The sequence below is a fragment of the Lagenorhynchus albirostris genome, chromosome X (assembly GCF_949774975.1).
Source record: "Lagenorhynchus albirostris chromosome X, mLagAlb1.1, whole genome shotgun sequence".
Taxonomy (NCBI): domain Eukaryota; kingdom Metazoa; phylum Chordata; class Mammalia; order Artiodactyla; family Delphinidae; genus Lagenorhynchus; species Lagenorhynchus albirostris.
The window spans coordinates 539955-594886 of NC_083116.1; the positions used below are offsets into that span (position 1 = coordinate 539955).

Consider the following 54932-nt stretch of genomic DNA (forward strand, 5'->3'; position numbering starts at 1 on the left):
GGGAGGGGTGGGAGCTGTAGAACTGTTGAAGGGGGCAGGGCTAGAGGACTGGGGAGAGGGGAGGGGTTGGAGCGGTGCGGAGATGGCTGGTGCCGGAGGAATGGAGAAATTGGGCAGGGCAGTAGGACCAGAGGGTGCCAGGGCTGAGGCCTTGGAATACGGCCGGTGGATGACAGTGGGAGCCTCTGTATAGTAGTAACAAAAACTTAGAACATGAAATTAAACAATACCATTACGTTAGAATTAAAAAACATGAAATAGTTCGTAGTTATATAATGAAAAGTGCTAGATACTGTTAAAAATCCCAAATCGATAGAGAGAAATTAAAGAATGCCTGAAGAAATTGAGTGTTATACTGTGTTCATGATTTAGAATTACTGATTTTGTTAGGATGTCTTATGTCTATTTTCTCCAAATTTAACTATAGATTCAATGTAGTCCTAATCAGCATAGAAATTGATCAGTTGACTGTAATATTTTATGTAACTCAAAGAAAATGTGAATACCTGAAACAATCTTGAAAAATATGAATAAACATGGAAGACTAATACTACCTGATTTTGAGACCTACAGAAAACTATGATAATCAAGACAGTGTGTTATTGGACTAAGGATAGACCTTTGGATCAACAGAACAAAAAAGAAAAAATAGACCCACAAATATGCTGTCAGTTGGTTTTTGAGAAAAGTACCAAGACAATCCAAGGGAAAAGGAATTTGTTTATCCCAAATGTTGCAAGAACAACTGGATAACTATATAGAAAAAGTAAACCTCTACCGCTACCTGTCACCAAACACAAAAATGTATGGGGCACGGGTTCAATCCCTGGTGGGACAACTAAGATCCCACATGCCACGTGGCGTGGCCAATATATATATATATATCAAAACCAAAGAAAAACATCAAAATGGGCAAAATAGTTGGACGCTTCACACACTAAAAGAGATGTTGGAATGGCCAATAAGTGTATGAAAAGTTGCTTAGTCATCAGGGAGAGGTAAATTAAACCACTATGTCATATTACTTACAAACCCACTAGAATGGCCAAAATTTAAAATACAGATTTTGGGCAAGAATTTGGAGCAGCAGAATTCTCATACACTGCTCGTGGAATAAAGTGGTACAGTAATTTTTGGACAACTTTTGGAAGTCTTAATTTTAGATAAACACCTACTCTGTGACCCAGCCATTCTACTCCTAGGTATCTCCCCAAGAGATAGATCCATATTTATCCACAAAAAGATTCAAACAAGAATGTTTATTTGCTGTACAGTAGAAACTAACACAATATTATAAAGCAATTATACTCCAATAAAAATTTTAAAAAATAAAATCAAAGTTAGATTGTAAATCAACTATATTCCAGTAGAAATTTTTTAAAAAATAAAAATTGAATTAAAAAAATGAAATAAAATCAAAGTTAGGAGTAATGTAAATAAAATGAATTTTAAAAGTTAAAAAAGAATGTTTATAGAGTTTGTATGTGTATATAAATTTAAATTTTAGTTTAAAAATAATGAGCATGAAGAAATATATCTTCAGATAAAAACTGAGTTTATCGCCAGCATAACTACATTAAATAAACTTCTAAAAGATGTACCTGAAGAAGAGGGGAATGATTCCGATGCAAGAAGAAATGGTGAACAAAGAATTTGTGAACACATTGCTAAGTGTAAGCAAAATCGTTTCTCTCTAACACTTTTAATTTGGGGGGCTAACAAAATGGGACAGGACTAAAATATTGGGTCACTATAGTCCATAAGTTGGGAGGGAATGCCCTTGTAGTTTAAAAGTGTTCTGAGGTCCTTGTGTTATCTGAGAGAGGAGATTAAGATATTTTTTAACATCTTTATTGGAGTATAATTGCTTTACAGTGGTGTGTTAGTTTCTGCTTTATAACAAAGTGAATCAGTTATACATATACATATGTCCCCATATCTCTTCCCTCTTGCGTCTCCCTCCCTCCCACCCACACTCCCTATCCCACCCCTCCAGGTGGTCACAAAGCACCGAGCTGATCTCCCTGTGCTATGTGGCTGCTTCCCACTAGCTATCTATTTTACGTTTGGTAGTGCATATATGTCCATGCCACTCTCTCACTTCGTCCCAGCTTACACTTCCCCCTCCCTGTGTCCTCAAGTCCATTCTCTACATCTGTGTCTTTATTCCCGTCCTGCCCCTAGGTTCTTCAGAACCAATTTTTTTTTTTTAGATTCTATATATATGTGTTAGCAAACGGTATTTGTTTTTCTTTTTCTGACTGACTTCACTCTGTATGACAGACTCTAGGTCCATCCACCTCTCTACAAATAACTCAATTTCATTTCTTTTTATGGCTCAGTAATATTCCATTGTATATATGTGCCACATCTTCTTTATCCCTTCATCTGTCTATGGACACTCAGGTTGCTTCCATGTCCTGGCTATTGTAAATAGTGCTGCAATGAACAATGTGGTACATGTCTCTTTTTGAATTATGGTTTTCTCAGGGTATATGCCCACTAGTGGGATTGCTGGGTCATATGGTAGCTCTATTTTTAGTTTTTTAAGGAACCTCCATACTGTTCTCCATAGTGACTTTATCAATTTACATTCCCACCAACAGTGCAGGAGGGTTCCCTTTTCTCCACACCCTCTCCAGCATTTATTGTTTGTAGACTTTTTGATGATGGCCATTCTGACCGGTGTGAGGTGATACTTCATTGTAGTTTTGATTTGCATTTCTCTAATGATTAGTGATGTTGATCAGGAGATTAAGATATTAAGTTTAGTTTTTGATAATTTTGCAGGATAAAGTTTCAAGGCTAACTATTAAAACAAGAGAAAGAGTGCATCACCTCAAAAACACTAAATGAAGAATCTCAAGAGTATTGAATGCGAAAATGGATGTTTATTTTACTTGGAAGAAGTGGATGATTCAATCAGCCTGTAGAGAGATCGTCATTTGTTTTCACCTCTGATTTGGAATCTTTTCGCTTTGGTACCTCATGGATTCTGTCTGTGTGAAAGAAAGACACATGTGTATATCTTTCATTATTTCCACATATTTTTCCTTGTGGTTATGAAATAAATTACAAATAGTTTTACACAAAACTTTGGTCAGTCTTCTCATTATCTAATACTCGAAGCTTTGTCAGGCCTCCTAAAACAAACATTCAGGAACCAGGGGGCCCCAAGTGCATGGACTGAAGGCAGAAACCTTGTAAAGACTCTTCTAGAAAACAACACTCTGAGGCAATGAACACCTGGATCATGACACTTCCCCATACGCTTCAGCTACACCTCATCCATGTTACCACTGCTTGCTTCCACTTCTGTGCTCAAGCTGTTTCCTCTGCCTCTAATGTCAAACTTCTATCATCTATACACCCACTAGTTGAAATTCTCCTTATCATTTGATACACAATGCCCTGAAACCTTTTATCCCTGAATTAATTGTTCCCTCCTTTGACCTCCCATAGTGCTTTGGCTTTCCTATCTGTTTATATGCTTGTGTGTAAAATCATTTCCCCTCTGGGTTGACTGGCTATCCATTTTTAAATATTAGCATTCAACTTAGGTATCACTTCCTTAGGAAAGCTGTGCCTGCAACCTCCAGACTGAGCTACCCACCTCTCCAGCACTGATCTCAGTTGCGTTTGCTGAATGAATGAATAAAAGGCTTGCTGACTAGGTATCAGAACCCAGTTGATGTTTAACAGCACAAGTTTGTAGAGGATTGGCTTTATACAGTTCTGTGTCTCTTTACAATGCTGAAAATGTTAGAATTCTTTTTTCTTCTATGAGACACCAACAATGCACAAAAGATTATAAAACTCTGTTCTAACATGTGACTGCACATGCCTACCAAGTACCTAAGTAACAACAGGTCAAACATACGTTATTTCTTGTGGATGGAGCAGCAGGCTTGCTGTCCTTAAGCCTGGTTGGGTATAAATCATGGGTTGAGGTGCCATTAGGGAAGGAGCTCCAATTGGAGTTGGAACCTATGAATTCAAATGCAAAAGAAAACAAAATAAAAACTTAGTATTTTATTGCTCCCCTAAAACAATAGTACCAAGAAGACAAGTAACCACTCTAGAGCAAATATTACATTTAAAGAATGTCAACTGAAAAGATGCCAGCTGAGTAGTGGCAGACCCTGGAGATAAACGTGAATGACAAACTAGAATTTGAAGTATCAATATTTCACTCAGATGCTGCTGGAATATTCTGCATTCAGAGAAAATGAAATATCACTAGTTTACAAACCAACTGCTTTGCAGTTTATGAAGAAGTAACAGCAACTGGCACTGATGAAGCTGTTGAAAAACCTCCAAAGAAGAAAACAAAAAAGATGACCCAGAGCCATATGAAGTGGAAGGGATATGGTAATATGGGGGTTACTCGTGACTGAGATAAGAACAACGGTGAGCAGGCAGAATCCTTACTGGAAGAGTTTCAAGAGAGAATGAGAGGAAAAAATACAACAAACTAGTGAATATAACAAAAAAGAAGCAAACTCACAGATATAGAGAACAAACTAGTGGTTACCAGTGGGGAGAGGGAAGGGGGAGGGGCAAGAGAGGGGTAGGGGAATAAGAGATACAAACTACTATGTATAAAATAAATTAGCTACAGGGATGTATTGAACAGCACAGGGAATATGCTGTGTATTCACAGCATATTCACAGAATATCCAATATTTTATAATAACTTTAAATAGAGTATAGCCTTTAAAAATTGTGACTCACTATATTGTACACCTGTAACTTGTATAATATTGTACATCAACTGTACTTCAATTTTAAAAAAAACTTCAAACATCATTCAAAGACAAATATCATATGATATCACTTATATGTGGAATCTTAAAAAAATGATACAAATGAAGTTACCTACAAAACAGAAATAGACTCACAGACATCGAGAACAAACTTATAGTTACCGAAGGGTAAAGGCCAGGAGGAGGGATAAATTGGGAGATTGGGATTGACATATACACACTACTATATATAAAATAGATAACTAATAAGAGCCTACTGTATAGCACAGGGAACTCTACTCAGTACTCCATAATGGCCTATACAGGAGAAGAATCTAAAAAAGAGTGGTTATATGTATATGTATGACTGATTCACTTTGCTGTACATCTGAAACTAACACAACATTGTAAATCAACTATACTACAGTAAAAAAAATTTTTTTAAACTTCAAAAAAAAAGAACAGGGAATGAGAGGAAAAGAAGTAGTTACATAGCCTATAGAGAACTATTTTAAGGAATTTTTCAGTAAAGGGATAAAATATACTACTAAATGGTAGTATATTCATATGTGAAATACCACTGAGCCATTATAATTAATGTATTAATTATGTACCAATCTAGACAGATCTCAAAAACATAAATATAAAATAATACCAATTATAATCAATTTTTAAAAATCATTTAGAAGAGTACTACGTACTTTTCCTTAGTAAAAGTATGAAAATGTTCTAGAAGGCCAGACATAAAATTCACAGTCATTGTCTCTGGAGTGGCAGAGAGTGACTGGGACTAGGGATGACCCAAGGAGACTTTGGTCTTATTTGTAAAATTTCATTAAAAAATTATCTGGAAAAATTATGAAAAAATGTTAACATTTAGTAATTCAGAATGTTGAAGCAAGGACATTTGTTATCCCCTATACTTTCCCATATTTTAAACGTTTTTCCAAATTGACACCAACAGCAAAAGCATGAGTGAATTGGTGGTGAGGCTAAAGGACTTCAGAGTTTCCATTACTCATATTACATCACGTGAAATTTATACGACGCACTGAGGCTATAAAAACGAGAACTGGTGATTGCAAACAATTTTTAACTAAGTAAAGAAAATTTATAAATCATGAAAACATTGCCAAATAGGCAGAACAGAAATAACAGACTTAACTAAAATGAGTTAGAAAAAGGTTGGATAAAAAGCCAGAAAAATTCCAGAGAGTATTCTACCTGTATTAAAATTTCCTCCCATTGGAAGCCTTGAACAATGAGAACAAATTCAGCCTTATAAAAGTCCACTTCTTTTTTTACATCCTTAAAGCAGAGTGGAAGTGATCCCAAACAGCAGAATGGCAAACAAAACAAAACAAAATGAAACAGCAAAATCCTTGCAGAAAGGGAAGAAAAACAGAAGCAAACAGTAGCTCATTACTCTTGGAATAAACCAATAATGTAAACTAAACTAAATTATAATTGAATTTCTATTATGTGTATATTGATTATTCCTATTTTGGATCATCTATTAATTCTGGAACAGCTTTCCCTTAACTATTCCACTTTCACAATCCCTTCTCCTCCCCATTTCTAGGGTTCCTTTCTCTATTCCTCACAAAGCCTTTGCTATATTATTTCTCAGAGGGCTACTGTTTCTTTTTCCAATGCAAGAAAAGGATGTGGGTGGATTACCTTCCATTTAAAATTATCCCTATCATGTTTTATTCTATTAGTGCAAACCATGGGGAGTTCTACGTATATCTCCCACTCTTGAGATCTTAAAACTGTTTTTTTGTTGCCATTCTATACATAGGCACTTGCTGTGAAGTCACTGGATAGGCCACTGGTGTGGAACCTTGAAGAAAAGTGTCAATTACTATATAGCACATTTTCTACTACTATTTAATAAGAAACGTTATAAGATACAGAATACTTTCTGCTATATATTAAATATTGAGAATTAATATAGTGAACCATTTACAGCTGGGACAATGATCTTTCCTTGAACATGACAAATACAGGAGGTTTCAGGACTTCCAACCGAAGAGAAATATGAACTTAGCTAAGCAAGAAAGAGTTATGACTTTGTTTTTATGCTACATAAATAAAATAATATTAATAGACAAAATGAAAAAAAGAAAAATTTCAACCACAATCTCACTACCTCCAACAAATAAAACTTTAATTTTTCAATTTTCATTTCCAGTCTTTGGTTATGATATTTTTCACGTGTGGGATAATGTGAAAAATGAAGATAATTTGGCTTTCATCGCAATAGATGAACAGAAGAGTAATACATTTAGTGCTATAGGTGTAACATCAAATTATGTCTGGCTCTCAACCCTGATTTAGTCTCTTTGCCTATATAGGTCAGAACTTTAATCCTTGTCTTAGTCTCTTTATTTACTACTAGGTAATATAACATGAGAGACAAGTGGTCTTTGACTTTAGACATTTGATGCCAGAGTGTTTAGTGACTGCCCAGAAGGACTTGAAAAAAGAGGCAGAAATACATCTTTAATATCAATGTTTCTGATATTTTCCAAAGTTTTCTTATATCCTAGCTCCCAATTCTGCTATTTAAAAATTCTTCTTTTTTTTTTTTTTTTGTGGTATGCGGGCCTCTCACTGTTGTGGCCTCTCCCGTTGCAGAGCACAGGCTCCGACACACAGGCTCAGCGGCCAAGGCTCACGGGCCCAGCCGCTCCGCGGCATGTGGGATCTTCCCGGACCGGGGCATGAACCCGTGTCCCCTGCATCGGCAGGCGGACTCTCAACCACTGCGCCACCAGGGAAGCCCCTAAAAATTCTTCATTCTTGTTATATATCATTTGAGCCAAAATTGATAACTAGCTCATGAATAATTTCTATTCTTGATGATTGTGCCCTATTACCAGGCACTTACCATTAAGCCTTGATATTCAAAGTCTGATCCTTGGACCGAATTATCAACATCAGCTGGGAGCTTTCCGGAAATGCAAAATCTCAATCTCCATCCCAGACCTGTTTCATTTTAACAACACCCCAAGGTGAGACATATGCAGGTTAAAGCTCAAGAATAAGAAAGTGTAGCAAGGGTTTAAAAAGTTCTATCAAGAGAGAAGTATGCCCAGCATGTTCACAATTCCCCCAGCGCATCTTCATTGTTGTTAGGGGGGATGCTTATTCTCCTTGCCTTCCTATTTTCATATCCTTCTCTGAGCACTGAGGGGATTTAATTTAATGGTCTATGTTTCACATACTAGTGGGTGGGAGTACTGTGACACAAAATCACTGGCATCATTACCATCATCACCATCATCATATTTCTAACTAATATTTATTGAGTACTTACTGTGACCTAGGCAGTATTCTAAGCAGTTTACCTCATAAATCCATAAGAAAAAGACAAATAACCAAACCAAAAATAGGTGAAAGCTTGAACAGACATTTCACAAAAAAAGAAAACTTAATGGTTAATAAATATATCAAAAGATACTCAACCAGGTTATGAATTAGACAGATTCCCAAAGGAAAACATACCATGATACCATTAAACACCAGCAAGAATGGCACATTTTACATTATACTATTTATATTTTAATTTTAGGTAGGTATTCATATTTATATATTAATGGAAAATATACATTACTATTATTTTATATTAATAATAAATAATTTAAATTAATAAAATAATGTCAAGTGTTGATGACATTGATAACACTCTTATTCCACTGGTGGGCATATACACTGTTACAGCCATTTTTGAAAACAGATTAAAATTACCCAGTAAACCTAAACCCTATGGCCAAGCAGTTACACTCCTAGGCAGATCCCCTGGAGAAACTCTTGCACATATATACCAAGAGATAGTCAAAAGAATATACATAGCAACCTTGTTAATAATAGCAAACACCTTGAAACAACATACATGTACATGTCCAACATAAATGTCCATACAATGAAATATTATACAATGGTAAGGATGAATTATACCTGCACACACTAACACAAATGAATCTTACCAACATAATACTGATTGAAAGAAGCAGGTCACAAAAGAATATGTACAGTATAATTCCAGTTATAAAGTTCAAAATTGGAAAAACCAACAACACAAAAGAGGACTGAGGTGACTATATAAAAGTGAATAGAAATAAGCAAAAAGAGAAATCTCAGTGAACAGAAGAGAACATTAAATATCTAATTATTAGTCTCAGAGTGATATAAAACCATACTATATTTATGAAAATGGACAGGAAGTTACAGAAAAAGCAGATAATGAGAATGTATTCTTAGAAATTAAAAGCATAACTCATTAAATAAAATGTTTAACTGAAGGGTTGAATAATAGGAGTAGCTGCTTGATATGTTCAGTTGGATATGTTCACTTCATGAAAATTCAATAAAATTTACCAAAGCAGAAACAAGCAAACAAACAAACAAAAACACCACACACTCTCAATGGATGGGATAAATGGCAAATTAAACAGAGATGGAGAGAATCTGTAAATTAGAATACAAATTTGGAGAAAGTACCCAGAATGAAGCACATAGAGATAAGGAGATGGGAAATGTGAGAGAGGTGTTAAGAGACAGACCTAGAAACATCAAGGTAAAAGTAGTTAGAAAAAGACAAAATTTTAAATGCAATAAAACAATTCAGATTAACCGCTCTTTTAGTTTTCTACTGAGGTGTCAGCAGGGCTGCATTCCTTCTGGAGGCTCCAGGAGAAAATCAGTTTAATTGCACTTTCCTTGACTTCTGACCCCCTCACTCTATCTTCAAAGGCAGCAACATGGCATTGCTCTGACCTTACTTCCATCATCACGTCTTTCCCTGACTCTTTTGCCTCCATTTTCTACTTTTATGAACACCTGTGATTATATTGGGTCCACTTGGATAATTCACACTAATCTCCCACTTTTAAGGTAATCTGATTAACAACATTAATTCCATCTACAAACTTAATTCCCCTTTGCCATGTAACCAAACATAATCACAGGTTCTGTGGATTAGGATATGGAAATCTTTGGGGGGGACATTATTCTGTCTACCATACCTATAAAGGTACAGTAAAATAATTAGACTGAAAGCTGACTTGTCAGTGGTGGTGGTAGAAGCCTGAAGAAAGTAGAGTGATATCTTTAGAATACTAAAAGAAAATAACTGTCAAACTAGAAGGGAATACCCAGACAAACAAAACTGAGTTGGCCACCAATTCAGTCTTATTAAAGGAAATGTTAAAGATGTACTTCAGGTGGTCGCCTACAGAAGGTCTAACATGTAATAAGAAATTATGAGAAAGAAAGTGGCAAATAATGTAGTTAAATCTAAACAAACACTGACTCTGTAAAACAGTAAAACTTCTGATTATTTTGTGGTAATTAAAAAAACAAGATATTGACTCATGAAGAAATAGAAAATCTGAATAATAAATCTATAACTAGTAAGGAGATTGAATCACTAATCAAAAACCTCCCAACAAAGAAAAGCCTCAGACCAGATGCCTTCACTGGTGAATTCTACTGAACATTAAAAGAAGAATTAACACTAATTCTTCTCAAACTCTTCCAAAATTTGAAAAGGAGGGAACATTACCGAACTCATTCTATGAGGCCAGCATTACCCTGATACCAAAGCCAAAGACAATACAAAAAATAAAACTATAGACCAATATCCCTTATGAATACTGAGGCAAAAATCCTCAACAAAATACTAGCAAAACAAATTCAGCAGCACATGAAAAGGATTATATACCATGAACAAGTGGGATTTATTCCTGGAATGCTAGGGTAGTTCAACATATGAAAATCAGTGTATCAATAATATGCACCATAAATAGAATGAAGGGAAAAAATAAAATATCAATTGATGCAGAAAAGCATTTAATAAAACTCAACACCGTTCCATGATAAAAGCACTCAATAAACTAGGAATAGAAGGGAACTTCCTCAACATAATAAAGATTATATATGAAAAGACCACAGCTAACATCATGCTCAAGGGTGAAAGCCTGAAAGCTTTCCCCCTAAGATCAGGAACATAACAAGAATGCCCACTTCCACCAATTCTATTCAAAGTATAGCTAGAGCTAAAAAAGAAATCAAAGGCATCAAATTGGAAAGGAATAAGTAAAATTATCTATTTTTGCAGATGACATGATCTTATATTTAGAAACCCTAAAGATTCCACAAAAAAACTGTTAGCACTCATGAATGAATTCAGCAAAGTTACAGGATACAATATCAACACAAAAAAAATCAATCACATTTCTATACACCAGCAATGAACAATCCAAAGAGAAATTAAGAAAACAATTCCACTTACAATGGCAACAAAAGAAATAAAATACTTGGAATAAATTTAGCCAAGGAGGCAAAAGACTTATACACTGACAACTACAACATATTGCTGAAAATAAATTAAAGAAGAAGACCTAAGCAAGTGGAGAGATAGCCCATGTCCATGGATTGGAAGACTTAGTATTGTTAATTTGACCATACTACCCAAAGTGATCTACAGATTCAATCATATCAAAATCCCAATGAATTTGTTTTTAGAAATAGAAAAACCCATCCTAAAATTCATACAGAATCTCAAAGGGCCCTAACTAGCCAAAATAATCTTGAAAAATAAGAACAAAGTTGGAAGACTCATACTTCCTGAATTCAAAAGTTATTACAAAGCTACAGTAATCAAAACAGTGTGGTACTGGCATAAGGACAGACATATAGATCAATGAAATAGAAGAGAGAGCCCAGAAAAAAACCCTTCACATATATAGTCAATTGATTTTTTACAAGGGTGCTAAGATCATTCAATGGGGAAAGAATAGTCTTTTCAACAAATGATGCTGGATATTAATGATGCTGGGACAACTGGATATCCACATGCAAAAGTATGAAGTTGAACCCTTACCTCACAATATATACAAAAATTCAGTCAAAATTGATCAAAGACCTAAACTCAAGAGCTAAAACTGTAAAAATAGAAGAAAACATAGGGGAAAATCTTCATGACATTGCATTTGGTAATGAATTCTTGGATATGATACCCAAAGTATGGACAACAAAAGAAAAAATAGATATATTGGACTTCAGCGAAATTTTAAAAATTTTGTGCATCAAAGGACACTATCAATGGAGTAAAAAGACAACCCAGAGAATGGGAGAAAATATTTGCTAAGCATGTATCTGACAAGGGATTAATATCCAAAACATATAAAGAGCTTGTACAACTCAACAACAAAACAAACAACCCCATTCAAAAATGGCCAAAGGTTTTGAATAGACATTTCTTCAAAGATGATATACAAATGCAAATAAGCACATGAAAAGATGCTCAACATCACTAATCATTAGAATAAGACTCACTTCATACCCATCAGGATGGTTATTATAAGTAAAAAAGAAATCCAGAAAATAATAAGTGTTGGTGAGGTTGTTGGGAAGTTGGAACCCTCATGCATTTCTGGTGGGACTATAAAATGGTTTAGCCACTGTGGTAAACAGTATTGTGATTCCTCAAAGAAATAAATATAGAATTACCATATGATGCAGCGATTCTACCTCTGGGTATATGCCCAAAGAATTGAAAGCAGAGGAGACTCAAAGAGATATTTGTACTCCAATGTTCATAGAAGCATTATTCACATCAGTCAAAAGTTGGAAACAATCCAAATGTCCATCAATGGATGAATGGATAAACAAAACATGGTAAATATGTATGATGGAATATCATTCAGCCTTAAAAAGTAATGAAATTCTGGGGGCTTCCCTGGTGGTGCAGTGGTTGAGAATCTGCCTGCTAGCGCAGGGGACACGGGTTCGAGCCCTGGCCTGGGAGGATCCCACATGCCGCGGAGCAACTAGGCCCGTGAGTCACAACTACTGAGCCTGCGCAGACGTCTGGAGCCTGTGCTCCACAACAAGAGAGGCCGCAATAGTGAGAGGCCTGCGCACCGCGATGAAGAGTGGCCCCCGCTTGCCACAACTAGAGAAAGCCCTCGCACAGAAACGAAGACCCAACACAGCAAAAATAAATAAATTAATTAATAAACAACTTTGAAAAAAAAAGTAATGAAATTCTGATAAATGCTACAACATGGATGAATCCTGAAGACACTATGCTAAGTGAAATAAGCTAGACACAAAAGGACAGATCATGTATGATTCCACTTGTATGAGGTACCTAGAATAGGCAAATTCATAGAGACAGAAAATAGAAAAGTGGTAACCAGGGTGGGATGAATGGAAAGTTATTTTTTAATGGGTAGAGTTTCTGTTTGAGATGATGAAAAAGCTCTGAACCTACAAAATGCTGATGGATACACAACATTTTGAACGCATTTAATGTCACTGAATTGTACACTTCAAATAGGATGATAACTTTTCTGTTATGAATATTTTACCACAATAGCATATGAACTCAGCAGGGAGTATGATCAGGGTTAAAGTCTTCTGAAGTCCTTTTGTTGTTTCAGAGGAAAATATTGATTAACTTTAGACCTTGGTAATTTAACTATGTATGTTGTAGTCTCTAGAGTATAACTTCAAAGGGAAAAGGGAAAAAATGAAAGGAGAAAAAAAAAGAATTTAATCATGGCAAAAGAAGGCAAAAAATAAGAGAGAAAAAAGAAAAATAAGAGAAAAACAGCTTATATTAGAAACATCCAAATATATCCATAATCACATAAAAACACATTAACTAAACTCAGGTTAAAAGACAAGGATTGGATTCTACTTCCAGTTAAAACTGAGTAAGAACAGAAAATCTTCCTCTCTTACTGAACACCTAACTCTAAAACCTGGATAGGATGCACGGTCGGCTATCCGAAAACTCTGAAAAGTAAGTATCAGCAGGTAGATCAGGAAAGAACACCAGAATTCAAAGTACCAGTGAATCTGTAATTTTTCCCTTCCAGCATCATGCACACTGGACTCAAATCAGCCTGAAACCTGGAAGAGATCACTGTTGTGCAGATGAGAAAAAACTCCAGAAGTTCTCTAGCTCTGGCTTGAGTAGCTATAAAGAGAACTCCTAAAGCTCAGACAAAGTCAGAAAAAGCCCTCAGTGGTTTTTCTTTTTCTCCTTTTCCTGCAGCAGTGGCTATGGTGGCAGCAAGGGAAAACTGCAAGAGCCAAATATATGAGGGAGAGGAACTTTCTTCTCCATTAGGTGGAGCTGTGGCTTCATGAAGGGAGGGACAAAAAATGTGTTTTAATTCTCTCTGTCCTACCACTACTTGGAAGCTTGACTTGTTTCAATCACAGAAATGTATGGCGTTTTTGGCCAGATGAAAGAGAATGGGAGCCCCAAGAAACTGGAAAATACTGGAGAGACAGCAGAGATAGAGAGGCTCGGGGAAGCTGGTTGTGGACCTCTGGGTTCATCCGCCCCCTCCCCCCACCTGTACACGGGTAGATGGGATCTTACTGAGCATATACCAAAGACTTTGATTACTAAGCCCCTGGAGAGACCACAGCCCAGGTCCCATGATGACCACTAAGAGCAGAGCAAAGACTGTAGAAACTGAGCTGATACTGGGACCATGGGCCAGAGAAGCGGGCTTGAAGTTGTAGCTTAAACTTAACCAGGTCAAGTGTCTGCTACAGCACAGATATCAACATGCTCCATAATTTAACAAGACCTGGCGTCTTTTAAATTAACGGTCAAAATGTCCAAATGGCACATGAAGAACCATGAAAATCTCAACTTCCATGGAAAAAAGCCATCAACAGACACCAATGATGAGATGACACAGATGTGGGAATTATCTGACAAAGACTTTAAAGTGGTTATTAGACAGATGCCTGAATGAGTCATCACGAACACTCTTGAAACAAGAGTTAAAATAGAAAGCTTCAGCCAAGAAATAGAAAATACAGACTCCATATCAGAAGGTAGATGACAAAGGAAAGATTCAGTGAACCTTAAGATAGACTAATACATCCCTCCAAACCCTTTCTAGGTTCTTAGTCAGCTATGTCCTCAAATCTACTGCAGCAACATAGCCGCACGTCTCCTCAGTACATTTCAAAATTATTTCTTCCCAAATCCTATCAGAATTCTCATTCCTAAATGCACCTCTGCTGCATATCAGGAAAGCAAAGTCACTACGTACTCAAGAGTTAATGTGCAGTTTGTTATATCATTGGACCAATGAAGTTTCGAAGCAAAATCATACAAAAAATAGCAGAAGTGCACATCGTTTAAGTCCTTGGGGCCAGATGTGCTTTGGAATTCGGAATGATTTGTATTTTAGAAAGCTAATTTAGAATTTACACATAGAAGATACTAGTGAACACCCCAGGGGGACTGAAATAGCACCCTGTAATGAAACACACTAATATTTCTGCAGCAAAATGCAAATGCAACATTCGTGTATGACTAGTTACACTTAGTAGGATAAATAATGACTATAGCCTCATTATAGTTCAAGTAAAGTTCTGCAGCCAAAAGAGTTTGTTGCAAACTTAACAAAAAAACTTGCTTTCCAGAGCTTTTTGAATTTTATGTTTGCAGATAATTTATTGGGGACCCATATTTCAACTTTCAACCTGTCAGCAACTCTTACCAACTCTATCTGCAGATCTATCTCTCGAAACTCTTGCTTTAGATCTACTGTCAACATTCTAGCATTCTAGACCAGAGCAGTCTAGATCTCTTGCCTGGATGACTTGAAGAGACTTCTAATTGACTTCCCCAATTTGTGTCTTATTTCCTTACTAACCATCTTCCACACTCCTCCCGGACTAATCTTTCAAAAATGTAAAAGTGATCGTGTTATAGGTTTGGCTCCCCGCTGCTTATAAGACAAAGCCGAAACTCCTATACAAGTTCCTACAAGATCTGACCTCTCTTTAAGCTCGAGATTTATCTCTTGCTGCACCCATCATACATTACACGATAGCCATGTTAAACTACTTCGAGTTCCCTGAATAACCCACCAAGTTTCCATCTGCCAACCAGTTCTTGTCAATTCACCTCATCTCCTTTTTTACCTCATGTTCAGCTTCTTTATAAAAGTAACCAACACACCCTCTAAAGTATTCATTCCACTTGGAATATTCAGTTCCTCTATTTGATGACATGTCTGTCTACCGTTGATCTGTCAGCCCAGTGCCTAAATACCTAATAGGTGTTCAATAAATGTGGAGCAAAATGGTGGAACTCTATAGTTCTCTCCCCACCACAGGATCGACCCTTCCACAAATAGAGGAACAGTTAGTTAGCTTAACATGTCTACAACAAATGTTAGCACAATATATTAAAAGTGATTAAAAAGAGAACATTTCTTGGTCTACCTACTTCTCTAATACAAATGTATATGTTATATGTATATATCAAAAAGGAAAACACGTAATAATACATCACAAACGTTACCATGTGGGAAACTGGAGGAATAGAAATTGGGCTCCAGATGGTTGATACGCAGGTACAGCTATTCAACTGCCAGTTCATTCCACCAGTCATTTCCATCTCTGAGGATTGACACCCCTTCACGTCCGATCTAAAATGAGATGTATAAACCAGCCCATTTGGGGAAATGACAAATCTACCATTTAAACATCTCGTCAGGATATAGCCTTTGAGACAATGTTTATGGCTATCAACAGGTAAAATATAATAGGAAGGAATCACAAGAAAAGATTATAAAAAGACCACTGGCTATTTTCTATATTAAGTTATCATTACAAAACTAAATATTTCAGCTTACTTTTTATAGATAATGCCAAATTTAAATTTCCCACTAACAAAGTTTGAGAGTTCATAGAAGGAATTCAATAGTAGCAGTTGCCCATTTAAAAAAGTGACTTGAACAAATACGTTTAATTCTAAACTATTTTAATAGTTTATATAGAAAGGAAAAAAACCTAGTATTCCCCATGGTGGTGGGTCAAAGGGCACTAGAGTAAGAAACAGAAGTATTGCATTCTGAGGTTCACCAGGCTATTAGCTAGCTGTGTAACCTTGACTAAATAACTTAACCTCTTTCCTTATTTGTAAAATTGGGATAAACTATGCTTCATAGAATTAGAGTTATTAAGAGAATAAATAATACAAGATGCGTAATATTTTGTATAAATAAGAAAATAACTAGAAACAAAAGGAAACAGACTCTCATTGAACATTTATTCTTACTAGGCTCTGTTAGGTGCTTTCACAATCTTAAATATCATTTAACTTTCATAACAACTATGTGAAGTAGGCATTATAAATTCTCATTTTATGGATGAGGAAACAGACTCAGAGAAGGGAAATATCTTGCTCAAGGTCTTACAGTTAATTAATGGCAGGACTAGGAGTCTACATTCTATGCCAGTGGTTAAGATTATTATCCCTGTTTTCTACATCTATTTCAACTCCTCTACCAAATTATGTAATAATCTATTCCACATACACTTTAGTTTTAATTCTAAGAAATGGTTCTTGTATCTAAAAGCTCATATTTATTCTGTATTCATCATTTGACTTATTGAAATTTAGTTTTTATCCACGTGATGCACAGTTTAAAAAGTCAACCAGTGCTAAAAGATCTAAAACCCAAAATACCAGTCACCGCTTCCCCTTCGCAGAAGTAGCCACACTTTTCCTTATGGTATTTAATTCCATAATCCCAAAGAATCTCTGTATCTCAATTTTCACATATGTGAAATGTGGATTCATTGCATTCATTCAACAAACATCCATTCAATATCTACTAGATGCCAGGCACCATCCTTGGTGCTTGGAATATATAAAACAGATGAAACTATTTGCTTTCATGGAGCTTGTGATCTAGTGGAAATAATAACTTTCTCAAGTAGAAAGACTGAGTTATTATGTGTAAAATACTTAGAATGAACAGTATGTCTCAGAGTAAACAATAAATGTTAGCACCAAATAACATGTCATTTTGAGTTTTTCCAGGAAACATCTCCCCTGGAGCTCTACATCCTTCGGTTCCATTCTAACTGGCTGCTGTACAAGTAAATATAACTTCCATTGTTCTTATACTGCAAATTCCCTCCACCTCTCACTTAAGTAGAGTACTCTGTTTCCCTGAATCCCATGTGCTCCTCTTTCTTAGTTTACTTCTCTGTTTTGTTGGAGCACACCTTGTAGGATCTTCCTAAGCAAAGGTGCATGGCAGGTAATTTTTTTTAAGATTTTGGGTGTCTGGAAACTCTATCCCTTGTATTTCCTCGAGAGCTTGTCTCAGTACAGAATTCCATCCATGTAGTAGCTCAGGCCAAAAACCTAAGCACCATCCCTTGGTCCCGCTTTTCTCCTCACCTCTGACAGCAACTGCTATCAACTCTACCCCAGAACATGTGCCAGGTGCATCCACTTCCATTATGCCTAACCTCTACTACTACCATGCCAGACAGGGCGTTTCATATGGCACACTCAAAAAGAAAAGGAACACTGTACAGGTAGTGGAATTTTTTAATATATTCCTGGATTTTATTTGTGAATATTTTATTTAGAATTCTGACATCTATAATGAATATATGAGCTTAGTCAGCACTTTCTTCTATCTTTACTGGGCTTTCATATTAAGGTCATGTCACTTCATACACTGAATTGGAGATCTTCCTTTTTTTCTACATAGCCTGGAATTGAAATTTCCTATTCTTTAAGGATAGATAAAGCTCTACTCTATGTGGCAATTGGTCTATGCATGTTTCTGTTTCTTCTTGGATGAATTTTGTCATTATATTTTGCTTGGAAATCATCAATTTCCTTTAGATTTTCAAATATGTTGTTACCAAACAGCTGCACAAAGTATTCACTTATAGTTACTTTAATCTCTCCTACGTCTGTGGTTACGTCAGCTCTCTTATTCCTCATGTTGTATACTTTTACATTCTCTTTTCGGTTGAATCAGAGGACCTCATTTTATTGGACTTTAAAGAAATAAGTTCAAAATTTATTTTTCTTTGCAATTTTATTAATTTAAGCTTTTATCTTCATAAATTTTATCTTCCTAATATATTTTTATTAACTTATATCTATCTTCTTAAGACAAAACTAAATTCTTGTTAATTTATCTTTTTTAACAATGATGAAACTTTTTCTGTTCAGCTTTCACAGTGCCCCATTAGCTTTGGTATGAAGTTCTCTTTTTCATTACCTTTAGATAGTTAACTTTCCTTTTGATTTCCTCTTTGGCAAAAGGATGATATTTTTGAATTTATAAGTAGTTAAGATTTTCATGGTCAACTTTTCATTAAGTAGTTATAATTTTATTGGATTATGAGAGAATGTAGCCCATAAAATTGTTTAGGAGTTTTTACAGGTTTTCTTTGTGATTGCTTTGAAGAAAATGAACATTCTGTGTGTGTGTGTACACTTAGGTTTATTATTTATTTATTATATATTATTTAAATTCCTCTGTGTCCTTTCTTGTTTTGTCTACTAAATTTGTCCAACGATGAAAGAGGTGGTTTGAAACTGCCCATTTTAACTGTACTTTTCTCAAGTTCTCCATGCATTTCTAATAGTTTTCACTTTATGTATTCACCTTTGTGCATAAACTGTTAAGACTGTTGTATCTCCCCCTAAATAGTGTCTTATTCTGTTCACTGCCTTTAACCTTACATTCTACATTATTTGTCGTTAATATTGCTTCGGCCTTCCTTTGGTTTCCACTTGCCTGGGTTTTTTTTGTTTGTTTTGGGGTTTTTTTTGGCTGAAAATGTAGGGAAGCACTCACTGAAGTAACATTGATTACCTTACGATGCTGAGGCACTCCAACTGGTAGTTTCATTGTCTTTGTTTAATAAAATAAAAAATTATTACTCATTTAATACAGTTTATATCATAAAGTAAGAAAAGAACCAAGAATACAAAGAACTATGAGGAATGCCAACATTTAAGATGTGCTTAGAAAAACATCCTTCAGATGAACCATGAAGGGTTAAACCTACGTTAAAAATAACTCTTTTCAGGTATGAGTCTCATCCGTCCCTTCCTCTAACATGTATTTATTGGCTGTCTTTTTTAAATAATAAAAAACTTACCTGTTGACTGGGCTTTCTCCAAAGTCAAGATCTGTTTTGTAAAACAAACACAAATTTTACATTATTTTTATATAAATACTTTTTCTTAAAATGCATTTAAAAAATATATATCTCAAATATTAAATTAAAAATAGATGCTTACTTCTTACAGGGCTAACCAGTGAGCCATCCAGGTTGTTTGCTATAACACTTCCACTTTGCTGTCTGGCTGCAATACACTTGGGGACTTGTGAAGGCAATGCCAGTTGTAACATATCACATAGAGGAAACAATCTGAAAATAAGAGACAGAATCAGATGAAAACCTAAACCAAATTTCTATCAATACAGTAATTATATATATATATATATATATATATACACACACATATATGTACCTTCCCATTACAAAGCAACAGGACTTCAATTTATTAGGTTAATTGGTATAAATAAGGTCGTTTAAAATGATTAATTAAATAAATTTTAATTGAGCACTTGTGTGCTAGACACTGTACTAGGTGCTAAAGATACAGTTGTGAACAAAGAAGATAAAAATCTCTGCCTTCATTTAGCTTACGTTCTATTGGAGACAGAAGATAAGCAAGACAAATAAAGTACATAATATGTTAGATCATGATACGTGCTAAGGAAAAAATATCAGGGAAAGGATTATGATATGCTGGTGGGAGAGTGGGCACTTAAATGCTAGACAGGAAAGGCTCACTGAGAAGGGAACTTTTAAGTAAAGAGCTGAAGCATGTAAAGGAGTGAACTGTGTGGATCCAGCAGAAGGAACAGCATGCACAAAGGTCCTGAGGAAAGAGTGTGCTTGGTGTGTTTGAAGAACGCGGAGGAGGCCATGGAGGGGTTCGTAAGGAATTGTAAAGACCTTGGTCCGCCCAACTGTTTTACTCTTCCAGCTCCAGCCTTTTCTCTAGTACTCTCCTCTCCTGGCACCCGTCCTCTAGCTCAGTCCTCTGTCCCACCCACCTTCCTCATTCCTTCACATTGGTCCTAGTCACATTCTTCCTAGAAGAAATGAGTTGCTATTTGCCATTAACTGAGGTGGGGAAAACCATGGATAAAGCAGGTCTGGGGTCAAGTATCAAAAGCTTAGTTTTGGACACACTGAGTTTTGGAACCCTACTAGACATTCAAGTGCTACCACGGAATAGACACTTGGATATACAACCCTTGAGTTCAGGAGGTATGGCTGGAGCTGGAGATAATAATTTGGGAGTTCTTATCATGTAAATGGTATTTAAGGCCATGAGCTTGGATGAGGTCATCTAGGAAATGCGTGCATATAGATAAAGAAGAGAAATGAGGACGAATCCGTGGGAAACAGTCTAAAAAGTAGCCAAGAGTTAGATAAGAAGAAAACCAAGATGCAAACTGAAGAAAGCATGTCAAAGAAGAGGGAGTGATGAACCATGTCCAGTAAGATGAAGACTGATGAAATTATCATCGGATTTGCAACCTAGAGGTCACTGGTGACTTTGACTAAAGCAAACGGGAAATGTTAGCACACCTTTCTTAGTAACTGTAAGAACAAGCAGCGAAAATAATCAATGAAGATATAGAGGATTTGAGCAACAGAATTAAAAACCTCAAAAGGATACAGTTTTCAATGGCACATGAAACTTCTACCAAAAAAAAAAAAAAAGGTTATATGCTAGGCCATGAAGTATCAACAAATTCCAAAGGACTGAAATACAGAGAAGGTTCTCTGACACAGTGCAAGTAAGCACTATGTCAACAACAAAATTCAATAACAAAAGAAAAAGATAATTAGAAGGCCCCCATATACATGAAATTTTAAAAATACACTTCTAAGCAATACATGGGTCAGGTCCTGTTCTAAGCACTCTACATTTCTATTGACTCATTTATCCTGACAGCAACCTTCTGAGGATAAGCAAGCGGAGGCACAGAGAGGTTAAGTGATCTACCCAAAGTCACACAGTCCATGAATGGTAGAGTGAAAATTAAAGTCAAGTATTCTGGTTCCATGGCCAGTATTTTTAAATCACAGTGATTGAAGATAAAAAGTGGTTTCAGCTGCCCACAGGATTCTTCAACACAACTGGCTCAAGCAATGACTATTAGGCAACCTAGGCTAAGTCCTCAGGACAGCATGCGCAGACATCACCAGAAGCCAGTTTTGGGCTGTTGGGAACCAAGCCCAGAGGCCTTTATAACACCATAATAGTACTTCCCCTCCTCCCCCTCTACCCTACTTGGGATTCACATTCACATCAGACTGAATCCACAGCATGTCAACCACTACATTTAACCTTATAATGATTCCCAAACCATAGGGCCTCAGAAAAACAGTCCTTTTGGAAATGAAGCAAATGTACAGTTTTTGCTATACATACTGTTTTAAACAAAGGACTTATGTTCATCATAGTTTTGGTCAAACTCACCCATCGAAAATGCAGAAAGTGTGTCCATTGAGAAAATATGCACAAAAGAAAAAAACATTTTTTTTTTTTTTTTTTTTTGCGGTACGCGGGCCTCTCACTGTTGTGGCCTCTCCCGTTGCGGAGCACAGGCTCCGCACGCGCAGGCTCCGCGGCATGTGGGATCTTCCCGGACTGGGGCACGAACCCGCGTCCCCTGCATCGGCAGGCGGACTCTCAACCACTGCGCCACCAGGGAAGCCCCAGAAAAAAACATTTAAAATAGATAAAGTTTAAGTCTTCAAGTTAAATTAAGAGCAAACAAATTCTAAGACATATAACCCTATGATAGTATAGCTCATTATTACAGGGATTTTCGTCTAGCATAGAGGGTCAAGTAACATCACTGAATCAAAATCAACCATTAAAAAACAGAATATGGCTGATTTTGAGCAGTTGCACACCAGGAAATGTATAACAGCCAGCTCCCCAGGAAAAGGCCTGTTTTATACTGTTTGTCCATTTTTGTGGTATACATACTTCCATCATAGCCAATTTCAAGTTGCCAATGTGTCATCAACCAGCTTTCAAATTTCCTGACTAAGAGGCAAACTAACCTTAGGAGCTTACCAAGGACTTCCCTGGTAAGCACGACAAGGTCTGTACACAGACATTACTCCGGATTTATGTATGTCTTATTTTTTTTTTGTAAAATTTATCTTTTAAGTAGTAATTATTTGCACATTTTATTCATTTCTCAGATATCCTTCCAGAAGTATTCTTTAAGAAATGAAATAAACATATATATTCTTTCTTTTTGTTTTGAAAAAGAAAAAGTGGTAGCATACTATGCACTGTTTCCCACCTTGCTCATTTTCTATCTAACAATACACGTTGGAGACCATTCCATTCTGGTACATTAAAACAAGACTCTTATGAAGAGTCATTTTGTTATTACAATGTTGTAATGTTCAATATGTCATTTCACAACTATGAATATATATATGGGATAAATTCCTAGAAATGAAGTTGCTGGGTCAAAGACTGCTTTAGGAAGAGGCAGCAGACATAGTAGGTGGTTAGGAAATGTAAGAATTAAAGGTTCTAATCCTGCCCTCAATTATCACATACAATAGTGTTATATTAGCTTCAAGCCAAGCTCTGCTTGCTGAAGCTTTCACAACTGGACAATTTGGGATGGAGGGAATCAATGCATGCTGCACACTGAAGAGATCACAAGAAAGATGAATAGAGTCACATATATCCTACCCAGCTGAGCCTGCATTTCTTTCATTCACTCATCTATCCATCCACCTATCAATCTATCCATCCAACTATATACTAACTACACATCCATCTATGATAAAGAGATAATTAAGAAATAGTCAACAGGGCTTCCCTGGTGGTACAGTGGTTAAGAATCCGCCTGCCAATGCAGGGGACACGGGTTCAAGCCCTGGTCCGGGAAGATCCCACATGCTGCAGAGCAACTAAGTCCGTGCGCCACAGCTACTGAGCCTGCGCTCTGGAGCCCGTGTGCCACAACTACTGAAGCCCATGTGCCACAACTACTGAGCCTGCGTGCCACAACTACTGAAGCCCACGCACCTAGAGCCCATACAGCCCAACAAGAGAAGCCACCACAATGAGAAGCCCGTGCACCGCAACGAAGGCCCAACGCAGCCAAAAATAAATAAAATAAATAAATTTATTTAAAAAAAGAAATAGTTAACAGACTTGGCTAGTAGAGATTGATCATATAAATCAATTACAATCAACATAACCGTAAAAAGTGGAGTGAATGAATAATACATGACCCTTATAGAAATTTTCACAATACTGAAAAGTACAAACAGAAAACTGAAATCAACCATAATTTTTCCACTCAGAAATAGCTAATGTGAACATTTTTGAAGTGATATACCTCAAAGTTTATATTATTCAATTTGTGTATGTGTGCACATATAGAGGAGTATGTGTATGTGGGTATGTGTATATGTATGCATACACACACATTCATCTTGAATGTTACTATGCACAACAGTTATTCTCACTAGGGGAGTCCCTAAGGGAAGAAATCAAATTCTTCAAAGAGGGGTTATTCAAGTGCCAACTTCTGACTTTGAGAATCACTCAGTATAACAAAAGATGTTCCTTTGGGAAGCAGACCATGCTGTGAAGCGTATGGAATCCCACAAAAGACTGAAATACTCTATCCCATATTATCATTTAAAATGGCTGTATAGGCTTCCCTGGTGGTGCAGTGGTTGAGAGTCCGCCTGCCGATGCAGGGGACGCGGGTTCGTGCCCCGGTCTGGGAAGATCCCACATGCCGCGGAGCGGCTGGGCCCGTGGGCCATGGCCGCTGAGCCTGCGCGTCCGGAGCCTGTGCTCCGCAGTGGGAGAGGCCATAGCAGTGACAGGCCCGCGTACCGCAAAAAAAAAAAAACAAAAAATGGTTGTATAGCATTCCACCATATTCAAAGCCCGTAATTTATTCAGTCACTGTGATGTTGCTAAAATGAGAGAAATTATTTAGATGAAAACAGAATTAACCTATATTAAGACATTTATCAACTTACCTATAAGCAGGTAAAACGTCAATTTTCTCTTCCAAAGAAGCTAAATGCTGTTTTAGTGCTTCAAGTAAACTGCAGGGTACCTAAAAATAAAGTTATTAGGAAAAAAGTTGTTTTTTGATGATAGATAGTTCTTAGCAAATTCATACTCTCCTATATCATAAAAAGATTTTGAAAATATTAAGACACCTGTATAGCAAATGATTAAAGCTAAATAATTGCTAGAAGTAAATTCATTATTAAAAGTAGCATCTTGGTATCAAATCACATTTTCAAACTGTATTTTTACATACATTTTTAAAAAAACAATAAAAGAGCATCTTAAAATGATCAATGGGCTGCTAAAATATGTATTTCCTTTGGAGAAGACATTGGGCTTAAAATCATTCATTACTTATGGTTCCTTCATGAGTCACCAGATTACTGAATAAATTTAAGTAAAACATTAAGCCTACTGGGGAAGAGGGAGAGAGAATCTCACTCACGGTCTCTGATCTCTCCTGAAATGTCACCTCCTCAACTGGGATTTCCTTGGCTATCCTAGATAAAATAGTACCTACCAACAGTCTCTTTACCCTCACTAAGTTTTCTTTTTCTTCATGGCAATTATCTTCCCTGAGATTATAGGTTTCTTTCCGTGTATGTTTATTATCCGTCTCCTTGCAATAAAATATAAAACTCCACGAAGACAGAGATTTTGTGTGTTTTGTTCACTGTAGACTGGAGCTTCCCAGGTCATGAAGCAGCTAGGTTGTTTGTTTTTGCTTGTGGCTCCAGTCTACAGGTATCAAATAATCAAACAAATAAATGTAAAATGCAAGTTGTGAAAAGTACTGTGAAAGAGAGGTGCATGATAGGTAGTGTTTAAGTAAGTGAATGTGACCAAGTCAGGGATGTCAGAGAAGTAAGCACTCCTGAACAAAGTAACAACTGAGCTGAGAGCTGAAGGATATCCAGGAGAAAAGTAGGATACTAGGAGAGGAATGAGCATGGCAGGAGGGCATATGGCACAGGCCACGAGTAAAGGTGAACCATGTTGCCAAGGGGAGCGTGGAGGAGATGAAGCTGGGAGGGATTCGACGATGCAAGACCTTAAAATCAACGCAATGTTGTGGAGTTTGGACTTTAACTTGAGAATACCGGATGACTTTGAAGTGAGGAGTGATCTGTATTTTGGCAGTTCTCAGATCAGCATTCTGGTTGCATTGCGTAAAAGAAACAGCAGGGGGCAGATATATGGGGAAGCGAAAGGATCCGAGTTGAAGCTAGGATGATGGTGTGGTGGCAAAGACGGACACAGATGCTGCTGAGCTAGCAGCTGGAGAAGGGTTTAATGAAGGAACTGTTCACAGAGGTGTGGACAGGGCTGAGGGACCATTCTGAGAGGAAAAGGGAGTGCTATGAATGACAATAATGGCACAAGAGGTATACACACTCAGAGGAGCCTGGATACCACTCAGTGTAGACGGGCTGCCGGGCTGAGGCATCCAAGCAGAAATCTGCTCAGAGGGATTTCCTGCTGGACCACATATGAGGACCAGGAGAAGATCTCCCTAGGGACGCCTCTTGACCATGTGGGCACCCTGAACACAGAGGAATTGGAGAATCTGTTCCTTGCCAGAGCTCACAGGCCCCTCAGCAGCAGGGAGACCAGGAAGTCTGGAGTCCAGAGTGAGCTTCAAAGGTTCAAACATACTAGACGGGAAAGAGGGGTGGAGGGACCCCAAGATGATCAGGGGACTCCCAGCATCACCAGGGCAAACACACAGAGCATTTTTCGTTCATTCATTCAGTCACTCAATAAATATATAACAAAATAATAAATAAATAGAAGTTGTCACTACTTGCACAATGTTGGTTGGCAACATTCTTTTTCATCCCATGTGCTTTCAGATAATTCACCGACAGCTATAAATCTGTGGCAATGCTGTCACCCGTGATTAGCAGAACCCCGCTCAGAACGACCGAAAACTTAAAAGGCCCCAAAACGGTGCTTCCCAGCGAAACGGTAGGCGTGAGGCTGTCAGAGCTCTTCCGTGAGGCACACAGTGGCCCTCCGCCCACCCAAACTGCGGCTATGCTAAGGCGAAGCTGGTACCCAGCAGGGTGGAACCATCTGGTAGGTCCCCGAGTTTGTGCCCCTGGAGCTCTGATGAGGGGTGTGGCCCAGAGACGTAGGTTTGAACGGCTCTGGTGAAAAATAAACGTGCATCGAATGGCAGACAGAGCAGACGCTGCTATGCGAGTTTCTGGGAGTCGCGCTCAACACGAACGGCAGGCGACGGTGGAAAGAAGAGGCATAGACACAGGCAGACACACCAGACGGCCACTTGCAGAAGGAAGCCCTGTGAGCCCTAGACAGTGTTGAAACTAAGGAGGAAGGACAAGCCCAGGAAAGGAGGGAGACGCCCCTTCAGAAGACACAAGGGTTTGGCCGAGCCTGAAAATGGTGAGCCGGCACCTAACAGTTTAGCAGCTCTTGCTTCACATAAAGATTGTTGCAAGCGCGAGAGAAACTGGCCAAGCGACAGTCAGATGTCCCCTAGAGCTCCGGCCACAGGTGCTGAGCACTGAAGGAGGCCAAGGCCAAGATGCCAAGCCCAGGTCAACTGATGCTCCTCTGGGCCCCCATGACAGCCAAGCTGTGGTTCTCAGCACAGGAACCCTTCCCAGCTTCACCACCTCAAGGAAGTGAGGTCTCTTTTGCTGGAACTCAGGGGCTAGGAGTGTACCTCATTCATTATAGCTCCTTCTTCCTGGTAGGGGTCAGGCCTGTGTCTGTGAATGAATGTTGATTGAAATCCACCAATGACAGTGCCTTTGAGCAATGAAATTCCATCTTCTCCCCTACTAATCCAGATAGTCTCATTTTCTCTCGGCCTGGTTATCTGAATTCTCATTCAGGAAGCTGTGTGTTATTTCATCCAACAATGGTTCCTGTTGTGGACCACTCTGTGGGGTTCAATGTCTGTGCACAAAATAGGGCCCTTTCATACCTATCTGTACGTGAAAGAATGCTTGTGAGGACACATTTCTTTCCTTGAAATATATTTTTTAACATCTTTATTGGAGTATAATTGCTTTACAATGGTGTGTTAGTTTCTGCTTTATAACAAAGTGAATCAGTTATACATATACATATATCCCCATTTCTCTTCCCTCTTGCGTCTCCCTCCCTCCCACCCTCCCTATCACACCCCTCTAGGTGGTCACAAAGCACCGAGCTGATCTCCCTGTGCTGTGCGGCTGCTTCCCAGTAGCTATCTATTTTACATTTGGTAGTGTATATATGTCCATGCCTCTCTCTCACTTTGCCTAAGCTTACCCTTCCCCCTCCCCATATCCTCAAGTCCATTCTCTAGTAGGTCTGTGTCTTTATTCCTGTCTTACCCCTAGGTTCTTCATGACGTTTTTTTTCTTAAATTCCATATATATGTGTTAGCATACGGTATTTGTCTTTCTCTTTCTGACTTACTTCACTCTGTATGACAGACTCTAGGTCTATTCACCTCATTACAAATAGCTCAATTTCGTTTCTTTTTATGGCTGAGTAATTCCTCCCAAGTTTGATTGGTCTCAGCACTACCACCACTAGCCGTCTACAGCCATTATTAGGTCTGCAATTTACAAGTGGCTCATGCAGCTCAACATTAAAAAAACAAACACCCCAATCCAAAAATGGGCAGAAGACCTAAACAGACATTTCTCCAAAGAAGATATACAGATTGCCAACAAACATGAAAGAATGCTCAACATCATTAATCATTAGAGAAATGCAAATCAAAACTACAATGAGATATCATCTCACACCAGTCAGAATGGCCATCACCAAAAAATATACAAACAATAAATGCTGGAGAGGGTGTGGAGAAAAGGGAACCCTCTTGCACTGTTGGTGGGAATGTAAATTGATACAGCCACTATGGAGAACAGTATGGACGTTCCTTAAAAAACTAAAAATAGAACTACCATACGACCCAGCAATCCCACTACTGGGCATATACCCTGAGAAAACCATAATTCAAAAAGAGTCATGTACCACAATGTTCATTGAAGCTCTGTTCACAATAGCCGGGACACGGAAGCAACTGAACTGTCCATCAACAGATGAATGGATAAAGAAGATGTGGAAAAAAGAAAAAAAAAGAAGATGTGGCACATATATACAATGGAATATTACTCAGCCATAAAAAGGGACGAAACTGAGTTATTTGTCGTGAGGTGGATGGACCTTGAGACTCTCATACAGAGTGAAGTAAGTCAGAAAGAGAAAAACAAATACCGTATGCTAACACATATATATAGAATCTTAAAAAAAAATGGTCATGAAGAACCTAGGGGCAAGATGGAAATAAAGATGTAGTCCTTGAAAGATTTTTGACAAGACATCAGACAGAAACTCTCTCCTTCTCTGCCACCAAACCCAAGATTTATTTGCAGCTGCAACTACCTTCTCCTCCCAACCTCCTCTACCCTCTCATCTGAGGCCACTGCTGGATGCACCGTGTTCTGGATCCCAAATCCTCTCAATTTCCTCCCCCCACAACATCACCCTCTCTCTCTTTACGGACTTCTCCCCATGCCCACCTGACTACTCCCCATTCCTCCAGTCCCAACCAAGGCAGGTCTGCCACACCACAGTCAGGCACTGGGAAGGAGTAAAAGCCCTGACTCATGGGATGGGGAGATCCAGGGGGATGGCTGTGAACGTCCTGAGTCTCCCCTGCTGGAGACGATATGGAGACCTCTACTCCACCCACCTTCCTACCATCCAGTCAAAACAGCAAAAATAAACAAGATCACCTCCTAGGAAGATGGCAGCAATCAGTGCCAATCTTAAAGATAAAAAGGATGCAGGGGTGATGGTCCCCACCCTATCTCCATATAATTCACCAGTATGGCCCCCAAACCAGTCAGGCCCTGGAGAGTGACATACTACAGCATAATCAATCAAGTGGTAACCCAACTGCAGCCACTATAGTTTCTTTGGTAGAGGTGGGTTAATGTAGTCTCAGGAACATGGTATGTGGCTAACAGTCTGGTGAATGTTCTGCTTTCCACTGCCGTCTAAAGTGTGGATCAGTAAGAGTTTGTAGGCACGTGGAATGGGCAATGCTATACATTTATACTGTGGCCCAGGCTGTGTTAACTCTCTCAACCCATATGTCAGAATATGGTCAGAAGAAGTGCGGAGCATCTGGTCACCCCTCATAAATCACACTGATCCACTGCTGTTCATGACCTTCATGCTAAATGCGTCAGATGGACAGGGAGGTGCTAGCGTGGTGCAAACCCCACAAACATTGTAACAGTGAAGCGGCCACGGATCTACCAGAAGATCCCACTGAGAACAGAAGACAAGCGGTTGCACCTTGCACATCTCATCCCAAAAAAGGAAACACGACTATTGGTAGATCTCTTTGGGTTCTGGATACCAAGGAAGACTGCTTTGGCCCATATTCCAAGTGATCTAAAGTGGCCTGCCATATTAGTTTGGGCCCAGAGCAGGTCCAGGCTGGGCCAGCAACCCCTGCTGCTCAAGCCCTATGATACACCTGGGATAGAGTGCAGGCTGCCAGACCCTCGCTTAATCCTCACCTGCTGCATGGCCACCTCTGCCTCACATCACACCCACTGGGGAAAGAAAAAGCCTAAGTTCATTTGATTCCCACAACTCTGCCTTGAGGTAGACAATATTATCACACCCACTCTGCATTTGCATAGACGAGGGATGGAAAATGGAAATGAGTTGCTTGAGATTACACACCTGAAAGGTAGGCAAGGTGGCCTCAAGCCTAAGTTCATTATTCCCAATAGTCTGCTGTTTCCACCAATCAGTTCTGTCCATTTAAAAGGCATGCTGGCATATCATCACCTTATCTTTGATAAAGGAGGCAAGAAGAAACAATGGAGAAAAGACAGCCTCTTCAATAAGTGGTGCTGGGAAAACTGGACAGCTACATGTAATAGTATGAAATTAGAGCACTCCCTAACACCATACACAAAAATAAACTCAAAATGGATTAAAGACCTAAATGTAAGGCCAGACACTATCAAACTCTTAGAGGAAAACATAGGCAGAACAATCTGTGACATAAATCACAGCAAGATCCTTTTTGACCAACCTTCTAGAGAAATGGAAATAAAAACAAAAATAAACAAATGGGACCTAATGAAACTTAAAAGCTTTTGCACAGCAAAGGAAACCATAAACATGACGAAAAGACAACCCTCAGAATGGGAGAAAATATTTGCAAATGAAGCAACTGACAAAGGATTAATCTCCAAAGTTTACAAGTAGCTCATACAGCTCAATATCAAAAGAAAGAAACAACCCAATCCAAAAATGGGCGGAAGACCTAAATAGACATTTCTCCAAAGAAGATATACAGATTGCCAACAAACACATGAAAGAATGCTCAACATCATTAATCATTAGAGAAATGCAAATCAAAACTACAATGCAATATCATCTCACACTGGTCAGAATGGCCATCATCAAAAAATCTAGAAACAATAAATGTTGGAGAGGGTGTGGAGAAAAGGGAACCATCTTGCACTGTTGGTGGGAATGTAAATTGATACAGCCACTATGGAGAACAGTATGGACGTTCCTTAAAAAACTACAAATAGAACTACCATACAATCCAGCAATCCCACTACTGGGCATATACCCTGAGAAAACCATAATTCAAAACGAGTCATGTACCACAATGTTCATTGCAGCTCTATTCACAATAGCTAGGACATGGAAGCAACCTAAGTGTCCATGAACAGATGAATGGTAAAGAAGATGTGGCACATAGATACAATGGAATATTACTCAGCCATAAAAAGAAAGGAAATTGAGTTATTTGTAGTGAGGTGGATGGACCCAGAGTGAAGTAAGTCAGAAAGAGAAAAACAAATACCGTATGCTAACACATATATAGAGAATCTAAAAAAAATAAAAGAAAGGTCATGAAGAACCGAGGGGCAAGACGGGAATACGATGCAGACCTACTAGAGAATGGACTTGAGGACACGGGGAGTGGGAAGGGTAAGCTGGGACAAAGTGAGAGAGTGGCACGGACATATATACACTACCAAGCGTAAAACAGATAGCTAGTGGGAAGCAGCCGCATAGCACAGGGAGATCAGCTCAGTGCTTTGTGACCAGCTAGAGGGGTGGGATAGGGAGGGTGGGAGGGAGGGAGACGCGAGAGGGAAGAGATATGGGGATATATGTATATGTATAACTGATTCACTTTGTTATAAGGCAGAAACTAACACACCATTGTAAAGCAATTATACTCCAATAAAAATATTTTTAAAAAAATAAAAGATAAAAATAAAAAGCATGCTGGAGTTGTTAGACTATGAGTCGCCACTTAGCTCTCAGAGGGGAATGCCCTCTTTTACGAGACCTACAGCTCACAGACCTGTTCAGAAGACACAAGCCTATGTATATATAAGTATAAATATAAATGTTACTCTTGCGAAAATGAAAATACACATGTAAGTATATGGAAGATGATTGAGTCTCAGATGATGATTAATATAATAAACACAACATAAAAACAGAAAGTCACTTACGGACTTCCCTGGTGGCACAGTGGTTAAGAATCTGCCTGCCAATGCAGGGGACACAGGTTCGAGCTCTGGTCCAGGAAGATCCCACATGCCGCAGAGCAACTAAGCCCGTGCACCACAACTACTGAGCCTGTGCTCTAGAGCCCGTGAGCCACAACTATTTAGCCCGTGCACCATAACTACTGAAGCCCACACATTAGAGCCTGTGCTCCACAACAAGAGAAGCCACCGCGATGAGAAGCCCACACACCGCAACGTCGAGTAGCCCCTGCTCGCCGCAACTAGAGAAAGCCCGTGCACAGCGACGGAGACCCAACGCAGCCAAAAATCAATTAATTAATTAAATAAAAAAGTCACTTAAACACAGATGAGAGATATACTGACCTGATTAATATATGGAATGTCATTCTGGTCAATTCCAACTTGCTGAAATCACAAAAAAAAGGGGAAAAAAGAAAACATTACAGCCAGGAGTGTTAACAAAGAAAAGTAAGTGTGAGACCAATTTGTACACTAAAGAGAAAATACTCCAAGAGCATGAATGCCTTGCTGGGCTGGTACACACCCTGATCAAGAAAAACATCAGGCTAACGTATACCTTGCACACTTAAGCATAAACTTATATTTGTTCTTAGGATAAAATTAAAAAAGAAAGGACTCACCAGATGTTGAACCTTTGCTGTTTTGGGAAGAGTTAATCTGCATTTTGGATATCATACAAATGTGTTCTAATTTTTCAAGTAGTCAGAATCAGCTATTAGGGCAAACATGCAGCTCGCCTCATATATTTCCTTCTCTCACTGATCACAGACCTGTTCTACCTATTATCCGGTGCCTTAAAAGACTCATGTCATATATCTTTTGGCCTGGTTTTGGAGTTGTTTCTGGTGGGAGGGTAAGCTTGGTATCAGTTATCCTCATGGCCACAAACAGAAATCCTTGTAAGATTGTTTTTGACCACAAGCACATTGGAAGGTACATTTGAAGTACCTAATTCTAGCTTCTAGCTGTACTGTTTACAAAATAGTTTAAACTACCAATTTCTGTGTGTTTGTGTGGCATGGTGGTGGGTAGATGTATAGTTATACAGGATACTAAACTAATACAGAAAACAGCACAAGAGCCTCGTATACAAATAGATTTCTGTACCTCTGCAACTTTCAGGAACTGCACAAATTTGGTCATTCTTCCAAGGAAGTTGATGTAAATATCCAAACTTTCCTTGCATTGGTTCTTCCTCATGTAAAAATACTTGCCTAAAAATAGAAAAATAAATTACAACAAAGGAGCTAATATCGTAGCAATTCCAAGTTTCACTCCATTCTGATGATTCTGTGTTAAGTTGATTATGGATATGATTTTAACTTGTTGAAAACAACTACAGTTTTAATCCAGTTATTTTCTGCTTTAAGAAGCAACAACACTGCTCATATAAGTATAATCAACAGATTTTTATAGAGGAACTACTGCATGCTGAACAGTGGTGTTGGTAATATGTATGGCATTTAATAGTGTACACATATAATTTAGATAGTTTAATTTCTATAACTTCTAGTCTGGAATCTTTTTGATTAACATCAAGCTCTGACGGTCTCTGACGGAAGGGGCTGTGTTTTCTACCCTTTATAACTCTACAAATGTATTAGGCACTTCTTCAGTATAAGAAATATCTCAAATTCTCATCAACGAAGTTTGGAGAACCCTTCCTATGAAATGAATCACTCATTAGGGCTAAATGATGACTGAAATTTCCTGAAAAGCCTAAGAAACATACGCTTGTATATGATCAAAGCAATTACTTATATTATAGGCTATATCTTAGGAAAGTCAGAACTGTATTATCTGACCTTGGTGGAGTGGGACTTAGTGTGTAATGTATAAATATGGCAACCCATGTTGATTTCCTGATAAGTTTCCCAGAAATATCAGTTAGCACTTATATACAAACTGAAAACTTCTGTGGCTGATTAGCCAATTATTTTTAAGAAAAAAAGGAATATGATGTCTCATTATTTAAAAATACGTATGACCCTGCAAGGATCTTCTATTTTGAAGCTAAAACACATATGAGTCTAAATGTAGAGATAAAAGATTTTTACAAATAAATTATTTTTACCAGTTTATTTTTTAAAAGTAATGCCCATTCTTTAGCTTACCTAGCAGATTAAGGATCCCCTCATTATAGGCTGCAAAGAGGCGAAGAGCATCCTTAAAGAGGAGCATGAAAGCAGCATATATTATACCATTAGTTATTTCGTCAGGATTTGCCTGGAAATTAAATAAAAGAGTAATCAATTACCACCACAATTTTAAAAACTTCCCTCTCCCACCTACAGGTAAACAATGCTGTTTACCAATATTTTTCAAAGGGATTTATAAAGCTCTTACATTAACATTAAGCAGAGCAGTGAACTGAGTCTGAATAACTGGAAGAGTGTTCAGCAGCTCTCTACTGTTCATAGTTCTCATCACACCGTTCGTCCTGTGAAACATAAAAGAAACTCATAGCAGCAGTAATAATAATTGAGTTTGAGAAGCACTGTGACATTGGCATCTTGAAATAAAGCTGTGTTTTTGACAAACTACATATCAGAGCACATATGTATTTCAGTACTTCTTGCTTACAAACCAATGATATTTACCTACCCTCTCTTGGCTTTGCTGATGTCACATGCAATCAGTCTGTATGCGAGTGACTTTTCATTCAAGTACCTGCTATATCGTCTGATGAAGGATGACATAGTATAGCCTAAAAATGAAATATTTTTATTATTTCCAGTTTCACCAATGTTAACCATTTACCATATATGTGAATAAATGCAAAGAGTTACCATTTTACATTCACCCATATAACTCAACAATATCTTTGAAGCACAAAGACTAGAATGGCTTATTAATCATCTGGTACAACATTCCTCAAACTTTCTGTTAAAGATTATTTGTTATTTCCTCAAAGTCTTGATATCACCTCATGATGTAGTATTGATGGGGACATTATTGAACAGGGGAAATAACTGAACTTTATTAGTTCCTTTCACATTTCCAAGGAAACTACTGTAAATTCTTAGCATTTTCCTGACACTCCCTATCCCATTGGTACCATCCCTCCCCCACCCTCCTTCCACTCAACGAATGACCTTGACCCTACTTAATAGACAAAATGGAGAGAGACAGGCCATGATAGAAACTCAGCTCCTCACTAGTCAACCTCCAAACATGCCTCGATTCATTTATTCAATTTATTTTTTCATTCAACAATTGTTCAGTGCTTCCTATGACCTGGGCACTGTCCTAGATGCTGGAGGTTCAGTAGTGAACAAAACAGACAAAAATCCATGCCTTCATAGATCTTACACTCTCAATGGTGATTGATAGACAAACAAAAGAAAAGGAAAACACAGAGATGGTTAGGTGCTGAGAAGTGGAAAGAATAAAACTCAGGCAGAGAAAGGAGACTGACCCAGGAAAGCCTCACTGAGTAAAGGCTTGCATATTGTGTTATTCTCAGTAACTACTCAAATATGTGTTGTATGAATGAATTTAGAAATTATTTTCCATCATAAAATGTACACATCACATCATTCATAATTCAGAACGATTTTTCTTTAACCACGGATGGTTTTCAGAACATTTCCCTCCTTGCCACAAAGAAATATTTCCATCAAAGAATCATCTTACCTTCTGTGACACTTTTATCCAGGAAGTTGTATAAAATGAACAAAGAGTTTCTAGATGCAAGATGTTGGATAAATCGCTACGAAACAAATGTGCCAAATTCTAAAATTAGTTTCTGTCCACAAAGAGAGTTCACTCATGATTTTGTCATTGTCATACTTAACATTCTATCATACAGCTTCCATCTACTTCAGCAGCATTGATTAAGGCGAGCACCATCACAGCCTGGGCTAGCCAACTTAAGGATATGCAATGCTGCCTAGTCTGCTTATATACCCACTAAATAAATGAGGGGTTAAACATGAAAGCTAATGTGAATACACACTTTTCACCCATGACTTTCTATCTAGCCATTTCTCCCTTTTTGAATTTTGAGGAATTTGAAATACAGTTGACCCTTGAACAACTCGGGGGTTAGGGGCGCCAACCCACCATGCAGTTGAAAATCCACATATAATTTATAGTCAGCTCTCTGTAGATGCTGTACCTCTGTAACCATGATTCCACGTCCATGATTCAACCAACCACAGATACTGTAGTGCTATAGTATTTACTATGGAAAAAAGCCACATACAAGTGACCCGTGCAGTTCAAACCCATGATGTTCAAGGGTCAACTGTAATTATAGAATTATTTTAATAATTGATGTTAAATTATTTAATAATTAATAGAAAAATAAAAACAATAATCTGGTACATCTGTGTACCCCACTACCCATAAATGACAACTGCTAACTTTTGGACATATCTACTTCAAGTCTATTTTTAAAATAAGAGGAATAAAGTCTTACAGGTAAAGTTAAAAGTGCCCTTTGCCCCATCCCCAAGTTCAATTTCCTTCTCCTACCTGGAATTAACCATTATCATAATTTTAATGTATTACCTTTACAGCCTATTTTCTTTATAGCTTCATATATATTTGTTCTGTGGACAAATATTAACTGTGAATTTTAAAAATTTATATAAATGATATTGGACTCTACTAGCATTGTTTTTGAGATCTAGCCTTGTTGGTATACATCCTATTAGTATTTCATTGTATAAACACACTTCATTTTAGTTATCTGTTGCCCACTGATGGAAATTCAGGTGATTTCCAACTTTTAATTATTATAAACATGCTATGAGAAGTGTATGCTGGGTCACTGGGCATTTTCAATTTTATTAAACATGTCTCAAAGCACTCCTCTCCAACCCTTCACTCAGCATCAGACACAGAAGTCCACAGAGTTGTTCATAGTATTCCTTTATCATCCTCTTAATATCTGTGGAATCTGTTGTGACGTTACTTCTCTCATTCCTGATATGGAAATGTATGGATGGCATCCACAGGGTATGTGAGTTCCCATTTCCTCAGGGTCCCAGCTCTTGATACTGTCACGCATTTTATTTATTTTATAAACTTATTTATTTTATTTTATTTTATTTTGGCTGTGTTGGGTCTCCGTTGCTATGCGCAGGTTTTCTCTAGTTGTGGCGAGCAGGGGATACTCTTTGTTGCAGCGCGCGGGCTTCTCATTGCAGTGGCTTCTCTTGCTGTGGAGCACGGGCTCTAGGCACGCGAGCTTCAGCAGTTGTGGTGCATGGGCTCAGTAGTTGTGGCGCACAGACTCTAGAGTGTGTGGCGCATGGGCTTATTTGCTCCGTGGCATGTGGGATCTTCCCAGACCAGGGCTCGAGCCCGTGTCCCCTGCATTGGCAGGCGGATTCTTAACCACTGTGCCACCAGGGGAGTCCTGTCACACATTTTAAATTGTGCTTATCTGAGTATGTTTTCAGATGGTTATCAGCCACTCTGGTTTCCTTTTCTATGTACTGTCTGTTCATTTCTTTTGCTCATTATTCCAGTGTACTGCTTTTTTCTTACTGATAATGTAGTCCGAATATCAATCTTTTGTCTGTAGTATATGTGCTGCAAACATCTTATTGCAACTTTATGGTGTCTTCCCTACTCAAATGTCATAAGCAGGGCTTCCCTGGTGGCGCAGTGGTTGAGAATCTGCCTGCTAATGCAGGGGACACAGGTTCGAGCCCTGGTCTGGGAGGATCCCACATGCTGCAGAGCAACTAGGCCCATGAGCCACAACTACTGAGCCTGTGCGTCTGGAGCCCGTGCTCCGCAACAAGAGGCCGCGATAGTGAGAGGCCCACGCACTGCGATGAAGAGTGGTCCCCGCTTGCCACAACTAGAGAAAGCCCTCGCAGAGAAACGAAGACCCAACACAGCAAAAATAAATAATAAAATTAATTAATAAACTCCTACTCCCAACATCTTCTTTAAAAAATAAAATGTCATAAGCATATTCTCCTACATTTTCTTCAATTTTAAATTTAGATTTTTGCATTTATAGATATTTCATTCATGTGGAATTTATTTTTATATGGAGTAATATAAAGATCTCATTCTATTTTTTCCATAGGGATGTTATTTGTACCAAAAGGCTTTATTTTAAATTGCATACTTTCCCCCACGTTTTTAGTGCCAGCAAGCTCCCATATAAGTACAGTTCTACTTCTGATCTATTACATTCCCTTTATATATATATATGTTTATTTTTACCAATACCATACTGTGTAATTACTGTTGCTTCTTAATAAGTTTCAAACCGCAATCAATTTCTAAATCTTATTTTTTTAATGCAAAGGTTACTGAGACAAAAGTTAATTTAAAGTAGAAAATAATAAGTAATTTAATGTTGTAGAACATTTCAGTTGTTCTGTAAAACACAAAAAGTGTGTGTGGGGAGAGCTCTTGAGGTGATGCTGTAATAACTCTGCTTTACTTTACCTGGTAAAGTAAAGCAGTTATGCAGCAATACATTTTTGAGGGTTTTCTCTTTTTTTGGTCTAAATCATCTAAAGAATTGAGAGAAATAGCCACTCTATTATCCACTTTATTATCCAGTGGTTAAAATAATATACTTTAAATACTGATTGCAAAGATATATTCATAAGTAAGAATGGAAAAATTTGTTTTTTAATATCTACCGCTACGTACTTCCCCCACTTGTCACTAATGAAAGCAAAAGAGGTAGGATAAAAACCGATAACCATCTTTAAAATAAAAGAGAGCATCAGTTTTCTCCATTTAAAACAAATGTAGTAAGCCCTTGACAAACTAAGCATATTCAGCAACTGTGTACTGAAAGTCCTTTGTCATAAAAGTAAGGAAATGACTAGCCTTTGAATAGATGCCATGCTCACCTCATTTCCATGCACCATAAGGTGATGCACAGTAATCAGGGCTTTGAACACCACCACCCAGCTGCTGCTCCCAGTTTTCTCATAAAGAATATCAGCCAGATGCTCCACACTCCTATTTGTTCCATTTATGTACTGGATTAGAGCTAAATTAGAGACAGTGACGAGCATTAAAATACAGACTGAGAAATAACTTTCAAAACCAAAATTGGTAACTTTAACTTAAATACAGATGCAATCAAATCTCAGAGAAGTGACAAAGGGAATAATCCAAAACATTTTCTTCATTACGAGTACTACAATTTGTACTGACATGTTACATGATATTTAATGCCGTCCTAAGGTACATGAGGAACTGGTAAAGAGTTAGATGCTCGGAGTTAAAGAGGCCAGTGGTTGTGTTCCAGACTCAATCAAAGGCCCCCCGCCACCCCACCCGAAGTGCACTGCGGGGGTCGTGGTGGGGGAGGGGCGTGGGGGACGTGGGGGAGGGGCGTGGGGGAGGGGCTGGGAGGCCGCAAGCCGCAGCCGTTAGAGGTGCGGAGACGGCGCCGTAGCGGGGCCTACTCACCTGACAGGTGTTTCGGCCCGGGCTCGGAGGGCTCGTCGGTGGTCGCTCTGAGGGCAGCCTTGGATGCGGACGACCCCATGCGTGCGTCGCCAGCCGCCAGCTACGAGGGTAATGGCCACGAAGGCTGGCCCCTCCTCTTCTGGACTGGCGGACTGATCCGGGACCAGCACGGCGGACGACGAAATGGGCGCGTGACGTAACGGAAGAAAGGCCTGGCCCCGCAGGTGGTGTTCGTCAGGCAACTCTGTCCTCGTGCCGCCTGACGCACGCCTGCATAATTATGAGGTGAGACGTGACGTCACAAGGCGCCAGGGCCGGAGAAGCGGGTTCAGGGGACAGGATCCCACGTGGGACGGAGCATCTGGGGGGCGGGGCGCTAACGCAGACCCTTGGCATGGTGGACGCTCAGTAAGAAAATAACCACTATTGAATGAATATCATGAGAAAGAGGGACATGTTGGGGACTCCAGGTGAAAGATCTCGAGATCTTCAGGTCTTGGGAAGTCAAGCGGTCCTGTGATAGTGCTTTGGAAATCCTTGACGTGGCCTCGTTAGGGAGGCTTCCGTCACGTGTGATGGGAACTGTATGCTGCCCGAGTCCATGTCCTGCAACCCTTCACCCAGCATCACATACCGAAGTCCATAGACTTGTTCATACTATTCCTTTTATCCCTGGAATCTGCAGTGATGTTACTTCTCTCTTTCCTGGTACTGTTAATGTATGTCTTCTCTCTCTCTCTCTCTTTTTTTTTTTCTTGGTATATCTGGCTAGACAGTTATCAATTTTATTGATCCTCTCAAAGAACCACCTTTTGCTTTCACTGATTTTCTCTATATTCTCTTTTCTATGTCACTGATTTCTGCTCGTATCTATCTATATTATTCCATTGCTTCTACTTGCTTGCAGTTTATTTTGCTCTTCACTTTCTGGTTTCTTAAGGACATTAGCTTAACTTATTTAAGATTCTTCTTTTATAATATAGGACTTTAGAGTTAAGTACTGCTTTTGTTGTTGTCAAAGAACATGTTTCTTATTATTTAAATCTTTTAAATTTTGTTGAGATTTATTTTATAGAACAGAATATATGCTCTAAAAGGTAAATCTTCTGTGTACCCTTGAAAACCACGTATTTTTCTACTGTTCGATGCAGTGTTCCATTACATGTGTATTACTGTTATTAATATTGTATCACCAGTGACTGAGACTCTGTTCATTTGCATTTTTTTCTTTTTCTTTTTTTTTTTTTGCGGTACGCGGGCCTCTCACTGTTGTGGCCTCTTCCATTGAGGAGCACAGGCTCCGGATGCGCCGGCTCAGCGGCCATGGCTCACGGGCCCAGCCGCTCCACGGCATGTGGGATCTTCCCGGACCGGGGCACGAACCCGTGTCCCCTGCATCGGCAGGCGGACTCTCAACCACTGCGCCACCAGGGAAGCCCCATTTGCATTTTTAACAGCCTTTTTCCCCCCTGCACTTTACGTTGCAGACTTTCTTTTGCTATGTCGTCAAGTTCACTGATCTTTTCTTTTGCAGATTATCTTCTCTTAATCCCATTTAGGACAGTTTGCATTTTCAGTAAGGTATTTTTCATCTCTAGAATTTCCATTTGACTCTTTTTATCTTTCAATGCTCTCCTCATTATGTTCACATTTTCCTTTAAACCCTTGAGGATATCATAATAACTATCAAGAATATATGCTTATCAACCAATTCCTTCTGGCTCTGTTTCTATTGACTTATTTTTCTCTTTGGTATCAGTAACATTTTTCTGCTTCTTCCTGTGTAATTTTGTATAGATGTCAAATATTCTTAATTCACTGAGTGCTGTATGTTTATGTATTACTTTAAAGAACGTTGAAGTTGGTTTAGAAAGGCACATACATTACTTTGATATCACTTCTGTCCTTTCAGAGCATGTTTTCTCAAGTAGCTTTGTTGGTATTTAATTCACATATCATTCCATTCACCCATTTAGTCTACAAGTTGGTAGTTTTTAGTATATTCAGAGTTGTATGACCAGCACCAAGATCAATTTACAACATTTTCACCACCTTAAAAAGAAACCCCACACTCATTAGCCATCACTCTTCATTTCCACCTAAACCTCCCATCCCTAGTCAATCACTATTCTACTTTATGTCTCTGAAGATTTTCCTATTCTGAACATTTCATATAAAAGGACTCAGTCAATATGTGGACTTTGGGGACTGGGCTCCTTCACTTAGCATAATATATGACAGCTTCATTCATGTTGTAGCATGAATCAGTACTTCATTTCTTTTTATGGCCAAATAATATTCCATTGTGTGGATATACTACAGTTTATTTGTTCATTCATGAACACGTGGGCTGTTTCCCTTTTTGAACTATTGTGAATACTGCTTCACATGCAAGTATTACTTTCAATACCTGTTTTCACTTCTTTTAGGTACATACCTAAGCGTGGAATTGCATGTTCATATGGAAATTCTGTGTTGAACTTTGTAAGGAACTACTAAACTATTTTCCATAGTGGCTGAACCATTTTACAACCCCACCAGCAGTGTATGAGGGTACCCATTTCTACACATCCTTGCCAATATTTGTTTTCCATTTGTTTGATTATAGCCATCTGAGTGGGTTGGAAGTGGTATCTCTTTGTGGTTTTCATTTACATTTCCCTGATGACTAATGACTTAGAAGAATTTTTTCATGTGCTTATTGGCAATTTGTGTATCTCCTTTGGAGAAATGTCTGTTCTGATCCTTTGCTAATTTTTTAATTGAGTTTGTCTTTTTCTTCAGCTTTACTGAGATATGATTAACAAATAAAAATTGTATATATTTAGGTTGTACAACATGATGTTTTCTTTTTTTTAAAGACACGTTTTTATTTATTATTATTATTTTAAAATTTTATTTATTTTTGGCTGCGTTGGGTCTTCATTGCTGCACGTGGGCTTTCTCTAGTTGTGGCGAGTGGGGGCTACTCTTCATTGTGGTGTGCTGGCTTTTCATTGCGGTGGTTTCTCTTGTTGCGGAGCACAGGCTCTAGGCACGTGGGCTTCAGTAGTTGCAGTATGCGGACTCAGTAGTTGCAGCAAGCGGGCTCTAGGGCACTCAGGCTTCAGTAGTTGTGGCACATGGGCTTAGTTGCTCCACGGCATGTGGGATCTTCCTGGACCAGGGCTCAAGCCCGTGTCCCCTGCATTAGCAGGTGCATTCTTAACCACTGCGCCACCAGAGAAGTCCCAACATGATGTTTTCTTTTAAGGTGTACAAGATGAGGATTTAATGTATGTATACATTGTGAAATGATCACCACAGTCAACACATCCATCACCTCCATACTTAAAATATTTTCTGTGGTTAGAACACTTGAGATCTATTATTTTAGCAAATTTCAAGTATACAGTATTATTAATTGTGGTCACAATGCTGTATATTAGATCACTAGAACTCATTCATCTTTTTTTAAATGAATTCATCTTATAACTGAAAATTTGTACCCTTTGACCAACTTCTCCCCATTTCCCCCACCCCCCAGCCCCCGGAAAACATCATTCTACTTTCTGGTTAAATAAGTTCAACATTTTCAGATTTCACATATAAGTGAGATCATACATTATTTGTCCTTCTGTGCTTGGCTTATTTCACTTAGTTAGCATAATATCCTTGAGGTATATCCATGTTGTCACAAATGGCAGAATTTCCTTCTTTTTAATGGCTGCATTTTATATATATATAAAATATATTTTATATATATACACACACATTTTCTTTATTCATCTGTCAATGGAATTTAGATTGTTTCCATATCTTGACTGTTGTGAATATTGCTGCAATAAAAATGGGAATGCATATATCTTTGAGATCCTGACTTCATTTCTACGGGTATATACCCAAAAGTTGGATTGCTGGATCATATGGTAGTTCTATTTTTAATTTTTTGAAGAAACTTCATACTTTTTTACATAATGGCTGTACCAGTTTATATTCCCATCAACACTGTACGAGGGTGCCCTTTTGTCCACATCCTTGCTGACACTTGTTATTTGTTGTCCTTTTGATAATAACCATCCTGACAGGTGTGAGGTGATAATCTTATTGTGGTTTTGATTTGCATTTCCTTGATGATTTGCAATGTTGAGCATCTCTTTATGTGCCTGTAGGTCATATGTATATCTTCTTTGGAAAAATGTTTATTCAGGTCTCAGGCCTATTCTTAAATTAGGTTGTTTGTGGGTTTTTTTGCTATTGTTGTATAAGTTCCTTATATATTTGGGGTACTAAACTCTTAGCAGATATATGGTATACAAATACCTTCTCACATTCTGTGGGTTGACTTTTCATTTTGGTGATGATTTCCATTGCAGTATAGCTTTTTAGTTTGATGTAGTCCCACTTGTTTATTTTTCCTATTGTTGCTTTTGCTTTTGGTGTCAAATCTAAAAAGTCATTGCCCAGATGGATGTCAAGGAGCATCCACCTAGGTTTAATTCTAGGAGTTTTATGCTTTCAGGTTTTACATTTAAGTATTTAATTCATTTGAGTTAATTTTTGTGTATGGTGTAAGACAGTGGTCCAGTATCATTCATTTGCATGTAGATATCTAGTTTTCTCAACACCACCTGTGGAAAAGACTATCCTTTCCCCATTGTGCATTCTTGGCTCCCTTGTCAAATATTAGTTGACTGTGTATGTGTGGGTTTATTCCTGTACTCTATTCTACTCCATTGGTCTGTGTGTCTGTTTTTATGCCAGTGCCATAGTGTTTTGATTACTGTGGAATTGAAATATCATTTGAAATCAGGAAGCCCCCAGCTTTGTTCTTGCTCAGGATTACTTTGGCCATTTGGGGTCTTTTGTGGTTCCACATGATTTTTAGGATTGTTTTCTTCTATTTCTGTGGAAAATGCCATTGGAATTTTGATGGGGATTGAATTAAATCTGTAGATCTCTTTAGGTATTATGATCATTTTAACAACATTCATTCTTCCAATCCATGAACACAGGGTATGATATAATTCTTTTTTTTTTGGCCGCAAAACTTGGCTTGCAGGATCTTAGTTCCCCCATCAGGGATTGAACCCGGGCCCTCGGCAGTGAAAGTGCAGAGTCCTGTCCACAGGACCGCCAGGGAATTCCTCATGGATACAGGATATGTTTCAAATTATTTGTGTCTTCTTAAAATTCTTTCATCAATATCTTATAGTTTTCAGTGTACAAGATCTTTCATCTCCTTGGCTAAATTTACTCCTAAGTATTTTTTTGATGCTATAGTATATGTGAATGTCTTCTTAATTTCTTTTTCAGATAGTCCATTAGTATATAGAAATACAGCTGAGAGAGGTTCAAGATGGCGGAGTAGAAGGACATGTTCTCACTCCCTCTTTTTTTTTTAGGTTGATTTATATGTTTGTTTGTTGTTTTTTAACATCTTTATTGGAGTATAATTGCGTTACAATGGTGTGTTACTTTCTGCTTTATAACAAAATGAATCAGTTATACATATACATATGTTCCCATATCTCTTCCCTCTTGCATCTCCCTCCCTCCCACCCTCCCTATCCCACCCCTCTAGGTGGTCACAAAACACCAAGCTGTTCTCCCTGTGCTATATGGCTGCTTCCCACTAGCTAGCTGTTTTATGTTTGGTAGTGTATACATGTCCATGCCACTCTCTCACTTTGTCACAGCTTACCCTTCCCCCTCCCCATATTCTCAAGTCCATTCATTAGTAGATCTATGTCTTTATTCCCGTCTTACCCCTAGGTTCTTCATGACTTTTTTTTTCCCCCTTAGATTCCATATATATGTGTTAGCATATGGTATTTGTTTTTCTCTTTCTGACTTACTTCACTCTGTATGACAGACTCTAGGTACATCTGCCTCACTACAAATAACTCAATTTTGTTTCTTTTTATGGCTGACTGATATTCCATTGTATATATGTGCCACATCTTCTTTATCCATTCATCTGATGATGGACACTTAGGTTGCTTCCATGTCCTAGCTATTGTAAATAGAGCTGCAATGAACATTGTGGTACATGACTCTTTTTGAATTATGGTTTTCTCAGGGTATATGCCCAGTAGTGGTATTGCTGGGTCATATGGTAGTTCTATTTTTAGTTTTTTAAGGAAGCTCCATACTGTTCTCCATAGTGGCTGTATCAATTTACATTCCCACCAACAGTGCAAGAGTGTTCCCTTTCATCCACACCCTCTCCAGCATTTATTGTTTCTAGATTTTTAATGATGGCCACTCTGACCAGTGTGAGATGATATCGCATTGTAGTTTTGATTTGCATTTCTCTAATGATTAATGATGTTGAGCATTCTTTCATGTGTTTGTTGGCAATCTGTATATCTTCTTTGGAGAAATGTCTATTTAGGTCTTCTGCCCATTTTTGGATTGGGTTGTTTGTTTTTTTGTTATTAAGCTGCATGAGCTGCTTGTAAATTTTGGAGATTAATCCTTTGTCAGTTGCTTCATTTGCAAATATTTTCTCCCATTCTGAGGGTTGTCTTTTGGTTTTGTTCATGGTTTCCTTTGCTGTGCAAAAGCTTTTAAGTTTCATTAGGTCCCATTTGTTCATTTTTGTTTTTATTTCCATTTCTCTAGGAGGTGGGTCAAAAAGGATCTTGCTGTGATTTATGTCATAGAATGTTCTGCCTAGGTTTTCCTCTAAGAATTTGATAGTCTCTGGCCTTACATTTAGGTCTTTAATCCATTTTGAGTTTATTTTTGTGTATGGTGTTAGGGAGTGTTCTAATTTCATTCTCTTACATGTAGCTGTCCAGTTTTCCCAGCACCATTTATTGAAGAGGCTGTCTTTTCTCCACTGTATATTCTTGCCTCCTTTATCAAAGATAAGGTGACCATATGTGCGTGGGTTTATCTCTGGGCTTTCTATCCTGTTCTATTGATCTATATTTCTGTTTTTGTGCCAGTACCATACTGTCTTGATTACTGTAGCTTTGTAGTATAGTGTGAAGTTAGGGAGCCTGATTCCTCCAGCTCTGTTTTTCTTTCTCAAGATTGCTTTGGCTATTCGGGGTCTTTTGTGTTTCCATACAAATTGTGAAATTTTTTGTTCTAGTTCTGTGAAAAATGCCATTGGTAATTTGATAGGGATTGCATTGAATCTGTAGATTGCTTTGGGTAATAGAATCATTTTCACAATGTTGATTCTTCCAATCGAAGAACATGGTATTTCTCTCCATCTATTTGTATCATCTTTAATGTCTTTCATCAGTGTCTTATAAGTTTCTGCATACAGGTCTTTTGTCTCCTTAGGTAGGCTTCTTCCTAGATATTTTGTTGTTGTTGTTGCAATGGTAAATGGGAGTGTAATCTTAATTTCACTTCCAGATTTTTCATCATTAGTGTATAGGAATGCCAGAGATTTCTGTGCATTAATTTTGTATCCTGCTACTCTACCAAATTCATCGATTCACTCTAGTAGTTTTCTGGTAGCATCTTTAGGATTCTCTATGTATAGTATCATGTCATCTGCAAACAGTGACAGCTTTACTTCTTTTCCGATTTGGATTCCTTTTATTTCTTTTTCTTCTCTGATTGCTGTGGCTAAGACTTCCAAAACTATGTTGAATAATAGTGGTGAGAGTGGGCAACCTTGTCTTGTTCCTGATCTTAGTGGAAATGGTTTCAGTTTTTCACCATTGAGGATGATGTTGGCTGTGGGTTTGTCATATATGGTCTTTATTATGTTGAGGAAAGTTCCCTCCATGCCTACTTTCTGCAGGGCTTTTATCATAAATGGGTGTTGAATTTTGTCAAAAGCTTTCTCTGCATCTACTGAGATGATCATACGGTTTTTCTCCTTCAATTTGTTAATATGGTGTATCACATTGATTGATTTGCGTATATTGAAGAATCCTTGCATTCCTGGAATAAACCCCACTTGATCATGGTGTATGATCCTTTTAATGTGCTGTTGGATTCTGTTTGCTAGTATTTTGTTGAGGATATTTGCATCTATGTTCATCAGTAATATTGGCCTGTAGTTTTCTTTCATTGTCTCACTCCCTCTTTTGAGAACACCAGAATCACAACTAACTGCTGAACTGTCATCAACAGGAAGACACCAAGCTCACCCAGAAAGATACTCCACATGCAAAGATAAAGGAGAAGCCACAATGAGATGGTAGGAGGGGCGCTATCATAATAAAATCAAATCACATAACTGCTGAGTGGGTGACTCACAAACTGGAGAACACTTATACCACAGACGTCCACCCACTGGAGTGAAGGTTCTGAGCCTCACGTCAGGCATCCCAACCTGGGGGTCTGGCAATGGGAGGAGGAATTCCTAGATAATCAGACATTGAAGCCTAGTGGGATTTGATTGCAGGACTTTGGCAGTACTGGGGGAAACAGAGATCCACTCCTGGAGGGCACACACAAAGTAGTGTGTGCATTGGGACACAGGGGAAGGAGCAGTGATCTCATAGGAGACTGATCAGACCTACCTGCTAGTGTTGGAGGGTCTCCTGCAGAGGCGGGGCCAGCTGTGGCTCGCCAAGGGATAAGGACACTGGCAGCAGAAGTTCTGGGAGGTACTCCTTGGCATGAGCCCTCCCAGCGTCCGCCATTAGCCCCACCAAAGAGCCCAGGTAGGCTCCAGTCTCGGGTCGCCTCAGGCCAAACAACCAACAGGGAGGGAACACAGCCCCACCCATCAGCAGAGAAGCAGATGAAGGTTTTACTGAGCTCTGCCCACCAGAGCAACAGCCGGCTCTACCCACCACAAGTCCCTCCCATCAGGAAACTTGCACAAGGCTCTTAGATAGCCTCATCCACCACAGGGCACACAGCAGAAGCAAGAAGAACTATAATCCTGCAGCCCGGAGAACAAAAACCACATTCACAGAAAAAGAGACAAGATGAAATGGCAGAGGACTATGTACCAGATGAAGGAACAAGATAAAACCACAGAAAAACAACTGAATGAAATGGAGATAGGCAATCTTCCAGTAAAAGAATTCAGAATAATGATAGTGAAGATGATCCAGGACCTCGGAAAGAGAATGGAGGCAAACATTGAGAAGATGAAAGAAATGTTTAACAAAGATCTAGAAGAATTAAAGAACAAACAAACAGAGATGAACAATACAATAACTGAAAGGAAAACTATACTAGAAGGAATCAATAGCAGAATAACTGAGGCAGAAGAATGGATAAGTGACCTGGAAGACAGAATGGTGGAATTCACTGCTGTGGAACAGAATAAAGAAAAAAGAATGAAAAGAAATGAATACAGCTTAAGAGACCTCTGGGACAACATTAAACGCAACAACATTCACATTATAGGGGTCCCAGAGGGAGAATAGAGAGAGAAAGAACCCGAGAAAATATTTGAAGAGATTATAGTTGAAAACTTCCCTAACATGGGAAAGGAAATACCCACACAAGTCCAGGAAGCGCAGAGAGTCCATACAGGATAAGCCCAAGGAGAAACACGCCAAGACACATAGTAATCAAATTGGCAAAAATTAAAGACAAAGAAAAATTATTGAAAGCAGCAAGGGAAAAGTGACAACTAACATACAAGGGAACTCCCATAAGGTTAACAGCTGATTTCTCAGCAGAAACTCTACAAGCCAGAAGGAAGTGGCATGATATACTTAAAGTGATGAAAGGGAAGAACCTACAACCGAGATTACTCTACACAGCAAGGATCTCATTCAGATTTGATGGAGAAATCAAAAGCTTTACAAACAAGCAAAAGCTAAGAGAATTCAGCACCACCAAACCAGCTCTACAACAAATGCTAAAGGAACTTCTCTAAGTGGGAAACAAAGGAGAAGAAAAGGACCTACAAAAACAAACCCATAACATTAAGAAAATGGTAATAGGAACTTACATATCGATAATTACCTTAAACATGAATGGATTAAAATCTCCAACCAAAAGACACAGGCTTGCTGAATGCATATAAAAACAAGGCCCATATATATGCTGTCTACAAGAAACCCACTTCAGACCTAGGGACAAATACAGACTGAAAGTGAGGGGATGGAAAAAGATATTCCATGCAAATGGAAATCAAAAGAAAGCTGGAGTAGCTATACACATATCAGATAAAATAGACTTTAAAATAAAGAATGTTACAAGAGACAAGGAAGGACACTACGTAATAATCAAGGGATCAATCCAAGAGGAAGCTATAACAATTATAAATATATATGCACCCAACATAGGAGCACCTCAGTACATAAGGCAACTGCTAACAGCTATAGAAGAGGAAATCGACAGTAACACAATAATAGTGGGGGACTTTAACACCTCACTTACACCAATGGACAGAGCATTCAAACAGAAAATTAATAAGGAAACAGAAGCTTTAAATGACATGATAGACCAGATAGATTTGATTGATATTTATAGGACATTCCATCCCAAAACAGCAGATTACACTTTCTTCTCAAGTGCTCATGGACCATTCTCCAGGATAGATCACATCTTGCGTCACAAATCAAGCCTCAGTAAATTTAAGAAAGTTGAAATCATATCAAGCATCTTTTCTGACCACAACGCTATGAGATTAGAAATCAATTAAAGGGGAAAAACATAAAAAACCCAAGCACATGGAGGCTAAACAATACGTTACTAAACAACCAAGAGACCACTGAAGAAATCAAAGAAGAAATCAAAAAATACCTAGAGACAAATGACAATGAAAACACAATGATCCAAAACCTATGGGATGCAGCAAAAGCAGTTCTAAGAGGGAAGTTTATAGCTCTACAAGCCTACCTCAAGAAACAAGAAAAATCTCAAATAAACAATCTAACGTTACACCTAAAAGAACTAAAGAAAGAAGAAAAAACAAAACCCAAAGTTAGCAGAAGGAAAGAAATCATGAAGATCAGAGCAGAAATAAATGAAATAGAAACAAAGAAAACAGTAGCAAAGATCAATAAAACTAAAAGCTGGTTCTTTGAGGAGATAAGCAAAATTGATAAACCATTAGCCAGGACTCAAATCAATAAAATTAGAAATGAAAAAAGGACAAGTTACAACGGACACCGCAGAAATACAAAGCATCCTAAGAGACTACTACAAGCAACTCTATGCCAATAAAATGGACAACCTGGAAGAAATGGACAAATTCTTAGAAGGGTAAAACCTTCCAAGACTGAACCAGGAAGAAATAGAAAATATGAACAGACCAATCACAAGTAATGAAATTGAAACTGTGATTAAAAATCTTCCAACAAACAAAAGTCCAGGACCAGATGGCTTCACAGGTGAATTCTATCAAACATTTAGAGAAGATCTAATACCCATCCTTCTCAAACTCTTCCAAAAATTGCAGAGGAAGGAACACTCCCAAACTCATTCCATGAGGCCACCATCACCCTGATACCAAAACCAGACAAAGATACTACAAAAAAAGAAAATTACGGTCCAATATAACTGGTGAATGTAGATGCAAAAATCCTCAACAAATACAAGCAAACAGAATCCAACAACACATCAAAAGGATCATACACCATGATCAAGTGGGATTTATCCCAGGGATGCAAGGATTCTTCAATATAGGCAAATCAATCAATGTGATACACCATATTAACAAATTTTAGAATAAAAACCATATGATCATCTCAAGAGATGCAGAAAAAGCTTTTGACAAAATTCAACACCCATTTATGATAAAAACTCTCCAGAAAGTGGGCACAGAGGGAACCTACTTCAACATAGTAAAGGCCATATATGACAAACCCACAGCAAACATCATTCTCAATGGTGAAAAACTGAAAGCATTTCCTCCAAGATCAGGAACAAGACAAGGATGTCCACTCTCACCACTATTATTGAACATAGTTTTGGAAGTCCTAGCCACGGCAATCAGGGAAGGAAAAGAAAGGAATACAAATCGGAAAAGAAGAAGTAAAAGTATCAGTGTTTGAAGCTGACATGATACTATACATAGCGAATCCTAAAGATGCCACCAGAAAACTACTAGAGCTAATCAATGAATTTGGTAAAGTAGCAGGATACAAAATCAATGCAAAGAAATCTCTTGCATTCCTATATACTAATGATGAAAAATCTGAAAGAGAAATTAAGGAAACACTCCCATTTACCATTACAACAAAAAGAATAAAATACCTAGGAATAAACACACCTAGGGAGATAAAAGACCTGTATGCAGAAAACTATCAGACACTGATGAAAGAAATTAAAGATGATACCAACAGATGGAGAGATATACCATGTTCTTGGATTGGAAGAATCAGTATTGTGAAAGTGACTGTACTACTCAAAGCAATCTACAGATTCATGCAATCTCTCTCAAATTACCAATGTCATTTTTTACAGAGCTAGAACAAAAAATCTTAAAATATGTATGGAAGCACAAAAGACCCCAAATTGCCAAAGCAGTCTTAAGGGAAGAAAAACAGAGCTGGAGGAATCAGACTCCCTGACTTAAGACTATACTACAAAGCTACAGTAATTGAGACAATATGGTACTGGCACAAACACAGAAATATAGATCAATGGAACAGGATAGAAAGCCCAGAGATAAACCCATGCACCTATGGTCCACTAATCTAGGATAAAGGAGGCAAGGATATACAATGGAGAAAAGACAGTCTTTTCAATAAGTGGTGCTGGGAAAACTGGACAGCTACATGTAAAGAAATGAAATTAGAACACTCCCTAACACCATAGACAAAAATAAACTCAAAATGGATTAGAGATCTAAATGTAAGACCAGGCACTATAAATCTCTTAGAGGAAAACATAGGAAGAACACTGACATAAATCACAGCAAGATTTTTTTTTTTTTTTTTGCAGTACGCAGGCCTCTCACTGTTGTGGCCTCTCCTGTTGCGGAGCACAGGCTCCGGACGCGCAGGCTCAGCAGCCATGGCTCATGGGCCCAGCCGCTCTGCGGCATGCGGGATCTTCCCGGACCGGGGCACGAACCTGTATCCCCTGCATCGGCAGGCAGACTCTCAACCACTGCGCCATCAGGGAAGCCCAGCAAGATATTTTTTGATCCACCTCCTAGAGTAACGGAAATAAAAACAAAAACAAACAAATTGGACCTAATGAAATTTAAAAGCTTTGCAGAGCAAAGGAAACCATAAACAAGACGAAAAGACAACCCTCAGAATGGGAGAAAATATTTGTAAATGAAGCAACTGACAAAGGATTAATCTCCAAAATATATAAACAGCTCATGCAGCTCAATATTAAAAAAACAAACAACCCAATCCAAAAATGGGCAGACGACCTAAATAGACATTTCTCCAAAGAAGACATACAGATGGCCAGGAAGCACATGAAAAGCTGCTCAGCATCACTAATTATTAGAGAAATGCAAATCAAAACTACAATGAGGCACCACCTCACACCAGTTAGAATGGGCATCATCAGAAAATATACAAACAACAAATGCTGGAGAGGGTGTGGAGAAAAGGGAACCCTCTTGCACAGTTGGTGGGAATGTAAATTGATACAGCCACTATGGAGAACAGTATGGAGCTTCCTTAAAAAACTAAAAATAGAACTACCATATGACCCAGCAATCCCACTACTGGGCATATACCCAGAGAAAACCATAATTCAAAAAGACACATGCACCCCAGTGTTCATTGCAGCACTGTTTACAATAGCCAGGTCATGGAAGCAACCTAAATGCCCATCAACAGATGAATGGATAAAGAAGATGTGGTACATATATACAATGGAGTATTACTCGGCCATAAAAAGGAACGAAAATGGGTCATTTGTAGAGACGTGGATGGATCTAGAAACTGTCATACAGAGTGAAGGAAGTCAGAAAGAGAAAAACAAATATCGTATAATAACGCATATATGTGGAACCTAGAAAAATGGTACAGATGAACTGGTTTGCAGGGCAGAAATCCAGACACAGATGTAGAGAACAAACGTATGGACACCAAGGGGGGAAAGCCGCGGGGGGTGGGGTGGGGATGGTGGTGTGATGAATTAGGCGATTGGGATTGACATGTATACACTGATGTGTATAAAACTGATGACTAATAAGAACCTGCTGTTAAAAAAAAATAAAATTCAAAAAAAAATTTTAAAAACTTCAAAAAGTAGGCTTCCCTGGTGGCGCAGTGGTTGAGAGTCCGCCTGCCGATGCAGGGGACACGGGTTCATGCCCTGGTCCGGAAAGAGCCCACATGCCACGGAGCGGCTGGGCCCGTGAGCCATGGCCACTGAGCCTGCGCGTCCGGAGCCTGTGCTCTGCAATGGGAGAGGCCACAACAGTGAGAGGCCCATGTACCGCCAAAAAAGAAAATAAAAATTCAAAAAGTAATAGAAAGAAAAAAAAGAAGACAGCAACCAAACCAAAAAATAAATTACCAATGATAACAAGCACTAAACACTATACTTAAAAAACAAAACAAAACAAATGGACAGGCCGAAACCTAGGACAAATGGTAAAAGCTAAGCTAAAAGCAAAGCTATACAGACAAAATCACACACAGAAGCATACACATACACACTCACAAAAAGTGAAAAAGGGGAAAAATTGTATCGTTGTTCCCAAAGTCCACCACCTCAATTTTGGGATGATTCATTGTCTATTCAGGTATTCCACAGATGCAGGGTACGTCAAGTTGATTGTGGGGATTTAATCTGCTGCTCCTGAGGCTGCTGGGAGAGATTTCCCTTTCTCTTCTTTGTTCGCACAGCTCCGGGGGTTTAGCTTTGGATTTGGCCCCACCTCTGCATGTAGGTCGCATGAGGGCATCTGTTCTTCGCTCAGACAGGACGGGGTTAAAGGAGCAGCTGCTTCGGGGGCTCTGGCTCACTCAGGCCAGGGGGAGGGAGGGGTACAGATGCGGGGCGAGCCTGCGGCGGCAGAAGCCGGCGTGATGTTGCACCAGGCTGAGGCGCGCCGTGCGTTCTCTCGGGGAAGTTGTCCCTGGATCCCGGGACCCTGGCAGTGGCGGGCTGCACATGCTCCCAGGACGGGAGGTGTGGAGAGTGACCTGTGCTCGCACACAGGCTTCTTGGTGGCGGCAGCAGCCGCCTTAGCGTCTCGTGCTCGTCTCTGGGGTCTGTGCTGATCGCCGTGGCTCACGCCCATCTTGGGCTCATTTAGGCGGTGTTCTGAATCCCCTCTCCTCCCACACCCCGAAACAATGGCCTCTTCGGCAGTTCCAGACTTTTTCCCGGACTGCCTCCCGGCCCCTGTGGCACACGATCCCCTTCAGGTTGTGTTCATGC

At 38.7% G+C, this 54932-nt stretch overlaps 1 protein-coding gene across 1 annotated transcript; it reads right to left on the reverse strand.

Moving 5' to 3' along the window:
• Nucleotides 1-2889: 2889 nt before the first annotated feature.
• On the reverse strand, nucleotides 2890-40097 carry LOC132513661 (phosphatidylinositol-binding clathrin assembly protein-like). The gene is made up of 14 exons (XM_060138171.1): nucleotides 39705-40097; nucleotides 39137-39279; nucleotides 35937-36012; nucleotides 34905-35007; nucleotides 34647-34740; nucleotides 34415-34526; nucleotides 33408-33514; nucleotides 32643-32684; nucleotides 24690-24769; nucleotides 19867-19997; nucleotides 19725-19755; nucleotides 16102-16228; nucleotides 3881-3987; nucleotides 2890-2999 (listed from the first exon to the last, which is right to left on the reverse strand). Exons 1-14 carry the CDS (start codon nucleotides 39781-39783, stop codon nucleotides 2987-2989), a joined length of 1245 nt encoding a protein of 414 aa, XP_059994154.1. The 5' UTR covers nucleotides 39784-40097; the 3' UTR covers nucleotides 2890-2986.
• Between the last annotated feature and the right edge of the window lie 14835 nt (nucleotides 40098-54932).

Excerpts from the sequence above, each read along its gene's own strand:
- LOC132513661 (XM_060138171.1), bottom strand. The coding sequence starts at position 39,783 with ATGGGGTCGTCCGCATCCAAGGCTGCCCTCAGAGCGACCACCGACGAG. Across the intron at positions 19,998-24,689 it reads GACGTTTTACCTGCTTATAG|ATTGTTTCCTCTATGTGATA; the intron begins GTAAGTTGATAA and ends TCTTATTTTCAG. Across the intron at positions 19,756-19,866 it reads ACTGGTTAGCCCTGTAAGAA|ATCTTGACTTTGGAGAAAGC; the intron begins GTAAGCATCTAT and ends TTTACAAAACAG.